General features: G+C 40.5%; 2 protein-coding genes and 1 long non-coding RNA gene across 6 annotated transcripts in view; all 3 read right to left on the bottom strand.

The window, feature by feature from the left end:
- Nucleotides 1-26,440: 26,440 nt before the first annotated feature.
- Nucleotides 26,441-29,569, bottom strand: LOC122831754. 3 transcript variants are annotated; one of them, XR_006370759.1, is made up of 4 exons: nt 29,527-29,569; nt 29,409-29,439; nt 27,688-28,873; nt 26,441-26,874 (listed from the first exon to the last, which is right to left on the bottom strand). It is a non-coding gene; the product is annotated as an uncharacterized LOC122831754 (long non-coding RNA). The 3 variants fall into 3 exon arrangements; XR_006370757.1 differs by having other exon boundaries at nt 28,781-28,873; XR_006370758.1 differs by having other exon boundaries at nt 26,441-28,873.
- Nucleotides 29,570-51,972: 22,403 nt separating this feature from the next.
- Nucleotides 51,973-57,358, bottom strand: tent5aa (terminal nucleotidyltransferase 5Aa). 2 transcript variants are annotated; one of them, XM_044118174.1, is made up of 3 exons: nt 56,723-57,358; nt 56,024-56,481; nt 51,973-55,259 (listed from the first exon to the last, which is right to left on the bottom strand). In XM_044118174.1, exons 2-3 carry the CDS (start codon nt 56,462-56,464, stop codon nt 54,480-54,482), a joined length of 1,221 nt encoding a protein of 406 aa, XP_043974109.1. In that variant the 5' UTR covers nt 56,465-56,481; nt 56,723-57,358; the 3' UTR covers nt 51,973-54,479. The 2 variants fall into 2 exon arrangements, with proteins under 2 accessions (XP_043974109.1, XP_043974110.1); XM_044118175.1 differs by having other exon boundaries at nt 56,861-57,358.
- Nucleotides 57,359-70,849: 13,491 nt separating this feature from the next.
- The window catches only part of ibtk (inhibitor of Bruton agammaglobulinemia tyrosine kinase), a 23,217-nt gene continuing 21,977 nt past the window's right edge, over nt 70,850-72,089 (bottom strand). Inside the window, exon 29 of the mRNA XM_044118172.1 lies at nt 70,850-72,089. This exon is cut by the window's right edge and continues 68 nt beyond it. Coding sequence (XP_043974107.1) covers nt 72,032-72,089 — 58 coding nt within the window. The 3' untranslated portion in view covers nt 70,850-72,031.

Raw genomic sequence — 72,089 nt, 5'->3', positions numbered from 1 at the left:
TGACGGCACTCAGATCCTCATTGATGTCATCAGTGTGTCAAAGGTTCCTGTAACATGCAGAGAGAAGGAAGCTGGACTTAAGGGATGAACCTGTGTTGTTGGAAAAAGCTTTTAGCAGCCAATTAACTGGCAGTCGCTGAATAATTTCATGTGAAAATTTGGGAAATCTCACCTGTTAGCTTTCGTCAATAGATTCTGAAGAGAAAACATTTTTCTTTGCATTTTTCTTTGCATTTTTCTTTGCACTCGTCTCTGCGTCCATGTGTCCATGTGTCCATGGACGCAGAGACGAGTGATGAGTGCTGCCAGCATTTCTAAAAACATGTTGTTCTCTTGTTTTTTTGTTTTTTTGGGGGGGGCTGGTTTCCTGCCTGAGAAGAAAATGCAAGAAAGCTGAATTATTATCAGCTGTTGGAATTAGTTTGATGACAGAAGGTGGCTTCTCTTTCACACTAAACTTTTTTAATCCACAGCATTCAGTTGTCTCTAGCTTGTCAAACAGGAGAGTGTCCCACTAAACACTGCTTCTGGATTTTTATGTGTTGCTCTGAATTCTGTACGGACTTGTAGTTTATGTTTAATTTGGTTAATTTAGTTCCTTCAGTCATGGCAGGTCAGTGAACTTCCTGTTTTCCTATTTCTGCGTTACATTTGGTTTGGGATCTCAAATAATTCTCATCTTTAATTACGCAACAAATTTAATCACATCCTGAAAATATAAGCTTCTTATTCTAAGTCACTTCTTCTCAGATCCTGTTGCTTCCTGAAAAGTTTCCCACCGTTTCATGTCTCCTTTATGCTTCCTCCCATTTTCTGTAAGCCTGTTATGCTTTCTCAATAAATCATTTTCATCAAGTTCCATTTTTATTACTTTCCTTTATTTTCAGTGGCGAAACTTGTTTACATGCAGTTTTTTGAGAGCAAATTGCCTGTTTGAACAAATGAACTTCATGTAAAAAAAAGTTCACAACTTCGTCTTTATCTTTAAAGTTCATCCTAACTTTAATGAAATTATTACTGCCGTGGAAGCTCCTGGATGATTACTGTAAACGATGTCTGCTCGAGCCCTGTAGGTTTCACGCCGCCTTCTTTAAGTGCACTGTGAGGAAGAAGTCGGCACCTGCTTGACGTGCTCTAATCTGTCAAACCTATCCGGCGTAACGCATCACTTACAGAGCAGATCACACCTGAAGGTTGCGATTAGAGGAAAACGCCTGCGCTCTTTTGGTATTTTGTTTGTTTCTGTGTAATAGAGGCACTTAAACACACCGCCTGGGCGCCGCCGCAGCAGGGATGAACAGCCACGCTGGGACTGGGACACGTGTGACAAAAGCAGCATCCAAATAAAATAGTGATGAGATGGCCTGGACAGAGGTGATGGAAAACAGCCGGACCGGCGTGTGTGTGTGTGTGTGTGTGTGTGTGTGTGTGTGTGTGTGTGCGGGTGTGTTGTCCCCTCGGTGGAATCGGAGCTATGAAGACTGCCAGCGATACTGCAATAACATTACTCACCAATCTGTTTGGCCATTTGACTCCATTAATCAGATTTAAAAGATCAACAATGAAAGCAGCAGTCAGAATGGGCAGAATATGAGACCTTGGACTGGTAAAGAAGACAGTTGTGATTTTCTTTTTTCTGTTGTCAAAAAAGTTAGTTGATTTCACAGATGAGTCTACAGCAGCAGCAGATCTGGCTCCACTGCTGCACAGCTCACCGCTTTGGGCGCCTTGATGGCGTCACACATCTTTTGAATGGAAACAGACCACACTCCTTACCATGTGGACCACATGCTATTTGGCTCCACATCCTTAATGCCAACAAGTCAAATCCGAGATGTAGATTTTTATTTTTGTCATACCCAGCGCACTCAAAATATAAAAACCATATGATTTCTCTCAGATCTCACATAATTATTGTCAAGTCTCTCTAAAGCGGCGGTTTTCAAAGTGTGAGGCGCGCCTCCCCGGGGGGGCGCCAGAGCACTTTAGGGGAGGCGCGGTGCGAGGGAAAAAATAAACCGGAAAAGCTATCTGCTTGCTGTCTACTGATGTGAGAGAAACGTCTTTTACGCTCACGATCAACTCTGTGGATTTAGGAAAAAGTTGGTACTGTGGGGTGCGCGTGTGGAGCGGAGATCAGTGGAAATGTTTCCCACCTTAGAGGATGTTTTGGCCAGTGATGTCAGTAACGTTACTGACGTCGGACCACTTTTTTCAGTAACGAGTAATCTAACGCGTTGCTATTTCAAATCCAGTAGTCAGACTACAGTTACTTATCAAAATCATTTTTGCGTTACTGCGTTACTATCTTCTTTTGTTATTTAATCGTATTTCCTCTACTCGTCTTGTCGAGTGACCGACGTCTCTATGCGACAGAAATGTAAACAATGGAGAGAGATGCGCATTTTGTTGGTGGAAAAACTGGAACTATTTTGAGTTTCTGTCGACAACTCCGATTATTATAAACGGCTTTGGGCTTCATTTTTTTAAAGTCGCTTGCAGATTTAATGAGTGGCAGGTTGCGCCTTTTTGGGCTCGTTTTTGAACGTGAAGTTGCTCATTTGGGCTTGGAAATAAGCAGAGACTCACAATAAATCCCAGAATTTGTCCGTCATTAAGGTAGTTTTACTCCGTCTCTCCCTGTTCATCATTTCCCGGATGATCCGTCCCGCTGTGTCTTTGTTAATGTCAACTTAATTTATTACCTCTCAATGACATCGAAGCCATGCGTTGCGCCCAGAAAACTGCAAACATCGAGACCAATATAAACAGCGCAATAACGTGAAAACAGCCAATAATAAACGTGTCCGTAGTTGGCAATAGTTATAATGGCAAGTTAGCACCGTTATAATTATTAATATTACGGTAAGTGTCGCAGCCATCGGAGCTGTGGAGCTGCAGGAGGAGCTCCAGCGCCATGCGACATCAAACTCAGGGGCGAACGCAGAATCTGGCGGCTGGGGGGCGGGGGGCTTTAAAATCCTTCTTAGAGTTTTCCAGACAACAGTGGACCACACAAATTACTCATGTTTTTTATTTTTTGTACAATCTCCTCTTCAGTTCAACCTTATCAGTGGAGACACATTGTTGATGTTACCATTATAAAATAACTTACAATTACATATTGGCAAAGCTCAATGTGATTTTCACAGGAGGCGGAGCGTTGTTGTTAGCAGCTGCTGAAAGTAACTAAAAAGTTACTTAATCCTGCAGTTAGTTACTTTCCTGCAGTTAGTTACTACTTGACTTGGAAAGTAACTTAGTTACTTTCCAAGTCAAGTAGTCAGTAATATAACTAAGTTACTTTTTCAAGGAGTAATCAGTAGTCCGATTAAAGTTACTTTTTCAAAGTAACTATGACATCACTGGTTTTGGCCAGAGCAGGGCTGAAGGTGGAGTTTTTAGAACTCCACCCCCCTCTGCCCCCCTCCACGGGGGGGGGGGTGGAGCAGGCATTAAGCTCCTTGAAGGGGGGCTCACCCTTTCATACTTTGAAAACCCCTGCTCTAAAGAGTCCCAGACTTTGTTGTTGACACATAGGTCAATTGAAGATTATTACATTTACTTTTAATTTTATTTCCAGGCAGACAGAACAGATACGAACCTGACATATTTTTCTGTCTGGTGTCGCCGGCTTAATATACATCCCTCTGCTGTTTTCCAGCCAGGAAAGCACTCCAAAATAATAATGATAAAAAATAATAAAATAAAAAAAACTGTAGCGGGATAAATCAGATGCAATAAACCTATGAAAAAGAGAAGAAGAAGAAAAAATAGCTCAGATGAATTAAAGTTATATCTACAACACCATCTTATTTATAATAAACCAAATAGCAAAGCAAAACTCAACTAAATAAACTAAGATGAAATGAAAGCATAAATCGCAAAAAAAATCTTAACTCAAAAAAATTAAAGTAAAATCAAAACTTATTCCAACCCTTAGAACTATAATCTAAATCTGAAGAGGAAACTCTAAACCTGTATATAAACTACAAACTAAAACTAAACAATAAAAAAGTATTTCAACTCTAAGCTGAATTCCACTAAACAACAAAAATTAAACAAAATAAATGAAACTAGGCTAAATTGTGAACTAAGAGTCTAATTCACAGTTTATACTCTTAGTTTTAAACTTAGTTTAGAACTGGGAGAAATAAAAAATAAGGACTCTAACTTAGCTAGCTTGTAGCCTAAATGTATTACTGCTTCAGTTGTTTTTTTTTTTTTTTTTTTGTGAGGCAGGTGTGAAACAAAAATAACATTCATGCATTGATAGCCTGGTTGTTTTGTTTGGATTGTGAACCGAAAATGTGAAATTTGTTACATTTTCGGCTGATGTGGTTCATATTCACGTTGCACTGTCACACCAACCAAACGCTTTGAAAAACCTGCTCCCCCCTTTCACCTGTGGTGGCGCTGCACAAGGAACCACTGAGGAAAAACGACATGAAAACATTCAAAGAAGACTTTGAGGCTCAATTTCCTTCTCCACGAAATGTAAGCGAAAACAGAGAGGCATCAGATTTTAGCAATTGCAGGACTTAATTTTTGTCGTTGCTAAAAGAGCACGAGCCATTTCTCTTTTAGTTTGGTTGGATTTAACCGGAATGCCTTGCTCTATAGTCCACTTCCTGCTTTTGGAGCGGTCCACAGTCTGCTTGGCGTTCACATATCTGTTTGAACCACCACAGTTCACTGAGACCTGGACCAGAGTTCGGTCACACCTCCCCAAACAAACCAAGCGTTTTAGGCAAATGAACTCAAGTTGGATTGATACTAAACAGGTTTGAATGCTCCCTTAGTTTCAGTCATTGGATTTTTCTTTTGAGTACCTTTTCAAACTCAAGCATCGGCTGTTGCTAAACATCTGCACTCAGGCTGCCGTGACGTGGAAGAAAGAAACAAATAAATATCAGGCACAAATGCTCCTCCGAGAGGTTCAGCATCAGTCTCTTTTTGCTTTTTGGCCCCCGAGGCAAAAATTTAATCAAATGTCAGCTGAGAGATTTTAGAGGCGGGTCTGGGCTCTTGAACTGACAGGGTTTGGAAGTACAACGCTGGAGATTTACTGTAAAGATGAGACTGGAAGAATTCATCCTCAACATGAAGTTCTTCTGAAGGAGCTGACATGATGTGTTCTCTGAAAGAGTCACGGCCTCTTTGGGACCAAGTTGAAACAAAAGAAGAAAACACAGCAGATTAGCAACAGCTTACTCCAAAACTAGATGAGAAACATTTCACCCTAGAGCAGGGGTGGACACTCCTGGTCCTGGAGGTCCGGTGTCCTGCAACTCTTAGAGTCTCCCTGGTCCAACACACTTGAATCCAACAGCTGAATCTCCTCCACAGTGCAGTCAGGTTCTCCAGAGTCCTGCTAATTACCTCATTATTTGACTCAGGTGTGTTGAAGTAGAGATACGTCTAAAAGTTGCAGGAGACCGGCCCTCCAGGACCAGGAGTGCCCACCCCTGTCCTAAAGTGATAATAACTGCCTTGATAAGTGTTTTCAACCCTCCGTATTTTGACATTTTTGTTGAGGAAACAGCAGGGAAGGAAAAAAGCAACAACATTTCTCTGCTTGTTCAACGTCTCCTTCCATCGCTACGTCTGTCGCGTTTCTGCACATCTGAAGTTCTGCTTGGGTGTGGTTGTCTTCTTTGCCTTGGCCAAGGATCATTGCATTACATCCAGCTCAACAACGCTTGGCACAGGCTGAAAGAAAAGTTATCTAATCTGGAATTTTACACAAGGATTCTGAGTGGCATAAAAGGGCTGCAGATGAAGTAGAGGCATGTTTGTTCAACCTCTTAACTCATCTAAGAAAACAAGACGCAGATCCCTGTCTAATATGTTCCATCGGCCTTTTAATAGGAGACATTTCGACCAGTCAATGTGATAAAAGCACAGATGTCACTGATAAAATGTAATTACGACACAATCCGCTTTTTGAGTTTCGCAGATTGTGTTTGACTGCGCAGAACAGACTGAGGTCAGTCGATGTATCGGCCTTCTTTCTATTATTCTGTGCAACCTTTTTTAACTTGTGTGTGGCCTGCAAACTGTTATCCATCCGACATCATGCAGGATGTTCCTGCCCCATTTACCGTGTTCAAGAAACAAAGAAAATCAGAGGTGAATGAGTTGGAGAGGGAGAAAAAAAATAATAATCATTTTTAGACTGAATAACAACAGAGTTCAGCTAGACTGGATTTTGAAAAGGTGCGAGTTTTGAACAAAGGAAGGATTGTTAATCGTATTTATGGCCGGCGCAAACGCCAGAATAAAGAGAAGAGCACCGAAAGTGGATTTAACCCTTCGTTCACATTGCCTGTCTGTCTGAAGAGGATATTAACACTTTTTGTGTTAATAGTCATAAACTATGCAATGTGCCTGTTCCCCTCCTCCAAAAGGGCAATGTTTTTGGATGACTTATTTAAAATAAGCCAGTAATTAAAGTAATCAAATAATGTTGATAACTAAATAACACTCTCTAAGGTAAGGTAATTTTATTTATATAGCACATTTGCGGCAACAAGGCAATTCAAAGTGCTTTCCATGACTTACAACAGCAAACTAAAAAAAAAGACAAAATGGTAAAATTATAAAATTACATATTGGTTCCCCATGTTTAATACGAATAACAATAAGTAATCAATAGTTTATAAACCAGTAGGGGTTTCTCTGGATTCTGGTTCTGATAAAACTAAATGTTGGTTCTCCATGTGTGATTCTATTAGTAAGTATAAGACTAAATGTTGGTTCCACTTATTCTAGGCCGACTTATAGACTTGTACAATATAAAGCTAAATATTGGTTCTCCATGTTTGATTCTTGTTCTGGTTTGTTATGGTACTTGCTAAGTTTGTTCTAGATTTGTAAACTAACAGGAGGTTCTCCAGGTTTTGCTCTGATATTAAAAGTATAAAGCTAAATGCTGGTCCAAAGTAATAAGTAGGTTTATAAGTCTGTGGTCATTATACGACAAAATGCTGAAATAAAAAGTCAAGGGGTATGAGTATTCCTGCAAGGCACACATCAATGAATTCTGCTTCCTGAATTGTTATTTAATTATTTTCCTTTTTAAATCAAATGATTTATTCATAGTCTTTTGTGTCAGTAAAATGAACAGGTTTTACACATTGCTGTTATATTGAACACATTGCTACACAGTGCCATAGGTTCTGTGTAACTATTTTCAACTGTGTTGAAAGTAGTTCCATAGTCCAAGTTCAAACCCCATTCAGAAGAGCTCGGTTGATGGGATTCTTAGGTTTGTTTTGGCTTTTGTTGCATCGCTGTAACACCGTGACATGACCTAGCTTAGGTACGTGTTGTCAAAAACAATTGGGGTGATCCTTTACAGTCAAGCTGGGTTAAATAAACCAAATGTTGCTGACTGATACAGTTCATACTTCTTCCTGATCTCATTTTGTTGCGCCTGTTTTCTGTTGTACACATCTTGCTGCTGCTGCTGCGTTTTGTTAGTTTTGCCCTAACTGGGCTTGTAGAGGGTTTGTTTTTATTTATTTCAACTCAGGATGTAGTTACATAGCAGTACAAACATTTTTTTTTTCATCTAAACGATCAATGAACAAATCCAGAACAATACAAAACTACATAGAGAGCCAGTTCCTCATTAATCAGTAGTTATTCAGTAATTTATTTAGAGGTTGGAGGAGCATGTATTGCAGTTGTTCCAAAGAGCTTTTAATAACTTTTCTTTTATATATGATTTTAGCAATTTATGCATGTACTATCCTTTTGATGTTATGTATGAGTCCTGTGTGTGTGTGTGTGTGTGTGTGTGTGTGTGTGCGTGTGTGTGCAGTGTTACCTCTCTGTCCAAGGCAAATGTTTCCCAAGGGAGAAACATTTGCTTAACAATCAGACTTTGACTGATTGTTAAGTGAACAAAATATGACAATAGTTTTAAATTAGGTTAGTTTAATTTTAGTTGATAGTTCTCAGTTTAATTTTGCTTAATTTAGCTTGTAGCTAAGCTGTTACCTAGCTATAGCTAATAGCTATGGTACTATGTATGTATGGTATCTTAGAAGTTACAAGCTAGCTAGAACGTAACTAGCTACAAGCTACAAGGGTTGAAATAACAATGACATCTGAAATGATTGACAAATAGTTACATATCTATGATGAATTTAAAGTGGTAAAGCAGCAACAAATAATTACAACTCTTAATATTTGCAGACTCAATGAGAGATCCTTGACTAATGCAACAACTCTTACTTTGACAATATTCTACTCCCTAAAATGTGTTGGAAAAATGACTGAAAGTGAAATGTTTTCATCTTCTTGGCAGACGCAAGATTTATGCTGCTACAACAACAAAACCATAGGACTGAGTCATGGATTTGGGTTGTAGACATGCCTGTTCAGCACCCAGATTGTTGGAACGCGAGGCTACGATGCTGTAGAGAATCAAACGTTTTCTTTGTTTGTTTGTAAGATTTGTCATACTGGAAGTTTGAACATACTTTTTACCAAAATGCATGTGTACACTTCAGGCATCACAGAGTTAGGATTAGTTGTCTAATTTCAGATGTAACCTCTAAAACGTAGAAAGTGTTATGCAAGTGATTTATACAGGAAGCAGCTGACAGGTTTAGAGCCGGTCCCAGAGCGCTTGCATGGCAGCATCATAACCGGAGCGACCACTACAGACAGCTGCTGGAGCGTCTGAGCACTAAGAGGCTCCATAAATGTGTCTGACAGGGTTGACATTTTTGCTAAAAATATTTGTTGTTGTGTTTTGGCCTTACAGGGTCTTCCAGAGAATTTACCATTACCGATTAACTTTTCTTAGTCACAAAATGTAATTTATTTATTTTTTCCTGGAATGTTTTCTGATAGACCAACGCATTGATTGTTATCATAGACAGAACTATGGTCCAATGGACAAAACAACAGGAAGAGTAAGCTCACAGAGTCTCCAGGTTTGTTGCAGCATTAATAATCTATCAATCCATTATCTTCCACTTGATCCAGTGTTAGGTTGCAAGGGCAGCAGCCTAAGCAAAGAGATTCAGACTTCCTTTTCCGCAGCCACTTCTCCAAGGTGTTACCTGGCCAACCAAGAAATAATGTCCCTCCATCATGTCCCTCTGGGTATCTTCCTGGTGGGCCTTGTCCCAAACAACTCACCGGGGTCTGGGTCCAAGAGACCAGATGCCCAAGCCCTGTCAACTGGCTACTTTGATTCCCTTCATGTGGATGACCAAGCTTCTCACCCTGCTTCTAATGGAGTCCAAACACTTAGCACAGAAAACTAATTTAAGCCACTTGCATTCACAGTCTGGTCACTAGGCAGAGCTCTTGCTCCTAGATGAGGGTAGGAACGGGTGAATCGAGAGCTTCTTGCTTTCAATTCAGCTCTTTCTTCACCACGACAGATCGGTACAAGGCTCACATTACTGCAGACACAGAACCAACCCATCACTTGATCTCCCACTCAGTTTTTTCTGTCATTCGTGATGAAACCCTCAAGATACTTTGCCCTTTCACCACCACTTGCGGCAGGATCTCACTTGCAACCCAGAGAAGAGCCTCTACCCTTTTCTACCTCCAGAACATGGTCTCAGATTTGTTGATTGACTGTGAACTGCTCCAGTGAACCCCACATATCACAGTCTGATTAAGTCAACAGGCACACATCATCCACAAAAAGCAGAGACCCGATCCCGAGTAAGGTTCAAGCAAAGATAAAAAAGGCAACAAACACAATCCAACAACACCCAGAACCTTAAGGAAGCTGAGTCTCATCTACCTCAGAGCCTGACCCAAAGTCCACAGACTCCGCTTTGTAGTCAATGTTTCAGTGTATCGTTTCTGGTCATTTTGGTTACTATGTGAGACGACATGACAAAGAAGAAGTTTGGCTGTGAGAATTAATTTGTGACAGGTGGTTACGAGCATCTTCACGCTGCAGCAAGTGAAATCAAAATACTGTTCATGTGGATGCTACTGACAAAACAAAATCACATCCTGCAGTATGATTGTTCTGAAAAAGTTATCTTAACTTCACTCTCTCCAGTAACACAGACTCTAAATGGACTGTCTTATGTTTATGACTTTTGTGGCTCAAGTGTTTTACTTAAACTCTGTGTTTTTTCATCGCCATTCAAATCAGTTTATCAGTTATCAATCCCTCGTTGCGATTAAGAATGCGGTGCTGACTTATGCCAGCACCCTGACGTTTCGTCAGCAACCTCAACAACTTCCTCTTTTAGCTGCCTGATTACATTTCATGGCGATCTACAAGTCCTCAACTTGAAGGGAAACTCCTCCTAAGCTTTTATAGACTGTAATTATGTTGACAATCCTTTCAGCTTGTTTCACACAATCCTTCAAAAACAATCCATAGCTAAAGTACATTTTGTACTCCCAAACCCTGCAACAATATTAAACCCACATGCACACACATAGTTACACTTTCACATAAAGTTTGCAGTAAACCTAAGTCGTGGGCCAACCCTCCTAAACTTGCATCCTGTCATCCTCATGTCACCGCAGGCAGCCTGAAACAGATGGGCTGGAGTGCGATCGATGTTCAGGGAGCATTCCCCAACATTCCCATCTACCTCGATGGGAATGTTTGATGTGTAAGTCACGGGGAGCGATCTGTCAACTTCACACCTAAACGCAGAGACCTAACTTTTCCTAGTGGTCCGTGTCTGTGTGTACGCAAGAGTGTACGTCGTAAGAGGAATTTTCCACATATCCACTAAAATAGGACGATATTCGGCCTTTGCTCGTTTGGGCCGCCTGAAGGTAAACATACTGTGGAGGTTTCCGGCGCAGTAAATGGGGAACCTGTGGAAGTACCTCGTGGCTCAAGGCGAGAACCCCTACAGATGTCGTTAAAGACACTTGGTTCATAGCTGAGCTTCAAAGGCAAACCGGGCCTGGTAAAAAATAAGTAGAAAATGCTGTGGCTTCTGCCAGATTTTCACCTTTGAACTGAAAGCGAATGTTTTCACAAAAAATGTTTTTCCACTTTACCGTATTTTTTGGACTGTAAGCCGTTACTTTTCCCCACGCTTTGAACCATACGGCTTATAGTCCGGTGTGGCTTTTATATGTACGTTTCCAGTTTTTTTCCAAACATTTGTAGGTGCAGCTTATATTGAGGTGCGCTCTATAGTCCGAAAAGTACTGTACTCTTTTTGGTATTTGACAACTTCTCGCTATAGAGCAAACGTTCAGGTAATCCTTCCACATTGGCAATGAATGGAAATGATTCGGCCCATGAATTGTAGAATCTCTCCTCGGCTATTTCTATCTTAGCTTTCTATTGCCCGCCACCACACACCCGTCAGGTTGTTTACAACAGCCACCTGCCTCGCGCCCCGCACAGCTGAAAGAAAAGTAAACATTTCTGTCAATGCAAATCTTCGTTGGCAGAAATGTTGAACTTGAATATTTATTCTACACATTTTTATAGCATTGGAAAACGTTAAGAATGACTGTGTCGTGTTTGTCCTCCTACAAAAACCGTATTAAAACAAAAAATATGTTTCCCACCCCCATCTTTTTCCATTTTCAAACATTTTTGAAAAAGCTCCAGAGAGCCACTAGGGCAGCGCTAAACGGTTGCCTAAATCAACGAAAGCATGCTTCTATTTTTCGGGGTTTGATTCTACAAAAATGTGCCCTGACGCAACTTTAGGACGCCACAGAGTGCTTTTGTTCATAGATGCTAGATTTAGTGAGAAGTCTGGCCTGGGGATGTGAGGTTGATCTCTTCAGACTGGTACAGAGAGCATTACAGTAAAAATACGAGAAAGAGACTGAATAACGCTAGCAAGAATAATAATAGGCTCAGAGTTGAGATTTGTGGAGTTCAGATTCTGAGGAGAACTTGTGTGTCTTGATGCAGAATGTCCTGTCAGAGTTCAATGCTTAGGCAGGAATACCAGCCAGAACCTCAGCACATCTAACAAAATTATATGGTCTGCGGTATCAAAAGCGGGGCTCAGATCTAACAGGAACAAGACAGAACATTTTCTTTCATCAGCAGCCATTGTGAGTTTTCACTAAAGCTGTCTCAGTGAAGTGCTGTTTTAAAAAGCCAGACTGAAATGGATCTGGTTTCTGGAACGGACACAAACAGGATCTGAGCTTGGTTTCTACAGCTTTTTCAAGTAATTTACTGAGAAAAAGCAGCTTGGACATGAAAGGAAGTTGGTAATAGAGTCAGCTTTAAGTTAGGTTTCTTTAAAACAGAGGCTGCTTCATGTGGCCTGAATCTGACTATCCATCTCGAATTGTCCCCAGTGCCATGAACGAAAAACCAAGATACTGGAACTCCTCTGCATGACAGCAACACTCACCCCCAAAAGAAAGAACCGTCCACATTTTTCCACACCCTGAAGAACTATTTCTCATCCCAGTTGCTTCTGACACTTATGAACCGATGCAAGGTGAAGGTTCTGGTTTGAAGATTCTAGAAGAGCCACATTGACACTAAAAAGCCGAGATGAGGCGGATATCTTCAAGGCAGACATCCTGCAAAAACCTCAGGGTTGCAGGCCTTTTTCAAATCCACAAAGCACATGTGGATGGAGCAACTGTTCTCCCATGAGTCCCTAAGCAACTGTGCAAGTGTAAATATCACTGTTACCTGGTTGGGATAAAAGCCAGACTGCTACTCCTGAATCTGAAGTTCAACAAACTTGTGATTAACTTTTCAAGCGAGGCTAAGATGTTTGATGTCTTCATACTCAACAGAAAATCTTTTTCCATTGCCTTTAAACTTCTGCCACATCCTAAAGGCCAACTTCAAAACTTCAGCTTTCATTATCATTGGTAACCACCAACAGGCACCATTGTCCTTCAGGCCACAGCTCTGGGATCCTGCATCCACAATGACGGGTTTATTTAAATTCCATGAATTGAACCCAACATGAAGGGATACTCGCCTAAGGTTGAGACCTGAAGATATCTGGGGTGCCCTGAGATGTTTGGGTTAAGGAAAACTAAAGGTTCACTGGATCATTTGGTCACTGGATCAAAGTCACTACCAGGTCGCTTTATAACTCCCACCTAACCTCAACTATCTGAGACATAACGTTGGAGGCCAGATGATCCAATTGATAAATTATTGACCTTTGGTAGCATGTACAACATTGGACCACCTTGTACTGAAACATGATGCCCCTTATGGACATCCTATGTCTTGAACAGAAATCAAACAATAAAGAAAACCAGAACAAATTCAGACATCTTTCAGAGGCTTCAAGAAGCCAGGATCATCTGAACTGCTGTTCATTGTACTGGTACACATACAGACTGGAACAGTATGAATCTTCCCTCACTGGGGAGATCTGCCTCCTGGGCAACACCAGCTTTGTGAGTCAACCCCCTTTCCAGGAACTGGGTTGGAGGTACGTCCAACTATAGCTGGTTCAACTCCAGCAATTCAAGGTTATATTCCATGTCTCCAGATGCCAGAAACGTGGAATAATGCACTTACCTGCTCCCAACTCACAGGGAGGGTGATTCCAGGTGCCAAGGGTCAAAGACTCAACCTCTTCCCAAAACATTAAGATTATCCAGAATATACATTTTTTAAAGAATGAAAACAACTAATGGTTTGAAAATCAACTATGCATGACAGTTTCTGTTGCCCTTATTCACTTGGCACAATAGAAAATGAAACTTTGGTCGGCTGATCATTTCTCATACGGGCTTCATCAACAACATCTGATTCTGCCTCTAGCACATGGGACGCTGTTGTGTGTTGCTTTGGTTTTCTTGGCAGCGCTCGGAGTCAAAGCGGCTTTTCAGCAGCTGTCCTCACATCCTTGCGTCTAAATTTTAATTTCTCCCGCAGGATTTAGCTTCTTTCCTGCACAGCCCTGCGTACAGCAGAGAGACGTTGTTGAAACTTTGCAGACCTCTTGTGACCTGCAAAAGCCCTCTGGGATAAAAAATAAATAAATCAAATGCCCGTCATTCTGAACATCACATGATGTCCAGTACATTGAGCCATTTTCTTCACCTTAAAGAGAGGCTGAGGGACACTTGAAGGGGTTCATGACAGGAAACCAGTGGGACTCCCTGTTTTCCCGCAACATCCAAGATGTCACGTTACAGGTCAGGAAGAAATATGGAGTTGCGCTCACTTTTCTCTCGCTGCCTTGGTGAATTTAAAGAAGCAGCTGAGGACTCAGGCTTTATCACTTCCAAAACTATACAAACACAGAACCCTAAAAAAAAAAAAAAAGGAGAATATGCTGCCAGATGAAAACTACATGTCCTGTATAGTTACGTAGCTCATTGTCAGGTTGCTGGTAGTCTGAGCAGTATGCCGCTGACAACATGGAACCAGCACCTTAATAAGCATGTCGTTATTTTGTTTGCACAGCTGACATCTGTGTCGGAGTCCAGCGAGGATGACAGAAAACCTTTATCATCCTTGGCCTAAACATGAGCACCAAAATAGTCACATGATGCAGCCAATCCTTTACACTTCATGAAAAACATCTGGGGACGTTTTTTTCTTTCCCTCGCTGCATCCTCTGGCATCTTATTTTACTTTTGACTAGAGGTATGCGAGGAACACAGTGGCGCAGTTGGTAGCACTGTTGCCTTGCAGCAAGAAGGTCCTGGGTTTGATTCCCGGCCCGCGGTCTTTGTTCTCCCTGTGCATCCGTGGGTTCTCTCTGGGTTCTCCGGCTTCCTCCCACAGTCCAAACAAATAACTGTCAGGTTAATTGGTCTTTCTAAATTCTCTCTAGGTGTGTGTGTGTGTGTGTGTGTATGGTTGTGGGTCCTGTGTGTCTCTGTGTTGACTGCCGACAGACTGGCGACCTTTCCAGGGTGAACCCACTTCTTGCCCGGAACGTTTGCTGGAGATAGGCACCAGCAACCCTCCTGATCCCACTAGGGATAAGGGTGTAAGAAAATGGATGGATGGATGAGGAACGTTAACATGTTCTTTACAGCATTTCATTTGGCATAGGCCAATTGCAACAAAATGTTTCTGGCTTGTCGGACGCTATCTGTTCCTGTTTTATTCCCTTTGCATTTTTTTTTTCTTTTACAAAAGTAACACCGACAGGCCTTTGGGATTGTGGTTTTATCGACCAGAGTTTTGTTGATGAGAAGAGCGGTGGGTTGTGCACACTTCCTTTCATGGTATCTGATATACAGACTAACCAGAGGAAGAGATTCCCGGTTCACGAAAAGAGCGAGATATGCTGCCCGTCACCGCGCACGGAAACAAATGGGAGCCATACAGACCGCTCATCTGGTTGCCATGCTTCTCGGAGAACAGGGGTTTGTTTCTCAGCGAGTGAGATTTGACTGATGGTGTGTGCAATTATAATGGCTAGCTTTGTGTATCGCTGTTTTGCTTTCAAAACCTATCAGCTCTATTGTATAAACAACAAAAAACAGGAGAAGGAGGATTGCCTGAAAGTAACTTAAGTATTTCTGGTGGGGGGAAAGAAAAGAAGAAAAACATAATCCAACATCTAACATCTCAAAATGATTAGAGTTCCACGTGAGCCTGGAAGCTGTTATGTTTCCCAACCCTGGTCCTCAAGGCTCACTGCCCTGCATGTTTTAGGTATTTCCTTGCTTCAGTCCAGCTAATTTCAAGTGATGACTGATTAACAGGCGTTTGTTGAACTGCATTCAGTTGAATCAGGCACATTAAAGCAGGGAAAACCTCTAAAACATGTCGGACAGTGTGCCTTGAGCACCGGGGTTGGGAAACACTGATTCACATGACATAAGACACTAAACGGCTTCGAAGCATTTTGCAATTGAACTCAACCAGACAAAAGTTATGCAGGTGTACTTAACGGCTTGTGGTGTGATGCTGAAAAGGGGGAAACCGGTTATTAGAGTTACGGAGTTTCTTGAGATGGAGCTTCGTAAACACTGCTCTAAACTAGACTCGTGTAAAACAAAAAGAAAATCAGCCGGCTATGCCCCGCTACAGTAAAAAATATTCTCAAACCATAACACTCCCATCTGCATGCTGGACAGCTGAGGGCCTTCATCTGGAATGTTGCATTGGGTTTGTACCAAGATGTTGTCTGTTCTAATAGAAATGGTAACATTTTTATTACTGGCCTGTGCAAAGTAAATGATCAGAGTCTCTTTTGCACTGATATTTTGAGAATATTACGTATGCTGAAATCACAGCGTTCTGCTGCTTCGTCACCAGGCATGGTACTTTTGTGATATGTCGCAATCTTGTCTCATCGCTCACCATGTGATACTTTGACCTGTCCTGTTGACCTCTTTGGAAACATCAGTAGTCCCTTCAGTTCAGTCAGTCATCAACTGTTTTCAAAATATGAGGCGAAAAATGTGTGCTGATTAAAAATAACCTATTTCTCCAGCTTATAAATGTCCCTAATGGTTACAGGTGACCGTTTTCCCAGGGATGATTCCTGGGGCCACTTGCTTTTATAATTTATTTCCTTCACCTCCAGTGTCTTTTCAGAAAAAAATTTATCAGTCTTCTTTTATGCTGGAGACATGAGACATAACAGTGCCTGTCTGTCAAAGCTGATTAAGTAATTCCTTCCTCTCTTTTTGGCTGAAGAAGAAATTAAGACCAGAAAATCTCATATTTTTGCAGCACAACACTAAAAATACATACTTGTTGGCGCCTGTTCTGTTCTTTAGTTTTTTGTCCCTAGCTTCTGAATAGTTTACACCAAAAAAAAAAATCCATTGACAAACTTTTACCCCATGTAGAAATATTAATTGTTCATTTTCTAGAGACCCTCCACACCTTTCAGATATACCCACAGTGGTGTTCAGTCCCAAACTCTGAACCCTGTCTCAGAAAATGTTATTCCTGGTTTTAATTGTCCAAATTGTGGCTGTACTTTTTTATTTGTTCCAAATATGAAAGAAAATTTATTATTATTATTATTAATATTACTATTACTAACAGTAGATTTATTAGTGGTAGTAGTGTAAATCTTGGATTTGTTAGTCTTTTTAATAATTTTATTGCTGTTTTGTTACTTATCAAAGCCGGTATACCAGCTCAAGTTGTTACAGAAACATTGATCAACGTATTTGATGCATACTTGCTGGATGATTGTGATGATATTTGACAAAATGTAATGTTTTTTTCTCATTTCAGAATTGATGACTGTATGTTTTTTTGTTTGAAGACTTTTACCGCCTTGCTGCTGAAATGTGCTCTATGAATAAACTTGTCTTTAAGCAAAACTCCAGTTTGGAAGCTTTAACTAATACTGAACGCCATCATGTTTACCTCAAGTCAATTAATGAACTCTTTAATGAGTATGGCTTTAAATTCTACTTCAGCTCCTAAACTGTTGCAGCAGTCCGCTGATTTCTATAGCAACACGCTCCATCACATTATCAAATCACAAAGAGAAGAGCGATGTTCTCATGCAAAAGAAAAGGCTGGAGAGTGTTGTAAATATGCATACCCGCTTTAGCGTCAGTGTTTGCGCAAGTGCGAGCGGATTCACGTGACCATGTCTCCAAGCAGCAGAGGGACGAAGCAGAGACTGACGTCAAGCGGCCAGCCTTGGGCCTCGTCGTGTTTGCGGCTGTGTGCGGCGTCTGTTCAGGCCAGCCGACAAGTCTGGAGAGCGACGACGCCCGCTGCGAGGCCGCACGACATCCCGAGCGAGCTCCACGCGCTGCCGCCGGCCTTGCATGGCCGAACTGACGCCTAATTAGCAAGAGGATAGAATTAGGAACAGTATGGCAAGCCGTTTGAACATAAATTCAGTTTCGTCTTACTATCCGTAATTACGTTCTAGATATCTAAAAGTGCATTTTGACTAGACAAAATTACAGTTTGACTATCCCGAATGGTAATTTAAGATATCTGTATTTTCGTTCTGACTAGTAGTAATAATTCGAGATATCTTCAATAAAATTTTTTACGAGTCAAAATTCCTTTCAAGATATCTTAAATGACGTCACTGGATCCGTCATTTGACGGGACACATCCGTAATTACAATCTAAGATATCTTGAACTTAATTAAAACTTGTCAGGTTTTGTCAAAGAGATAAGAAGCATCAGTTTTACAAGCTTATGAACTGGTTTCCAAGGGTTACAAACAAAAGTTTAGCGTTTCCTGGAAACTCTCCGAGGTTTGTTTGTTTAGGAACTATCTAATTTGTTCAACCGTTGCCAAGCTTGCCTGAAAAGCAGAGAGAGAGAGACAGAAACAAGAGACCTGGGGCACAGTGGAGGAGCTACCTTTATGGCTGTCACGCCCGCCTGTCAGGTGCAACTGGATCTGACCAAATCACCACAATACAAGTCATCACACACCTCACATCAAAGACGTAAAAGTCGGACGAAATGCGACGTGACCTTTCAGACTGCAGATGCTTTGAAAACAGCCAGATGCGTACTGGATTTATGGGAGTGGCATCAATCAGATATTTTTTTTTTTGTGCAGAGAAAAGATTGGCATTGGGCCACTCAGACTGCAGTGAAAAAGTCAAACATGGGTCACATATGGGCAAAAAAAGAAAAACAAATCAGATTTCGATCTCATTTTCTCAGTGTGTGTGAATGTAGCCACAGAGTACGTTAATGCGTCCGACTCTCACGGGTTCGCGAATATTTCGCCACGGCTGATGCCGACCAGTGCAAGTGAGTCTATCCATGTCACACGTCGTAATTCAAATCCACTTTCACAGTTTTCCAGAAGAACATTCCCCTCTCCCTACGTTCCCTTCAGAGCGCTTGTGTGCTGCCTGTGCAGGACAGCATGTGTTCATTCAAACATGAGTTGTCTTTTTCTGCTCCTTCAATTACAGGCACCAATGAATCAGAATGTCAAAAGTGGTTCAACTGTTCCAAATTACATGTAGGTCATTAAAGTTCAGCACTGACTCATCACTGATCCCTTTTCCACACTTGGTGCGTTAACCAGACCGGACACACATAAACAATGAATATTCTTGTGAGTTTGGGGATTTCTGGAAAAAAAAGAAGAAGAAGAAAAAAAAACTCGTCTTCCTGTTGACTTGTTCCATTTCTTGAAGGGTTTTCATATTTTCTGGGAAGCTCGATGGAAGAAATGTGCGCAAAACGATTGTAAAAGTCAGGCGCGGCATGAGACAGTGTGGAATTGAACGCTTCCTATTTCTGCTAAAAGATGAGACGGCTCTCAGGTTGGTCGAGCTCTCATTGTGTCATTTTTTAAAAAGTTTATTCATTAGCTGAAGCTTAAAATGTAATGTTTCCCTCTGTTATATTGTGACATTCTGTGTGGTAAAACAAAACAAAAACAAAAACAAAAAAGAAAAAACCACAAAGCACATTGCTCCTTACCAATTTATTCTGTTTCAGAACTCTACTGAAAAATACTATTAAAACATTTTAATATCAGACAAACACAAACAGCAGACCAATCAGCTATTGTTTCTGTGCCAGGTCATGTCATTCAATTCAATTTTACTCTGCAAAAACACACATTTTGTTTTACCAAGTAATTTTGGTCAAAGTTCTAGAGAAAATATCTTATGCTTGAAATGAGACAAAACTAACTTAAAAGTAACATTTAGGAGCTTATTGATGAAAAACTACTCCACCAGCAGATTATTTCCCTGATAACAACTGAAATAATCTCCCACGTTATAAGTGGAAACATCTGACAATGGAGCAAGCTTTTTTTCTTTAGTATTATTTATTTCAAATAAGCTCTTATATCTTGCTTAAAACTTACTTATGAGTTAGTTTTGTCTCATTTCTAGAGTACTAAGATATTTACACTATGAACTAGACCAAAAAATTTTGATTTTTTTGTTTTGTTTGTTTTTTGCAGTCCATTTCTTCAGTACAGGGGCCAATAACAGACCAGGACCAGTCCTACAGGGGCACTAGCCCCAGTTGACCCCTGTCTAGAGCCACCCATGATGTTAGAGGTAATTTTACTTCCAGAATTGTAAACCTTTTACTTGTCAGTCTCAAGTGTTGTTACAAATAAGTGTTAGAGGTCAATAAAACATTAGTCTTAATATGTGAGACAAGTCTTTGTGTTATTTTTAGTCATGTTGGCCTTGAAACTCTCACAGATTCCACGTCGGTCCAGATTCTTTCTTATTCTTGTGTTATGATCATATTTAAGCCTACTTCATGGTTTCAGACAGATTTAATTAAAGTTGTCTTGATTCTGCACTCCTTAAAATATTGACAGCTACATCTGGTTAGTGCAAGTGAACAAAACGTTGTAGTTGATTGCGGGAGTTTTATGCTTTAACCGAATCAATTTTTCATGCATGACTGGGTTGGTTTTGGGTTGGGGGATTTTTCCCCTTGACAATAATTTTGTATCTCCCCTGGTTATCTATGACTTTTATTTAAAATAGTTTGATGATGTGAAACATCTGCAGTGGACTGCCGACCTGTCCAGGGTGAACCCCGCCTCTCGCCTGAAACGTTTGCTGGAGATAGACACCGGCGTCCCCACCAGGGACAAGGGTGTAAGAACATGGAGGGATGGATGGATGTGAAACATTTCAGTTTCAAATAAAGCAAAATATATATATATATATATATATATATATACTACAAATAAATCTGCTAGGGGTCAAATACTGTTTCACTGCACTGTTTATCATTACTGACATTTATAAGAATTCCTTTTTTATTAGCAAGATTACTCAAGCCAGGTTATGTCAACCTCTTCGGAAAGAGGATTTCTCAAATAGGGAACAAAACGTGCCTTGCTCACTGGCTCTTCTGCCTGTCATGACAATGAAAAACAGTGTTGGCCTTGACAGAGAATGAACTCTCTTTGTGCTCTCGTTTGAAAAGTATTCATCTGGCAGTGTTTTGCATGCTTGGTACACCAGAGTCAGATTTGTCCATCAGGCCCAGTTCACAGCCAGACTCTTAACATCCTCTCCTTAGAGCCCAGGCAGACCGTCTGCTAAGCTGTTTATAGATTCACACTTCACCCATCAAATCCTCAGTCAGCTTATGGAAAAGATCGGGTATCCACTGATACTGACCCGTCTCAACAAACAAGAAAACCCACTGCTGCGTTTACTCTGCTGCCTTTTCTTCCTGGGTTCAAGCCGTGCTGTGTAGGTTCAGTTGTAGGATTAGGTTTTAGGGGTGAAGAACCCTTTGATGGGGTTTTCTTAGAGATTTGACGTAGGACACAGCGACCAAAAGATTGGCCGTGCTAACGGCTTGTGTTGGGGCTAACGCAGGAAGGCCGTGGAGAAGGATTTGTTCAAGAAAGCTCTGGCAAACCATTTGACAGCTGTAGACGGGGAACACAGGGCCTTTCCTATGCTGTGTTGGGTTTGGACAGAGGAATGCAGACCTGCAACCGAGGATGTTAATGAGAGGTGAAAGGGGTTCTCTGGGATCTTCCATAATATGGATAATATGTCCATCATTGGAGGAGACAAAATCTGACGACTCAGGGGAATCTACTACCTTGGGAAAAATTGTGGAAGTAGTAAAAACTTGTCTTTTGGTGTGGAAGAGATTCCTTTGAAATGCTGAAGGCTGTTGAGGTTATCAGACTCATGGGAGGCTGATAATCTCAGGTGCTTTTCCTCACCACAGGTGAGGCGAAGCAACACTGTCATCCTCGTCTTTAAGATTATGAAAAATCTTACTGCAGTCCTTCATGATTGCTGAATCTTTGATACAAGTCGGGCCATGTGGCTTTTGTCCAAGGAATAAAACGGTAAGTGAGGCCTAATCCTTACAAGGTTGTAGATGTTGTTTTTTTTACATGTTGAGTGGAAATCAGACTCCAGTGAAAGTAGAGAATCCCAACAAGGGATTACATCTCCATTCCAATTTAAGGATAACCTGGAATCCCTTCATAGAAACTGTTCAAGTTTCCCTTCTTGACCAGAACTCCTGACATCAGATGAACAATTAAAATTATACATGTGAGACTAGTACCTGCCCAGTCTTCAAGGTCAGGTGCCCTGCAACTTTTGAGTCTTTGCTTCAACACACCTGAGAAAAACAAAGAGGAAGTTCAACTGTTTGATAGAGGTGTGTAGAGTTGTAGGACACTGGACCTGGAGGACTGGAGTTACCCATCAGTTATCCATATAAAGATGTAACAACCATTAAAAATGTGCAGTTTCTTCATGCAATAACATGGATTAATGGGATAAAGCAGCACATTTAACTACTCCTTGTTTTTTGTCACTAATTGAATGCCGAGTCCCTGTTTTTTGTCCTAAGTTTGGACCAACAGAAAAAGACTGATCAGACAATTAGTTAGAGAGACAACGAGAAAATGATCAGTAAATAAATCAATAAATAAGAATGTTAAAAAGGCTTCGACATACTGCAGATATTCAAGAGATTTACATCTGTAGGCAGGTTTTTCCCCATTTTTTGCAACACAATACAATACAATACAATACTATACTACACATTACAAAACCATACATCATTTGCTGTGTACATTGTCATTCTGAGAGCCAAATGAGTCCATCTGCATATCTAACCAGGTCGTGAATGATGGGAATGTAAACCTTTCAACAAGACGGGACAAGCACCAACGCCCCTCTGCTTCATCTTCACTAATGTATGTATTAAACCTCGTCTATCTTAACAAGTCACTTTTAAAGTAGCTAATAGTGAGAAATCGTCTCTCTATTAGCTTGATCAGCGTTGCCTGGATGTTTTTAAGACTAATAAAAGTTCCAGGTTTATGTGATGATAAAGTTTTGGTTTCCGGAGTTTGTCATTGTGATGAAACATCTCCATTTAAGTTTTTTAAATTTTTAAATTTATTTTTTTATTTTTTTTTGTACCAATGTGTGGTGATTAAGAAGCCATTTAAAAGGAAACTACCTTCTGGCTCCGAAAGGGTGAGAGAAAGCAAGACTTTCTGAAGAAACAAGTAATGATGAACAGCTTTTGTATATATAAAAAAAGAAAATAAGGTGGGGTTGCCTTAAGGTTTCACTCTTAATTTACATACAGAGAGTTATTTTTGTTATCCAAACAATGATAACAGCTCTCACTAAGTGCCAGTAGACGCCAAAGACATGAAAAAGTTTATGGATGGATTTTTAAGGTTTAATCATTTTATTTTCTAAGTGTTGTGTAGACAGATGGTCCAGATTGCCAGTCAATGCCCTTGACATCCATTCTCTCCTTTGTTCCCACAGTTCTCTGTTTACTGGCCTGCTTTCACAAACAGTTGTGTTCCAGTTTTTTGTCCAATAGCAAGTATTGGATCAAATCTTCTTGTGAGAACCATCGATAGTGCTTTTCCCTTGTTAATATGAATACTCAATGCTTTCCTAATGACTTTTTTGCAGCATTTTAAATTCAGAGGTCAGTATATCCTCTCAACTCATAAACAAACCTATGATAGCCTCTGAAATATTATATTCTACCCCATTTTTTAAAATTATTATTATTATATCTTGCACAACTCAAACAACTCTGGCTTGTTTTATTATCTGAAAAAAGAAACGGAACATCTGGGAACAATCAGGTCAATCTGGAATGAATTTGCATTGTAAAACATAAAGCAAAACACCATGTAGTTTTATCATGCAAACGAAGGGAAATATTACATGATGCCATGTAATCGTTAATGCATTGATCTTTAATGACAACAGTGCAAATGGCACACTGGGGACAGGCAGCTTAACAAGTACAGAACGAAAGATTAGGCCAACAGGGGAAAAGAGAATGACTCAAATCACAGACATTTGTTTGACTCTGTTTTTATTCTTTTTAGTTTAATTAATTTCATGTTTTGTCACGTTACTGTTGATCTGCTGTCTCACTGTTTCCCATTTTGTTATTATGTTACATGGTTAGTCTTGTCATGTTTTTAAAGAATAGTTGTCATTTTTTCTGTATTTAGTGCGTATGGAAATGAAAACATGTGACCTGTAGGCTACTGGAGGTTTGTTTGTTTTTTTGTAATTTAAGGATCATCTGGGGGTTAGAATTCAATGCACTATGAGTGTTCATAAGTGGTCAAGAAATGAGTTGCTATCATTAGAAGGTAGATCATCTTGCCTCAGTGGAAGTTGGCAAATCTTCCTCAGAGCAGACAGAGAGTCTGCATGGTGTAGCATAAATTAAACGATGCAGCTAGCCGGACATTGCTGAAAGTTTTAAGTAGCAATACTGCTACTTTAACGGTAGCAGTAGTGCATACATGCGATGCTCATTTTTAAATCTTTAAGTGGCATCCTCGATCTATGAGCCACAGATCACTAATCAATCTATCTATTAGTGATCCAGCAAGTCTTCTTGTTGTTTCCATAAATGTATAAGAATGGACTTTTGCAGTGACTTCTCTGAAACCGTGCACCTTTCATTTCGTACATTTGATATTTTTGAAAACTCATTTAAAAAACTATTTTCACTCCCTGGCTTTTGAAACCATCCAAATTGATTTTGTTTGTGATGTGGTTCTTTTGCTTTAATTGATATCCTACGAGTCATACGGCACTCCTCCTGTCAGATCTTGTTTTCAAATGGGCTTCATAGCTAAATTGACTTGACTTGACCCAAGTGTGTAAGACATGTCAACATTGTGACTCTGTTATTGTGGAACACTTTCAGAAAATAAAATAATGGATTCCTTGCTGATCAAACTGTGTATGCCACAATGCCAAATGTGAAGGAATGAAAAGGTGAAACATGTTTTTTGTTTTTTTTCTGGAACCTGTTTGTCTTAAGTCAGTTTAATCTAAGGCCTCCATACCACTGTCTGAGATATTTATTAGCCTGTTTTTCATTTTTTTTTAGATTTAATCATCTCCATTTGTTGTAAACTATAGCCATTTTGGCTCAAATGTGACTTTTTAACCATCTATTTGCATCTTGGTATTACAGTTGACACCACTGTCCTCATCGCTTGGCAAGGAGAGCCTGCAAAAAGGGAGGCCACACCTCCCCTTTTCCACTCAAGGTCACAACTTACAAATCAACCCCTCACAAGCCTTGGATGATTTATTCAAACTCTTTTAAAAAAATAAAAATAAAAAAGATCAAAGTCTGATGCGTTGGAATCAAAGTATCTATAAGAGGGGGAAGTTTTTAAAGACACATGGTTTCAAGATGTACCAAGATTGTAACAAAAGCATATCAGAAGATTTCCGTCAGATGTCCAGTCATTTCCATCTGCTGAAGCGCCACCGGCGCAGAGCGACCAACCTCGTCCGTCTCGCTTCTGACTGCTCCCGTCGCTTGACTGTGAGCAGGAGGGGCTTTAGGACGTGAGCGTTTACATGCCACGTGTTCCACGTGTTCACAGGCGGCTGACTTAATGTGTGGAAATGTTCTCCACTTTCTGTCACGCCGATGAAGTAGCGCAAAGATTAAATGCGATTACGTTTTGGAAGAAATGAGTGTTTATTTTAATCGTGCGCAAATTTACCGAGATTAGCCAGAGGTGCAGGGGGAACGAGAGGTAACGGCTGAATGAATTATAGTATGAGTATGGAGCACGGGAGAATTGTAGCCCCCAATCTGTGTATAGTAGCAAATCCAGCATCCAAACAAGCTGGTGTGATTCAGCGAATCAGTGCGTAAAAGGTTTACATTCAAAGTGAGTCAGAGGGAGTTTATTACCAACTCAAACTTTTGAAACGACACATTTTGGGGGATTCTGACCTTTGACCTTCCTTCTGCCTTGTTTGTCATTCGTCACTGAAACAAAAGCCTGAAATAAGCAAGAATCAGTGCGAGTCCATCTTTGCGTTCAAGTTCGCTCAAGCATATGTGGGCATGTTCACACCAGCAGCATCACACTCATCTGCACTGACACCGAGTCCTGGACGGACCCACTGACATCCACCCTCATTAGGATGTAATCTAGATTAGAATAATTATTTGCTAGCAATAAATGTTTGGGGCGTTTTTTACCCCGTGTGTTTGTTTGCTCATAGTTCACATTAGCAGCAAAGGTTCTGGTTATAAAAATCCCACCTGACGCCCAGAAGCTTTCTGGAACGGCAGCTTTCAGACAAGCCCCTGTGGTCTCGTCTCTGCTGGTTAGACATGTTACACTGTGCTTTGATTTCATTTTCAAGAAACTGAAGAAAAACATGGAATTTTTTTTTTTCGTTCTTTTTTTTTTTTTTTTTTTTACTTTTTGTGAATGCAGCACATTGTTTAAAAAAAAAGAAAAGAAAAAGCATTTACGGTAAAATACAGGCAGCTGTGATCGCCAGAAATGTATTACATTCGTCCGACCACAGAACTTTATTGTATGAATATGGATTTTACCGTATTTATAACCGTATTTATGCAATAGAAGAAAAGCTGCTGGTACCAAATTCAATGTTTTTTTTTATGTTTTTGTTTACAGTACAGATTTATAAAATATTATATTATCAGGAGAAGCCGCTGTACACTTTCTTGGAAGTCAGAATTAGCTAATGACACCAGCCAATCACCGAGCGAGGTTTGCAAATTGTGCAGCACACACATTATAAATGATGATTACGGGTTTTATTTAGCAAAATTGTCAGGAACCGCTCAGCTGACTCTGCTTGGGGTCTGTTCTGTTTTCTTGAATTTAGTTTTTTTTTTTTTTTTTTTTTTTCCCTTATCATTCTCGACATCTCATCCACAAAACATGCTAAGTGTAGCAGGTATAAGCAATCAGGTCACAGCTGCTGCACAATCCGGCTCCGGACGGTAGACGGACGGTAGACGGACTGCATCGACGCGGCGTAAAAGTCGAAGCGCTTTCACCCGACGGGTCGCACTCGCCACTTCTCACAGCAGTTTGCGCATGACGAGGCAATGTGGGATTCGCTTCGCTGCCGATAGACGCATGATGACTATAGAGGGGAAGCCGCATCCCAAATGTCAAAGGGGGGGAAGGAACTCTTCCATGTTGAGTCACGCCTGACCTTCAGCCCTGATAACAGACAGAACAGGAAAAACAGAAACTGTAAAGTAAAAATACTGACGGAGAAAGCCATCTTGGAAATCTCCCTTTTTTTTAATTCAAATTAATAAGACGTTACTATATTTATGTTTGAAAATGTACATGTCACATGTTGACATAAACAAAAGTTTTGAATTAAAAATAGTAGTTTGAAGAAAAACAAAATCTTTCATTGATTTTGACTCTCAAAAGTCAAAGGCTGCAGCATAAGCAATTAAACATCAGTCATTCATACAAACATACTTATATATATTTTTACATACGAAAATAATAATCTACTGAATCAATATGCTTCATTACATCTTGGTACAATATTATGTTATCTTCTTAAAAGTAAAAGTAGAAGAAATGTGACAATGTTGCATTTATTTATTTCTAACTAGGTTGGTTTTTTTAAAATCTGTGGTCCTCTCAAATTACAAATGTTTCTTTTAATAAACCCTTTTTTTGTAAATGTGCTGGTAATGTACTGTTATGTAAACATAACTTGCAGAATATAATAGTCCGCCAAGTCGTGAGATTTCATCAACCTTAAGTTGAAGAACGACGGATTTGTTGGATCTCCGTCGATTATTAATCTCCCTTTAGCGCTGTGATTAATAGCTGCGCTCAACTGTGTAAGCTTGAAATGTAAATATGCGCGTTGTTTAAGTAACGGTTTCATTGGCTCATAAACAAGATGTCTTAAGATCCTTGGCTTTCCAGGCATTAATATTCAGGAAGGTAATTTGTTTCAAACGTCAATTTAAAAACGTCAACTTTGAACTGTTCGTGCTTCAGTACCTCATCGTTGAAATATGTAGCCTACATGTTGCGTTGGTTTTATCCAAAGTCCATTGTGTTGTTTTTTAAAGTGAAATTTGCTGCTCAGCACACCAGACTGACTCTCCTTTTGCTCCGATCGTCTCTCGCCGCGGAGATCTTCGAGAGGAGCCGGGATGTTTTGGACCGACATCAAAGCCGTATAGAATCACGTCAGTATGGTCGGTTTCTAATGCACAGCATGGCGTCCGTATTTAAAAGGCGACCCGCTGCGTCGGTACAGAGAGACGCTGTTGGCTTGGCCGCGCCACTTTGTAAATTATTGGAAAGACGTGTGACCCTTCGGTCCAGTTCTGGCGAAACCGTATAACAGTTGAGTGAACCAGGACGAAACACTGCCGACAATGAACCTACAGTGAAATCTCAATTGTTCCAATTTTCCTACGCTTTTTTTTGTTTTTTACTGCTTTCTTAATTTTTCGTGTCCTGCTTCCACTTTTCAGATGCTGTTCGACTCGCACGTCAATCGAGATGTTACATTTTCCACTGCGTTCGTCGACTCCTGCCGCGTTCCGCCTCTCCGGGTCGAGAGTCGAAGCGGCTGCCATGTTCCGCTGAACTTGATCGGCGTGGACGGCTTTTAATCGTCAGGGCCAAAGTCTCTGTGTTGGTTGGCACAATAGTGGCGGATGGTGTTTCCTGTTGTAGGAAGGGATGTGCTGGATCATTCACAGTTCAGGGTTATTGTGGTTTAGCCTAATAAGAAGCAGAATTCAATTTCTGCAAGTCTGGCACACAAGCGAGTTATAAAAAGAAGACGGATTTGGAGAAGGCCAGAATAAAAGAGAATAGTATAATAAACCAGCATGGAGAGGAAAGAAAAGGAAAGGCTTGATCCCATTATTGTTTCAGCTGAGGAGGAGCTGCAGCTAGCGGGCTTGCAGACAAAAGCTCTGTGGTGCAGCAAAATGTCTACAATTATAGCTCTATATCATGAGGAGGTGAGCAGCACGTGTGGCCACGTGTGTCAGGGGGAGATGGATATATTATCTCAGCTACTCCTCTGTCAGTTTTATGTGTCCCCTGGTTGTGGCAAGCGTTATCTTTGCACAACCTCGCAGTCAGCTGAGGCCTGTTCGCTCTCCGGTGTGGTTGGAGTGGAACCTGAGGCCAGAGCAGCAGCTTTGAAAGGATGTCAGGTTATACACTGTAAAAAAACAAAAACAAAAAAAAAAAACAACTTAGTAAAATCTACATCGCTGTAGATGTACAGCAGCTGGGGTTGCCGAGATTGGCTGGCTGCCATTATTTTATCTTATTTTAGAAAATACGGTAAAGTTCTGTCGACCAAAACTGCCAGTATTTTACTGTAAATACTTGCAGCTGTGGTTTTTTTCCTTAGTAAAATCAGCCATACTGATTGAGGCATGACGGTATAATATTTTGGTGACCGTGCCTTTAGCAATTCAGAACTGTAAACATTTTATGCAACTTAAAACATACACCATACTATATTAGTGGATAACACTGCAGGACTGTGTGATATATTGACATTTTATTGTGAAAAATAAAAAATGAACTTTATGGTAAATTACTAGTAGTTGTTTTTACCAAAATCTTACCATAAAATTGACAGTACAGCACACAAGGAAATGTAGTTTATCATCATTTCAACATAGAAAGTTATAAAGAAAATAACATGGACATGGTCTTCCCAGTCACAGGTTGAGATCGAGACTCACGTGTTGTCAATCAGGTGTTTCCTCTGTGCAGCTGGAAAACAAAAACAAAGCAAAAGTTAGAATGATGCACTGCATGAACGTAATGTAAACTCAGCATTCACTTGAATGTTCGTTTCACCTAGTTCAGTGGTTCTCAATTCCAGTCCTCAGGGCCCCCCTGCCTGCATGTTTTAGATGTGCCCCTATACCAGAACAGCTGATTCAAATGATTGCCTGTTAATCACCCAAAGATTCAATCCAGGTGTGTGGCAGAAGGGAAACACCTAAAACATGCAGTGAAGGGGGCCCTGAGGACTGGAATTGGGAACCACTGACCTAGTTGACTTGCACACATGGAGACTGGAAATTTAACCAGGCAGCGTGGTCGTTTCTGACTGAAAATGCAAAAGTTCTTAAACCTTTGATGAAACAGGTGTGATCCCCTCTGCAACCAGACAAAAAAACCTCAGATGGAAAGACCTGTTGTTTCAGGGAATTTTTTATCTTCATCCTTCCATTCTCCCTTTTAGAAAAAAAAAGAGAAAAAACATGTTTCCCTTTACAAATTTGTACTTTTTGACCTCTCATTCAGGATGGATGACACAAGACAAACTCAGTGCACAAAGATTCTGGTCTAATACCACATCTCACTTGAAATATATGTTTATTGAGTTATTATAATTCCATGTATTTTCTACGGTAATAAAATGTTTTGGATATTACGGTCAGAAACTGTTGGTATTTCACCTTTTTTTTTTTATTGTGAACTTTACAGAGTTTTTTTTTTTTTTTTTTTTTTTTAGCAGTGTAGTTTCTGGAGTTTGGAACAGGGAGGCTGAAGAACGGCTGGGTTTTACTGTACAGGTAAGGTGCAGCTAAAGCCCTCGACAGGTTAACTAGCAAACCTTGCGAAAGTATTTACGTCCCTCGAGTCTTTTTCACCATTTGTCAAGTTGCGACTACGAACTTCAGTGTATTTTATTGGGATTTAATGTGACAGAGCAAAACAACAGCGTGTGTATTTGCGAGGTTAAAGGGAAAGTGTTATTAATTTATTTAAGTGTTATATTAATTTTATTGCACAATCAAGCAGCTGTTACCTTCAGTTGTCATAAAAATGCTAAATATGTCAGAATTCACTCCAAAGAAATTAGACTTTGTACTTCAATGCCTTGAAACTGGGCCTCTGTTGCTTTAAAAACTCCTGCTCTTTCTGAAACTCCGCCTCCAGGAAGTCATCACAACATGGCTCCTCTATTAACCCTTCAACAACGCTTTTACCAGCGTTGCACTGAGACGTGGCTCATTTAATGAGCTTCTTCATTATACGTAGTGGATGGTCAATTACACTAAGTGTGTTGCTAATTGCTGCTGGCTAGTCTGAAGGAGCTTGGAAACTGCATCTCTGAGGATGAGCTGTGTTGTCGAAGGCGGCTCTCCGTGTTTTGCACAGCGGGATGGTTGCCATGGGAGATTAAATTATTTCTCAAACACACATAAAAGAATCAAACTCACACTCCAGCTAAGTTTCTGATGAGGGAATAGCATTACAACATGATGTAAAGCTCAAAACAGCCGACTCTGCACAATACAGCCTCTTTAAAAGCAAAGAGATGGATTGGTTTTCAAAGTTTTCCTCAACAATTGATCTGAAAAGTGTGTCGTGCCAATGCATGCAGCCCAAACGAGTGGATGCTTGTTTATCACTACCACCTTTTTTCCACAGCTGCAAGTCATTTGTGGAACGTCTCCGGCAGATACTTAAATTTCCTCCCCCAATTTTCTCTGCAAACGCTCCAGACTCAGTCAAAATCGACTGCAAAAACCAGCCGTAACATCTTGCCACCGAGTCCCAGCTGGATTTAGGTTTCAAGTCAGACCGATTTATTGTAGCGCTAGCAAGCATTTAGCGTCTTCCGACCCGCTTCGCTGTTTTGTGCCGCAGAAAACCAACCCTGCAGCTTCGCTCAGCCAACACCACAACAACATGGGTGATGTGTTCAGGATAATATGCTTTGTTACATTTCAACCACATGGTTCTCCTTACCGCTGGTCCATAAAGACCAGATATGTGTTGCGCCCAACGAATGGTTTTCCTCTTAGCTCTTTCCCAGTTACCATGGGGAGATTTGAAAGTTTCCAGTTGTTTCAGACCAGAGAGTGGATTGGCGATCTGTTTAAAGCTTGGGTTATTTATTTATTTATTTTTAAATAACCTTGCTTTAAACTTCTTCATGGCTTTGATGGCGCCCTGTCTGCTGTGTTGTTCTTGATGCTGTAATATTCTCTAATAAACAATTTAAGGAATTCACAAAACAGTTGGATTTACAGGAACAGGTAATATTGTGGAAAAACTTCTGTTTTTGTCACCTTTTTTTCAGACTAAGTGAAACATATCTATACTTTCTTAGATTTATTGTGCAGTGAAATGTTTCAATCAATTATTTCTCTTAGGTTTCACAAGTTTGGCTCAGATATGCCACAAAAACTTAGCGTCTCGGAAAATCTTAATACTACATAAGGGCAATGAAAAGGGATATTTTGAGTGAAATTACAGACTTCTGAAAGGTTCATCTCTATTTGCTCAGTACTTGGTTGGGGCTCCTTTTGCTTGAGTTACTGCCCCTCCATGAAGCCCGAGTGCAGAATGACGCATGAAGTGCTCTAGAAGCTCCTCAGAAAAAAAGCCGCCATTGACTGCGGACTTCAGAAAATACAGCAGAACCGGATGACGTGAAACTACATCATGGCCGACTGGAAACCTCATTCTGGACTTGGAGCAAAGTGACCTCTGTTCTGCTCCACTCTTCCATTTGGATCTTGATTTCCAAATGAAATGCAAACTTTACTTTCATCAGAAATGGAGTTTTGACTTCTGAGGTCTTCTTCTCTTCCAGCCCGGGGAAGACGCCTCTGATTGACGTCGGTGCGCAGCAGCTCTCGACTCCAGTCTCACTCCCAGAATTCTTGAATTTGCTTGAAAATCCTCTCAAAACTGCAGTTTTCCCAACTTTTTCTGCTGCACTTTTTCCTCCCACACAACTTTCCGTGATAAAGTACGGTGTGAAGAACCCTCTGCTTTAGCAATGACCACTTGAGATTGTTTAGAGGCTCAGGAAACCTTTGAAGGCGTTTTGAGATGATTAGCTGATTTTGGGTGAGACACCATTTTGAATATTTTCCCTTTTTTTTTGTTTTTTTTGTTTTTTACATTATTCCAACTCTCTGAGATTCTAAATTTTGACTTAATTTCCAAGAAATAAAGGTTTTTAATATATTTTTTGATTTATGTAAAGTGAATCAATGTTACATATGAGTTTTACTTTCTGAAACAAAAATAGTCAACATTTATTTTATATCTTCTAATTTTTGGAGATTTAAATGCATAGTGAGAATAAAAATACTTAAACAGATTGAACTGAGTTTTTATGTATTCAAACATAGAATGCACACATTTCAGATTTTTATTTGCAAAATTTTAAAACTAATATAAGATTTCACTTTGCTACTTTGTACCACCATAAGTTGTTCAATAAAAGTCAAAATTTTCCACATAAGCAGTTTCAAGGGATATTTTTACTTTTGGGAGTCACTGCCGCTGTTGCGTTCAGCTCATGGTGCGTTTGCAGTTTGGAAGTGATTTGCAGCTGTTAATGTTTTTCATTTATTTATTTATGTTTTTGATCATTGCTGGGGTCACCTTAAAGTCATGGCTAACACCCTGGGCCTGTCAGCCAGCAGATCATCCAGGCATCATTGCTGCGTTTACTGGCACAGCCGTCCACTGACTCACATGGCAGAAACGTACAACACCAGAATAAATGTGAACCCCGCCCCCAAAAAATAAATAACAAATGTATAACGCTTGCTTAAAATCTGGATCGACGACCAAGATGTGGACAACAACTTGATCTTTCTCTCTTTCTATGTTTCTCTTCTCCCGTTTCTCTCGTCTGTGTTCGGTCATCTCCGTCTTTCCCTTCCTCGCTTCCCATTCCCCCGTGTCTTTTGGTTTTTTGTTTTTTTTTGGGTTTCCAGATCTTTCCACCGGACTTGTCAGCACTCGAAGGAACCGGCACCGCTGGATCCCCGAAACAACAGGCCGCGGTCACATGTGGGTCTCAGCGTGAACCGGACCGGGACTTGACCCCGGAGCGGCACTGAAACTCCAGTGACCTCATGAGGCACAAGAGGAGAGAGGACTCATCCCTCTGGCAAAACAAGCTGCTCAGAGCTCAGAGTTTCAAAAAAATAAATAAATATAATTACTGGGAGAAGTGTCGTCTCCAGACAGCTTGAAATGCTGCAACGCCGGAAGGTGAAGCGTACGAGACAACAAAAACACAACTAACATGCTGGAACGCAGACATCCTGTTAGTAGTGATTTAAGGCATGAGGGGACTCTGGGAAATATACCTCATACTAAAAATGTTATATCCTTTATGTGTTATGTAGTTGGAGCCAGGAAGCTGTTTAGCGTAAGGGATTGGGGCGGGAGGGAAAACAGGTAGACGGAGTCTGGTGGAATCTCAAGAATGCGTCCGAAGCTCCCTGTGGAAAGATAAAGCAGAACCGGGACTTTTAGCTCTGTGATGATGCAACGCCACGAGCCTGAGGTGAAAGACTCAGGGTTTCCACTGCAGGAGAACAGATCAGAAAAATCATAAAGGAGGGACCAGGCTGTCTCCTTCATTATTATTATCTTTTTTTTAATTTGATGATTTTTCAAACCCTACTGCTTTTTCACGACAGAACAAAAAGTTACGTGTCAGGTTATATTAAGCTCACCAAGATATGATAAAGTACGAATGTACAAAAGAAGTAAGAGAGAAATGTTATTTTCGGTGGAATATCAACGCTAAATACTGACAAACACCCTGAGATCCGGACCTCACGTGGGTCAATCTGTTGACAGGAGGGCTGTCAGTGTAAACCTTTTACCGAAAGAAAACTGTTGTTGAAAGCCACAACCATGTAAGTGATCAATCCTGTGGAAGTTCCACAACTATAGACATTTTGGGAAAAGAAAAAAGAGTGATGGAAAAAAAAAAAACGAACATGGAGCATTAGCCTGAGCATGCTATTCCCACTGTGAGACACGGTGGTGGCAGCACCATGCTGTGGGGGTGATGGGAGAGAGATTCATCCTTCAACTGGACCACAGACTTCAGACATACAGTGTATTCCTAGACACCCTCCATCCAAGTTTGAGCAAATTTTGAAAAAAGAAAATGAGCAAAAATGTGAATCGAAGTCACATGAAATCGCAAGAAATGCGCTAAAGTTTGCGGCTGTGATGTGACAACATGTTGAAGCCATTCGATGGGGTGTGAATACTTTTCTCAAAACTTTGTTTACTTTCTTTGCCAATAATGTAACATATTTTTGTTCTTATCAAATAAAAACCCAATAAACAGCATGTCAATGGACACGTTTTATGTGAACTGTCCCAAACATATTTTATGTTTTGATTTTAGACTATTTAAATAATCGGAAATGAACAGAATTTAACTGAAATAACGTGTTAAATAGTCTAATATATATCAAGTTACAGGTCAAAGATCTTGGTTTACAAGGAAAATTCTTTCACGTAGGATCCAAAATTAGAGCTAACTTCTTCCATGCCTTGTTGGTGTAAACCAGTTTGTGGCTCCTCACTGCGGTTCAGTTATGATTCTTGATATTTCCACGCTCCTCAGTGGAGCGAAGCATCCTCAGCAGGGTTACATTTACGTGCGCTGGGGGAGCCGTGGGCGGCGCGGCAGAGATTCTGCTTGTGCAGGTAGGAGAACGGAGAACCTGATGATCACCGTTATCTTCATCCCAGGTAAGTACAGCTTTAGCTCAGCAGTTCTGGATCCGAGCATCGTTCTAGAGCTGCAGGGAAGTTTGTCTGGGGGAAACAGAACGCCGGCCGTCAGGCTGCTGATCTGTTCCGATAGAGCAGGTTAGAAGCCTGTAACTGGTGTAATTTTAGCTTTAATGAACACTTGAGGATAGAGGTATGTTGAAAATTGGCCCTCTGTGCCAATAAAACATTAAAATGAAACTCCTGGCAGCCCTTAACTTTTAAAGTCTTCGTCACTACTCCACTTGGTGGCTTAGGAGGCACATTTTGGAGGAAAGATGTTAAGAGGACTCCAGTACCCCTGCATCAAACAGTTAATGCCACAGCTGTTTGATGCTGGAGAAATATTATAGCTTTCTAGTGTCTCTAGTTTTACTAATATTGTCCTGGCACCACTTTTCATAAGCATTTGACATTTGTAGGTAATTTGGTCAGAAGCTAAAGTTGCTATGAATTTAAAGGGGCAGCCACGTAGTGCCATTTGATAGCACAATTAAGTAACTGCGTTACAATTCAGTTGTTATAGAAATGCTTTAGATGCACATATATAAAAATATAACTCAAAAGAAATTTCACTTTGTAATTGAACGCCTTGAAATTGGGTCTCTGTTTCTTTAAATGTGCCTGCTCTTTCCTTCAGGAAGCTTTCACAACATGGCTCCTCTGTTAACCCTTGAACATCATTTTTACCAATGGTGTCGAACAATGATATGCAGCTCCACCAGATATTTGCTAATTCCTGCTGGCTAGTCTGAAGGAGCTGAGCAGGGGAGTTGCGGGGGAGGGCTGCTCTGTGAAGAAGCTCATTATAACATGATGTAAAGCTCAAAATTTTACATAATGCTGCCCCTTATAAGAACTTCAACAGAATCAGCTCACACACCATGTAATACTGCACCATTACATCACTGTGCCACTTCTCAAATACTGCTGCAATGACCCAATAATAACATCACTCTATCTGTGCAAACACAGTATCTGTCCGGATGAAGATTCCCTCACCTCTGGATACCGGATGCTTGAAAATGAGAATGAAACTAATGGCTTGACCTACTTCCTTATTAATACAGACAATAATTATGTGACCACTTGAAATTTAACTTCCAGGTAATGAGTTTGTCCTTAAATAAGTTTTCAGTAACACTTTATTTGACGGGGTGTGCATAAGACTGACATGACACTGTCTTAAACATGACATAACACACGTTATGAAGATGAAGGAGTCTTTATGAATCTCGATGACTGTTGTCGGTAAATGACACTTTTAATGCAAAGTTGCTCTAAAGGTTGCCTTGACAAGTGTCATTATTTACAAAATAGTGCAAAGTTAGCCTTTTAATACAACTTTTAAAGCAACTTTGCATTAAAAGTGTCATTATTTACTGAATGACTCTTCATGACAACAGTCATAGAGATTCAGAAAAACTCCTTCATCTTCGTAACGTGTGTTATGTCATGTTTATGACAGTGTCATGTCAGTCTTATGCACACCCCGTCAAATAAAGTGTTACCAAATTTTCTAAGCAGTCTTTAGTGGGTCTTGTATTTTTCAACACACCAATATAAATGAAAAAGTACGAGAACATAAACAGCAGTTTGACAATTCAGCAAAGCTTCAAATGTAGATGCATTTGCTCCGCAGACAAAGAGTCGTATAATCACTCAGCTGCAGAAGAACCGTAAAATTCAGCTATTTATTATAAAGCCGACAGGCTTTATAATGTCACGGTATGCTGTTTACAAACGCTCCGTTGCACCATCTGGGGAAAATCAGCCCGCAGGCTTCCCTCCCAGTGACCCTCCAGGTGGTCCGCTAAAACATCCTGTCTGCAAAATAAGGTCGGGGTCGGTGTCCAAAACTCTGCTGGAAGTGTGTTACAAGTCGTCCTCTGGAGAGCTTCGGGTCATCCAGGCAGGAAATGAAAAGGGAAAACGGCTGTAAAAACGGGTTCTGTTCAGGAATGGTTAACAGCCTGGCACTCGGGCAGAAGCTGCTAGGAGACCTTGGCAGTTTTCAGCTATGTGTGCTGAGTTTACTCAAGACACAATTTTTATTATTATTATTGTTTTGTTTTTTTCTTTTTTGAGATGGCAAATAAGTGAGATGTGACGGCCTAACAATGTTCACTGTGTGAGCTCGATTTGTGCGGGAACAGGTGCAAATTACTCGTCTAACAGAAGAGAAGCAGAATTAGAGCCGCGATGTGCAGTTTTATGACATTAACAAGGCTGGAGTTATCGTTCTCCTGAGACACCTGTGAACACGAGGGGCTCTGCTCAACACGTTCCTGCTAAGTGTTGGTTCAGAGTGTGCAGACTGAGTTCACCTCTCCAGTCCCAGTGGAATGTGAGAGTTTGGATGATCTGTCTAGGATAATAGAGGTCAAAAGTTCAAACTCGTATCTGTCAAGTCAGTCACATGGCCAGCAAGTGAATGCATTAATATATCTAAATGTGATTGATACACTTTACTAAAATTCAAGCATCCGAATTGTAAAGAAGTGGGATTTCAGCGTCTCTTGTTTTATAGAAGATTGTCTAAAAAAGAGACAGTATCCAGACAGCATCAACGTCCACACAAAGTCTTTATTTATGTTAGAAGTCAAGAGAAAATGGATTTACCTGTTTAAGAAGATAAAGTGGAAACTCAAACAGCTTGTTGCAAAGAGAGTATGCAGAAAACGAGCTCTGAATGGAATACATGTTAACTTTGAACCAGGTGAGCTGCAGCAGCAGGTAAACTTACATGTGCAAAAATCCATGATTGGATTGAAATTTATGTATAGATTAAATAATCTGAATGTATGGTCCATATGCTCACAAAATGAGTTAATCCAGTCGTGACGTGTGTTTACGTGCACCAGACTTTAGTCAGAATAGAAGTTGTAAAATTTCTCATAAAAAAAACAACAACACACACACACACAGAAGAAACGTCCTTCTCTCTGTGCTGAGCATAAAATCCAGAAAATCCAGCTCACTGTTCATTCTGTGTCTTCTGAGCTTCAGGATGGAACCACGGCTACGAGTCTCAACTCTGACAACGGTTGAGACTTTTCTGCGCTCACTGATTAAGCTAACGGCGAAGCGACGCATGCTGTTGGACTTCCTGTCAGTATTCGATCAGAGTGGGGGAGGAAATAAACAAACTTCAAAGTTTTGATCATAACAAACCAGTTTCAGGCCAGATTTGCTTCCCTCACATGATGCACACAGTGAGGTCAGATGGAGTAACGTGCTCAGAGCAAGTGTTATCATGCACCCATGTGATACTTTGTCACATATCACTTAACATTTATACACGTCTCATAAGCACACTGCATATGCATATGGACACGCTACATTACATAAGTGCAGTACAGACACATCTTATGTTGACACATACGAACAAACATATTTTTGGGGACTTATGGATCCCCATACGAACCAAACCGTGTCTTTCGAACTGCAAAGTCGTCTGGATCTGATCAGAATGTTCAGATTCTGAAAGTCCGGTCGAGATGTTCTGGCATCTCATTTGGATTTAGAAAAGTGATAGTTGTAGTTCTTATGAGTTTGTTCCAAATTATTCTGTGAACTCCTTGATGATTCACCGGTGTGACCTTTGGATAAATTTGGCCAGGGTTGCCACAGTTACATGTTTTCTCCATTTGACTTTGAGATCCAAAACATTTGAAATAGAAGCTAAGCAGTTTCCAGATAGATAGTTGAGTAATTAATTTGTTTATTTCAGATATATTCATTGGATTATTAGAACTTTACAAGACAACTCCACAAATTTATTAATGGGGCAATTTAATGTTAGTCTTGTTCTATTCTATGAAGCTACCCAACAAAGATATTAAAGATTTTGCCACAAATCTGGCACATTCATTCAACATGCATTGTTTACATGTTTCTTGATGTGCGTTGTCCATTTTCAATGAAAGATAAATCGATTTAAAGTAAATCAAGGATTTTGTTTCTCATCTATTTTGGAAAGTGTGTATTTTTCTCCAATAAAGTGCAAAAAGAAATTCTGATTTGAGACCACGCAAATATTGATCTGATGCCAATACTGACTTGGCATCGATATTGTGGATGTTGTGGATCAATGCGCCCACCTCTAATGCCCATCTGTTGATGTTGATTTAATCATTTTATTAAAGATCTTAGAATCAAAACAAAAGTTTGGCCCATCAAGTTCGTCCATTGAATATGCAAAGTGCTTTTGGATAACATGAGCAAACATAATTTATAATTTGTGAAGTGAAAGAAAGGAGCAGGTGTTTATGAAGATCTCCATAAACCAAGCAAACCCGTCAAGGTGTAATTGAATTAAGAGTCCAAGTCAATTATGAGTCCACTGGAGTTTGACTTTATGTGTTTTGGACATGAGACGGGTGGATCCGGACTGGAGGAGATACATGTTTATTCAGCTACAGTGATGGTTTATTGGCGAATGTGTCGGCGCTTAGCCTCAGTAGGACTTTACTTTTTTGTCTCTCTGTCTCTCTCTTTTTCTCTCTCTCCAGGAAAATCTCCAGCTGGCCCTGTGTGTGGAATTACACCCCGGGATCCAAGCGGGACAAGCTCACAGAAAAGAAAACAGCTGTCAAACAATGAATTACTGTGTTTTCAGAGGATTGGACGAAGAAGCTGGGAGAATATATATATGCAAAATAAAAGTCACACAAATAGACACATTTTCCCCATGTGCCGGTAATTATTGTGATGTATACATTATGGTTCAGATAATGGACCTTGGAGTTATGAGAAAAAGTTTAATAACTCACATGTTTGACCTTTTCTTCTTGAAATGGAACCGTAAAACTAGCAATACCGTGTGTATTAAACTACCGCACAAGCACCATGCATTGATGTGTCAGATTCCCTTGACTGGGATTTAATAAAAACAAGCAAATAAACAAAACAAAATTACACTTTCCAAATAGGTTCTTTTGGTTTTGGTGTTCCAAAAGATCTACGGTGGCCCTGAAGTGCAAACCACGTCAGCAATTCATTAAACAAACCTACAACTTGACATGAACTAAACACAAGTACAAATTAAGGAAACACAACAACATTAACCAAACAAAAGAGTCAGGGAAACCTAAGACATCTATGATTGGACGAATCCACCTTAGGCTTTAAAACCAAAAGTTAATCTGACTTTAGCGCGTTTGTTGAAAACATGAATGTTACCGATGATGCAAACACAACTAACATCTTCGTGACCCAAATTTCAGAAACAGAATTCAATGGATGTGAGTTAATGCTGCTACACACACGTGCAGCAAGTGGCGGTATGTATCTTGAAGTTGTTTACGATCCGCCATAATAGGAAAGAAGAAGAACATAACCACCGCTATTCAAGGATATTTTCAGTCGGTACGTTCTGCGAAGCTAAGCGTTGTTCTCTTTCATAATTTGGGGCAGAACACGGCACCATGCCTGTCCGCCTGTCTAAACAAAGAGAAAGCGAATGCCAGAGTAATAAAGTGGTGTCATCCAATCAGAGATGTCTCAGGTTTTCCCACTCCTCCATTTTCTGTGTTTTTGTGTTATTTGTAATTGTGCTTAGTTAATATAGTTCTGTTTTTGAACATGTTGTTGTGTTTTTGAATTTGTAGTTGAAATGTTGAAGTGGTTTGTACTTCAGGGCCGCCGTAGAGATCTGCTTTACTAGCAGCACATCCTGTGACTGACCCTGGTGAACCTGGAAAGGAGCTCTTCAGAGTAACACAAGAACCCTCTCTGCCCCCCGGCCCCGCCCATATCAACATCATCTCAGTCTCACACACCAATGTGACTGGCTGAACAAGAAGGAAGAAAAAAACCCAGCTGGAACTGGAGCTCAGGTAAAACGGCTCAGCTTCTTGGTTTCTTCGAGCAGAATTGGATATTTAAGGCAAACGCTTCAAAAACATCTAGATTGCTTGGAAAAGGCAATATTTTCCACAAGGACATGTGGGTGCTCTGCTCTGTTTTGAAATAATAGCTGCACAGTCAAAAAGAAGACTTAGAATTGGAGTTAACGCTGCAGTTTCGTGGCACTGAATTAATCTCAGTAAAACAGTGTCAATATTTCATAACTTTTCAGTGCATGATTTCAGATCCGACTAGAACTTTGTCTTGTTGAAGCAAATGTTAACAATTCTGATCTTCCGATAAGATACGCACAAGCAGGTACCAATGCAGGTGGAGATGCACACAGCATGTGGCCAAAAGTGTTCACTCACCCATCCAAACCATTCATTTAGGTGGCCCAATCCCTTCTACGGCCCCAGTCAGCCGTCAGTGGAAATCCGACAATGTTGAAGGGATTGAAGGCAATGACGTCAACGGGGCCATGAAGTGGTAGGCCACAAGAAAGCACGGAGCAGCGGCTGAAGTGCACAGAGCACAGAAGTCATCGACTTTCTTCAGACCCCCAAACTTCAACCTCCAATTTAGTCCAAGAACAGAGTGTGGTGCACTGGACTGGGCTTCATGGAACGGGTTTCCAAGGACAATCAGCTGCAGACATCACAAAGTGTCGGATGCAGCTGTGCAAAAAAAAAAAAAAAAAACAAGTTGCCACTGGACTTCGGAGTAGTGAAGGCATTTTTTTTTTTTTCCTGACATGTTGAGTTGTTTTTCAGGGGTTGGTCCCTTTTGTTGCAGGAAGAACGTCACAGAACACCAAGACATCGTCGTGGACCACAGAGTGATCGATGAGTGAATTTGAAGGGGAGAATTTTAATGAGGTCCTAGCATCTTTGGAATGAATGAGAGTGGAAACCGCAGGCCACCCCATCGCTTCCAGCATCAGCATCTCAATTGTGACAGAAGGGTGAAAAAGTCACGTAATCCCACAATACTAAACCTCATCTTAGGCCTCTTCAGAAAGTTGTTACACCTATGATGGGGTATACAGATCATTCTACTACACCTTGAATACCAAAGATTTGGCAACAGAGCAGTGGTGTGCAAAAGTAGGGCCTCAACGGCCAGTGTCCTGCATGTTTTAGATGTCAACACACCTGAATCGAAGACTGGGTCATTGCCAGGCTTCTGGAGAACTTTAAGATATGTTGAAGAGGTAATTAAGCCATTTAAATCAACTGAGTTGGATCAAGGACACATTTGAAACATGCAGGATAAGTGTCCCGGAGTTGGACAACAGAACGTATATGGGTGCATGCAAAAAAAGAAGAGTTATGCTGGAGTTTTGCTGGTAGAACAGTTGGACGGTTAAAATGAAACATTGGGGTGAAAACTGTGTGCAGATAAACACACTGATGAGTTTTACTTGGTGGGAAAGATTCCAGACAACGGAGATGAGTTTCGGTCCAGAATGGCTCTTTTCTTTTTTCCAGGATTCAACGTGTCAATGGTTGCACCTTCAATTTGCCTTTTTAACCTTTGCATTGCTATCATTCAAATGATGTAAGAAGCGTATAACTCTTTTTAAGATACCATTTAATCTGATCAAATTACAAATGTTTTCCTCCTAATTAAGCAAACCAACACAGACACCTGGGAGCCTATAAACCTATAAACCACCCAGTACTCTCATCATCGAAGGCCTCTTATCGAGATGAAAGCATGTTCAATTTTTCTGTCTCTGCCTTTCCTTTGTACCAGAACATAATCACCTTTGTGGCAGTCTGAACATGAACATCTCCTTCACAACAGAAACAATCAAACTTGCCCTCAGTCTCAGCCGGCCTGATTGACTCATCCCTTTAAGGCGAACAGGATCTCCTGCTCAGGAGTCCTCCCCTGCATTTCTCCCCCGCCCAATAAGACTTTTGCACCACCGACTAAATGTAATTGGACGGCAATAAATTTTGCGTTGACGGAGGTTTACAAGGATCATGCAGTTTGGGAGACACAGGTTGGCACCACGGTACTTCAATTGAAACGAGAAGTGTATAATTCTCTAAATTACCTGGCTTTTATGCCAGACGTACCATCTGGGTCCTGTTACATGGAGGAGTCTGAAAGGGGTTTCATTTGGAAAAGGATATTTACTTTATATGGTTCCCCTGGGAGACTGGTTTAGAGACATTTAAAATTGATGGAATACCATTCAGTTGTGATGCTGTACCAGTAAATCTACTAACATAGCTGCATTGATAAGGCCAATTATGATAAAGTCATTGCTTTTACGCATAAACACACACACACACACGCGTCTGTAAAGAAATATAGTTCAAACATGGTTCGTTGAGTGTATGGCATGTTTTACCTTACTATTTGGGAGTTTGTAGTCGGGTGTGTAAGTATATAGTTTTAAAGCTATTATTAGTGGTGAGAAGAATGTGCTTTTATATAAAGCAGCTGGTGCATTTAAAGCAACAGCGGGCTGCTCCGGAGCCAACGATGTCATTTGTTTTTAGAGGAAAGCAGTTTTGAAACTGAGGTCAAAGAGCCACAGCAACGTACAGGATGTTACATGACAGCAAGTTGGAGTGATTCTCCTCGCTGACGGGCTGTCAGTAAGGAAAATGCCACAGGAATTGTTTCCACCAAAAAAAAATCAGCGATCACAAGATCAATGTGATATCGTCGCGTGACAAAGACTGACTCTTTAGATTTAAGTCAAAGCTTTGCGTGAAATCATTTCATACACTATGGCCGTGTCTATGTCTTTCTTCTGTTTTGCGTAACAGAATGGCAGCATTTATTGAATCAAAACGAATCACATCAATCCTGCTTACAAAGAGCATTTAACATGAGAGAAAGGACTAAAGCACTGACCAGAAATACCACAGTTTCCAAATGGGAGACAATAAAAGACACAAAAATCCCAGCATTAGCATTTATAAAATGGAGGGGGGGCAAGAGTTCAAAAATACATACAGCTACCAAACCGTGCAAAGAACCTGGCTGATGCTAAAGGATGCACTAGTCTAATCTTAAGGTGATTAAAGCAGTGATAACTGACTTTATGTCATAATTAGTGGGAACACATTTGAGTTATGAAAGTTTTTAAAGGGTTAGAAATGACTTAGAGCAGTTCCATTTTTGAAACTTTGAGAAAAGATGTTAAAATTCCTGTTTCAGACGCCACAAAGTGTCAAATGCAGAGTCTTCCGGTTCCGAAGAACAAAGGATTACAGAAAGTTATAAGCCGTTCAGCATATTACCTACTTAATGTATATTATGTCTTAATGGCTTTCATCTTACAACATATCTCCTCCTGAGAATGTGATCTGTAGTTCAATGATAATTTGCAAGCATTAGCTAGGCAGTAGCTAATGATGTATATTGGTCGGTAGGGATCAATATACAGTTTTCAGAGTAGACTGCTGTTAAAAAAAGTCACCTAAATAAAACCACAGCAATGATGTGTTATATTATTTTGGCAGTTTAAACTTGTTTTAACATAGGCTAGCTTTTATCTATCTATCTAATTGGTACCCCCATTAAATATAGTCAAATGTTGGCTTAGCTAGCTGGCAAGCTAATATCAGTTTATCAGTTTATGTTAAATGACTGAAAAAAGGCAGAAAACAAATATAAAACACTTAACTGATGCTGTTTGTTTACATCTCAACACTATAAGATCCTGTTGTTTTGTTTTGTTTTTTTTTAGCAAAACAACCTCCTGCCTTTCTTTAGCTGACAGCCACACTGTTCTCAATTTTAAATCAAGATTCCAACGCTCACAATATAAATACCTGTTTCAGATTTTAAACTGACTATTTTAGCAGCGGCAGTAATCGTAGTAGCTCTGTTTTTTTCTTAAATAAAATGTGCTAAGATCACTTTGGAGGTTGAATGTTCTCTGTGTGCATGTATGGGGTTTTTTCAGGGTACTCCAGCTTCACAGTCCATAAAAGTTAATGATAGGTAATTTGGATGCTGAATTGCCTCCTAATGAGATGGTGTGTAGGCACTCTGTTTTTGCCCCTTGTCAGTCCATGGTGCACAGCAAACATACTCTAACTGAGTTTTGCAGCCTGACATTTCATTGTTGTATACGGTAGGATGTTGGCCACTTATCATTGTGTACATAAGCTTCTTTCAGGCAACTGCGCAACAATTGCAGCTCTGGTTGCTGATGAAACCAAAAGCCAGTAAGAGGTTGCCAGGCGACGCTGGAGCCTCTTACATCACAAATCTCCGTCAAGGACCTGTCAGCATCAGTTTGATTTTTTGTTAAGACAAGATAGGAATAGCACTTGTAAAGTGAGGATGTAAAAAAAGAAAAATCACATTTGGCTGAATTGTCGTCTAATACATGAAAATAATTCCAGTTAATGGACGCAATAGTTTGATCCAGTTACTTATTGTAGCCTTTCTAGCAGGTGTGTGCACGTTTGCCTGACGTTGATGCACCACTGTCCTTGCAGAACAACAGTGTATTCTCCTGATACGGGTGTTAGGGTTAGCGAGTGTTTTATGCTGCTGCCGTGTTGCCCTGAACATCAACAGAGGAACAACAGGTCAGTCTTAACAGTCTGCAGCTTTACTGAGAACACAACACCAAAATGTCCTACGAGTTAGGAAGTTAATACTCCATGTCTTCTCAGGGAAATTTCATATGCTTAAAGTACACCCACAGATTTTCCTGTAGCAGGTTCCGCAACTTCCCCAAAAACATTTTCCAAACATTCTTCAATGGGGTCTTGCAGATGTTGTCATACTCTCTGAAATTTTAGCACCTTAACCACAAATTTTGATGTTGTGTAGTAGAACTTTGCATAATGTTTGAACAAAGAGCCGCACCTCTAGAAATAATGAGTATGATAACGCAGTGGATGGAAATTACACAATTTTGAAAAGGTTTCCAAATAACACTTTGAGGTTTTCAAATAAAATTTTAAAGTGTTTGACGGATTTGTAGCCAAATCCATCAAACTATTTACTCAGATATCCATAGAAAATACTAAAGGTACCCATCTACCATCTAGGTAACCATTAGAATTATAATTTAATGTCAGTATAAATGCAGCCGTTCTATGAAGACCTCAGATATTGTTTTTTCTACGGTGGTATTACTATGCCGAATCCTTTTATAGTACTAAATGCCCACAAGGGCCAAAGACTGCTTTATCATTTTATTTCTAGCTTTTTATTTACTCACATTTGCCAATTTAATAGTCTTGTTTTAAGTGGTACTTAAAAAATTTTTTTAATGAATATCCCTTATTTTTTGGGCATATTTGGTGAAAAACACTAAATATGGTTATTCCTTTGTTTCCCTTTAAAACATGTTGCATTACCATATTAATTAGGCTACATCAATGCATTTACTGCGTCTTCCCTTAGAAAACAGCAATAATTAGTATCATTAAGACAAAATAACTTCTTAGGCAGGTCGGGTCTACATTTATGGAAACGACTAACACAAGGTTAGCATGAGGGTCAAGCTTGGTGTGATCATGGTTGGACATTTTCAGTAGGGTTAAGCTACTGAAAATAAATGAAAGTCAATTCCTTGTGAAGAAAGAAAGGCATCTTACACGTGTGTGTGTGTATGTGTGTGTGTGTGTAGGTGTGTGTGTGTGTGCGCAAGAGAGAGAAAAAGAGAGAGAGAGAGTGTGTGTGTGTTTCCAGAGGGTGAAAAGGTGAGCCTCTCTGAGATTAGTGTCAACTAGGTTAGCAGGTTTATCTTATTTAAGTCCCAGGACAGAAGAGCATCCTGTCTCAGTTGACAACCAAACCTCCTATCTCATTAAACCATATCAGGGAGAAGCGTTTTTGCACACCTGTCACAGCCATGAGAACCTGGACATCCAGATATGAGAACCTGCGAGGCTATTTTTTTCTATGTCCTCTCTAGTAACTTGAAATTATGAATAGTTAATGGAATACAGTGCAAAATTATGCAGACTTTATAAAAAGGGAATCATTTGCCTACTTCTTGTTGAAAAATAGCTTAAGGTAAGCAAAACTGAATGGACGGCAGCTGGAAAGTCTTGGCATAATTGTATTCTCAAACAAATTTATCTCTGGACTTTGACTTGGCCATTCTAATGCATGAATATGTTTTGAAATGGCGTTTAGGGTCATTTCTGCCTTCTTTTATCGCCTCTAACAGGTTTCCCTTCGCCACAGCCCTACATCTAACCGAGCTCCATCTAAATCTCTTTTAACACTGACCAGCTTTTTGTGCAGAAGAAAATTATTACCACACAATGACACTGCCACCACAATGTTTTACAATTGGGATGGTGGATTTATGATGATGTATTAGTCAGGCCAAAAATTTGAATATTAGTCTCATACTGCAAAAACACAATCTTACCAAGTAATTTTATTCTAGTTTCTTGTCAAAATGTCTCAGTACACTTGAAATGAGACAAAACTAACTTACAAGTAACTTTTCAGCAAGACGTATGAGCTTGCATTAAGTAAATAACTTTTTAATATTGATGAAAAAGTACCAGTTCCAACTGCTAATAATCCACTGGCAGATCATTTCACTTGTAACATTTTGCCATGTTATAAGTGGAAAGATCTGCCAATGGAACAAGTCTCTAACCTAAACTTAGCTCCCAAGCGTGATCTATGCCAAAACCCGAAAATGCATTTAAACAATATTAGGACAAAATTTTGGTGCCCACTGGCACCAATGGTCTACAGCGATTGGTGACTGTAGCAAGGAATGTCCTCAGTTAGTTGACAAATACCAGGTGCACATTTATTTCTGAAATCTTTGGGGGGTTTTTTAATCATTATCTAATCCTTGTTTCTCATTCCCATAAAACATTTTTCTCTTTCACCTAATTTCTACTGGATCTTCCCTGCTCTACTTCTAATGTTCTAAAGGATTGGTGATGGATTCAATTCCAGCCAGCTGTTTCAGATTCACAACTCTCCACACTGATACTGTCAGCTGAGGTATAACTTTACAAGAGTCAATAAATCCTCAGACAAATCACTCCTGGACTGTGTTCTTGACTGACTTTCCCATTTTTCATTTTATTTTAGTATTCTTTCCCCAAAATTAGTATGGCAAAATCTATTGCTGTTTTTTTGTTTGTTTGTTTTTTTTTTTTACACTTATTTTAATCATATTTAAATTTTACACCTTTTATACTGGAAATAGGTATCAAAGTTTCAAGTTTCTTATTTAGTTGTTGTCGTTTTTTTAATATAGTATGTTCAGTGCTGGACTGTTTTTAATGTCTACCATAAGACGTCACACATTCAGTTAGGCTAATCACAGACCAGAGTTTTGAAAGTTCAGTTTTGGAGTAAAAAAATGCCATATGCCAATTTGCCATATGTTTTTATTTTCATGATTTATCGTGGGGTAAAGGGACACAGGAAGGTTTGTTGACAGTATTCTGGTGCAGTCTGTTCAGTGGTAACCCAAATATTTAACAGACGTTTTAAAAAATAATAATGTAAAAATGTTTCTATTACTAGGTTTTCAAAGACCAAGCCACACAGAAAACCAAAGCAGTGAGTTGGCCTGACTATGTTCATCACTCCTCGCCACCAGGCTGTGCTGAAGTCTGACTGGGACATACTTTGGTGAAGGCGCCCTCTTAACAGCTCCCCTTTATTCCATAAAATCTTTCATCTGGAAAAAATTCTTCACAGAAAAAAGAAAGAAAAAAAAAGAGCCTGGAAAACAGGAGAGAAATCCTGTGAAGCCAGGCACTCTCCGATCTCTGGCGTGGAAAAACCATTAGAGAACAGAGGAGCTTCCAGACAACAAGGGAGAACGGGGAACTGCAGGGTGAATGGCAGAGATGCGGTTCTGCTTTCATGTGAAGGTAAGCAGGTAATTACGAAGACGTTCCCTGACAGACTCTGGTGTGATTTACAGTAGCTCTCTCCCTGTGCCAGCTAGCAGCTGCGGTGAGACTCTTTCACAACTTTAAATCAAAAGCTCCTCTGAAATTAAGAGGCCCTCTCCATGTTATGCTGCATCTTGAAATTAAGGAGCAGAGATTTAGGCTTATTGGCGCCTTTACATCAATGTGTTTTTTTAAGGGACACCACAAATAGGACAAGATATTTAGAGAGGACTAACTGGTGTTATGGTGGGAATTAAAACCAAGACTCGCAGAATCAATCAGATTCAAACTCAGGCTGGGAAATGTATCATTAAACAGCTAACTATGACCGCTGTGACTAGATGAAGGTTTTCATTTGGCTAATGTAATTCCAAGTTTGGATTATACCAAGCCTTTGGTGATAAAGCAAGTATGAGGAGCCTTCACAAGCCCCCGTTGTCCCATCTGAGCCCACCAGTCCAGCGTAAAGGCAACAGGGTGTAAACACAGCAGAGTAATACTCTGGTCGCTACGTTTTTCAACCATCAGCTGTTTCGGCAATAATTTGGAGGAATCTAAGCATGCATTTTTTATGTGAAGTGTTTATTTTTCTCTATGTGTCTTCATTTAGTCTAAATTCACCTTAGTTGGACTTCAAGGCTGAAGCAAGTTGCTCATATTAGCTAACTAATAGCTAATATGTCATCTGACATGTTAGCTATTAGTTAATCTCTCTTTCTAGCCATTAGCTAGACCAAAATGAACGTTTGCAACATCTTCTGCCTCAAAATTTCCACAATGTCATGTGTCAAAAGGATAGGTGGATTGATGCAGTTTTATGCATCGGTGACCATTAGCATTTTAATTAGGAATTGTTAGCTTTAGAAAACAATAATAACCTAGTATTAAACTCTTGTGAAACCGTAAGTGTTAGCATCTGCTAACAGCATTGTATCTCATAAATGTTTCCATTTTCAGTTTAAGTTTTTAAACATGACGTTTTTCTGCTGAAGGTGAGGGAAATATTTCTGATAGTAATGTTACAGTATCTTACTTTAATGAATCCAAACTAACCTTGTGAACAGGTATATGTTTGTGCTGTCGGATGCTGGTTTGTATCCGACAAAGAATCAGATATTATTAGTTTAAACAGGAAATGAATGTTGGAGGTGCCACACTGCCATTATCTTCCTGACTGAAGCATCTACTGAGAGTGAAGCATCACTTTCAGTAGATGCTTAGAGCATCTACTGAGATACATCTATCTACTGAGAGTGATAGATGTAAAGCATTTCCTGTCAGAGTTAACATCTGACATGAAAGTAAAGCTGTGCAAATGGCTGTGCTACAATGATGACACTCTAAGTAAACACCGTTTTACTTAGAGTGTAAAAAGAGCTTTAGACTCTTAAGTAAAGCAGAGCGTCGAAAATAAAGTTTTTGACACTTTATTTTTATTTGACAGATACTTTGACCAGAAACACGAAGCGTTCTGTTCTCTGTAGATTTCTCACAGGAATATTTTGGTGACTGACCTCTTCCAACCTCTATTTCCCATGTAATAAAAGGTCTACTGGGTAAAATACCACTCAGTGTAAATATGCCCAACGGCTCAACAGCTTTCAGATGAATTATTAGCTTTTAAGATTGGAGTTCTTTTCAGATGGACTAGACTTTACGTTTGGCCTTTGACACCAACTAATTTACATGTATGCTAAATACAGTGTATTCCAAGAGTTGAACTTTGCTTCAGAAAATGCTGAACTATTCCTTTGAGAACGTGTTTGAAACATTCAATACAGTTGAGAAGAAAGTGAAGTCTATGAACTTTCTCTGGTGTTTTTCTCACAAGTGACTCCTAAATGTTATGGTTAATCACTGTAATGAAGGCAATAGCCATTTTATTCCAACTTTTCACAGAATATCCCTTTGTTTCATCTTTTTTTTCCCCTTTACAGTACAATAAAAAAATTCAGAAATAATAATAGTTATTGTTTTAAAGACGGGTCATGGTGAGCAAACGTTCAGCAACAATGTATTTTCTTCTTTAAAGGGCTAAATGTGTCTGCTTCCAAACGGTCAGTCTTCTCCTTTTCAAGCCTGTGTGGTTTTGGAAAAGGATGGCTTCCCAGCTTTCTTCTGTAAAACAATGCATCCAAACCAGCGTGAACTGGCAGCAGTTGTTGATCGCTAAACCCATCCCACCTGGCTCCACTGGTCGTCAAGAGACTCACTCCAAGAGAAACTCCGAAACCATGTGAAGATAAAAGATGAAAGCCGCAGTCTTTCTTCAGTACCAAAGTGTGTCCAGACTTGATCATAATGTGTTGGGACTTCAGAGGAGTCACGTTCAAACACCCCGTTTTCATTTGGAGAGGCCTGTTACAGGCAAACTTGAAACACATGAACGTGGTCTTTTGGCATTTATTTGTTGGGGAAGGAAAGGGCCAATGGGAAAAGGTCATACACGACAACTGCCTCGCATGGATCAGCCAGTCGCTCCTCTCATGGCTCAGGTAATAAGCTGTACATGCAGCTTATGTGGAGTAATATCATTATCACATCTTCTATATTTAGAACGGTGTCACACGGTGAGTCTCGTTCTCGTTGTGCGTTTTCTCCGTAGCCGTTTGGATCAAGGACAGGTTGTCATGTGACTTGAGTGACAGACAGTTTTATGTCAGCCAGCCAGGGATCCAGGAGGCAGTTGGACCGGGCCTCGGTGCTGATCGCTAAGTCAGACTGCTGATTTGCTGTTGGTGGATGCTGCCTGAGTGGCTGCTAAAAGAGAATTTGATGAGCGCTACTCTTTTTTTTGGGTCCATGCAAATCCCTCCACATTGAACAACAGCTTTTTCTGGCTTTCAGCGTGGCCAGTTCTGGACTGTATTCTGGCTGGGCCTTTTGGACCCAGAGGGCCACTGTGTGGATCTGAGAGAACCCACCTGAACATCATTGCGCGTTGGCGAACGTCTGAACCCAACGGATTTAGATTCAAACAGATGAGTCATGGAAGCCGTTATGAATCTGGTTTTCATATTATTTCTTTTTTTATTGAATAAAACATCTTTAGTTTTTTGTTTTTTTTTAACCAACCGAACACGACATAACATTGCAAAAACAAAAAAAAAAGAAACATCTATCGAGAACATATCCTTTTGAAGCCCAATCACAGATTCAAAAGCACCGCAACATCTGCAGTGTCTGATACATCTATAAGAAGTACAATCATAAAAAATATACATACAAGACAAGATTTTTTTTTCCGAACGTGTGGTTTTTGTAAAAGTCTGCAAAAAAATCCGAAACAGAGACTCGAGACCCATGATCTCTAACACAAGAGGTGACAGGCAGACTGGAGCTAGCTAGCTAATTAGCTGTCAGGACTTCATTAAGTGCAGATCGACGAACATCACCTTTACAATCTATCAACAAGGGCACTGAAGACTAAAGTGTGTTTCCAGAGTCAACGTAAAAGTGATGCGTTGGTGGGGAAACCTGCGGCTCTGTGGCTAACCCTAACAGTTTTCACATTCTACCTGCCATTTCAAAAAGCTGCAGTGCAGTTTATGTTTTAAGGTGAAGTGAATAATTGCCTCTCTCCCCACTCTCTACTTATAGACATATATCTAAAAATAGATATATACATAGAGATGTATCCAGGTTTTGTCAAAATGGACAAAAAATGAACACTGAAAAGAACACTGATGAACACCAAATAAGGCAACCTTAGAAACACAGGTTGCAACTTGAAGTCTCCTGTGGCTGGTATGTGGATTTCTGTCTCCACACTCATTTCTTTCTCTCTCTCTCTCTCTCTCTTTTTTCTTAATTAACATTCATTGAAACAGAGCAAGTGCTGAAAACAGACCATTTTTGTTTTTGCCATAAAGGTTGCAAGCTGCTACAAGTTGAAATATAAGCGTGATAGTAACACGTTCGCCAAGGCAAAGCGCTCTAGCCCTAAAGAGATAAAACCGCATCACCAGCTGCACCCATCTCTCCAGGCTGATCACTCTTCTCCGTCTTGGCTTCCTGTCTCCCCTCCGGTTCTACCCCTCCGTCTCCAATCGGCTCAGCGCTCCCATCAGCACATTGTTAAACTTTAGGGGTGTGGCTAAAGGTGTTTGGCACTGAACCCTGAACCCGGCGGACCCCCTAAGCCCTAACCCTGGCTGAGTTTTCGAGCTCTTCGGCAGCAGCTGAGGAATTCCCTGCGAGGGTGTTACAGCAAACAGAATCTCTTGATCTGAGGTGTCTCTGTAAATATCCTGCTATTATGGGATGAAGCCCGGCGACCACACACAGCAGGATCTCCCTCGGACCGTCTCCTCTCTTGTTTTTGATCTGCTTTTTCTCGAAGAGAGGGGAAAAGAGAAAGCACCGCTGTACAACATATACAGAAGATAAGATACCAGTTGGGAGTTGTTTGGTTGTTGTTGCTGATGATCTGACCTTTCTCCTAACCGCCGCGACAGTATTCGGATAGGTTATCGTTCACTGAGGATAACGTTTTTGAATATGAAGAATGTAAGCATTGCAAAAATACACTTGGCTGCTACTTTAATGAAAATTCCAGCACCAAAGCGTGGTGCCCCCTTTTTTTTTTTCATTTCAACACTGACTGTGCATGACATCACAAATACATTCAGAAGCATGTGGGGGTGTTACCAGAGTGGGGTCACATTGCCTGCTCACTGCTTTCCTTCTCCGCTCAGAGGCAAGAGGCACTTAGAAACTAATACATGTTCACATATACAAACCGGTATGACAACAGCTTCATATTTGTGTTCAGTTTTCCCAGGTCAAAATTGGGTTGCAATGTCAGAAGTGGTCCAAAAAAATTCTTTGGTTGCAAAGGTGCAAGGTGGACATAGTTGACCAGTCAAGAGGCAACTGGCTTTGGTTCAGGGATGCCAAGTACTTGGTCAGGAGCCTTGCACACACACACACACACACACACACACACACACGCCTCTGATTTCATCCTGAATGCGTGTGCGTGTGTGAGTGTTAACTTGCACTGAGCAGACCACCCATAAAAGCTTCGCTGGAGTTAGCTGTCAGCTCGAGGACGGCGATGCAGCCATTCGGTTGGCAGCCTAATTGGTTTGTGACAGATTCGATCAGTCTCTGTGACAGTTCTGCTGCTCGCTTCGAGGCTAGGCACAAATTAGCATCCAGCCGTCGCTTTCAGTATACCCAAAATTAGCTGCTTACAAACACCTCCTCTCTCCCAACCCGCGCTGCCCCCCTCCCCACACACCTCCCCACACCCCCGTTTGGCCTCAGTGGGACGAGGTGAGGTCGGCGTTTGAAAACAAATGTGTAATATTCACGCTGAAAGCGCAGCAGCTGTTCTGGATGTATCATTCATACTTTATGTATGAACTAAAACAGAAGCTTTGATGCAAAACATTTAAACTCTCTTGTTGTCAGCCGTCGAACACGCCGGACAGAGCTGAGGCCATAAAGGTTGTGCTCACTCCTGTTTAATAAAATCAGACTCTTGCCCTCCTCCTTTCCCTTCGGGTAGACTCAGTTACAGGGCAGCCATGTGGAGTACGCAGGCTGCTGGCAGGCAAACACCGGCTGCACCTGCGCTATGTAGTAGTTACTGAAGTTACCGTCTGCCACATAAGGAGCAGGCTGGTAGTAACACGTCACATTAGCCACGTTCGGGATGACGTTCTGCTCTGCGAGGACTCGCACCGCCAGCATGGCTATGAGTCCGAGGGTCTGCCTCCTCTCATGTCCCATCAGGCACACGGTGCTCTCGTTGACCACTCCGTGGAGGGTCACCAGGTAGTCGTACTTGCGGTCCTCCAGCCCTACAAAGTGGTTCTGAAGGTAGGACTCCAGCTTGCGCTGCTGCTCTCCAATGTCGGGGAAGTCGATGAAGAAGCGAGAGCACATGTAGCGCTGCAGAGACTTCATCTCGGACTCCGACGCTGGCCGGAAACCCCTCACCAGCAGGTGACAGTACTTGAGGAGGCCCCCGCCTCGGATCTCTTCTGGGTTCCTGGTGCAGATGATCTTGTGGCGCAGGTGATCCAGGGCCTCGCCGAAGTCGCCGTAGACGCTCTCGCCCACGATGGTGGGGTGGAAGGTCTCGGACATGGGGTTTTCAGAGCACTCGTAGAACAGAAGCAAGGAGTCCAGCTTGATCTGGAAGGAGTCCACGCTGAACTCAAACTGCCGCCGGAGGGAATCCACGAACTTCAGCTCCACGTTCTTCCCCCGGTTGTTGGAGAGAGAGATGAGGCTCCAGCGGTCCGAGTCGTTGTTCACCTTCACCATCTTTTGCACGTAGGCTTCCTGTGGTTGAGAGAGGTGACATTAACACATAACGAGCAATGAAAAGTCTACAAGACAAGCACGTTTGAGTTTCAATTATATAACAGTAAGTAGTATTTTAATGTTAAACATGTAACTATGGCATGTTTGTTTATTGAATTAAAAACCTTTCAAATACATTACAGTCTATAAAGGCTAAGAGGGAGATCCCTTCTAAATCGGTTTATCTCTATCCTCTTAACCCCCTTTGTTTTACTATCACTTAAAACCACTAACTGCACTTTAAAGTCTATAGCCTCTGTGAAATCAATCCTAATATCTTACAGACCAACAGGAAAGCACCTTTTCCAAACTATTTTTTGCTGTTTGATGCAAACCAATACCTAGATAAGACAAACTCTACCTCCTAAAAACCAACTTGCACAGATTGTTTTTGTGATATAGGCCAACAGGTGTGAGGTTGTTTTCTCTCTCTCTCTCTCTCTGTCTCTTTCTTTTGTCTTAAACAAGATTCCTCTTTCCAATCTGTATGAGCAAACACATTTTTAAAGGCAAACATCTGTGAAGCGGCCAATCAACTCCTTTCGTAAGCCTTTAATGGTGGCACTGACTCGAATAAAAACAATGCAGAATAGCTTTCTTTGCCTCAGCACTTTTTTTTTAAATGGCGTTGTGTAAGATTCTTGCCCGTTGAGAAATCGATATTTTTCTAACCTATACAGTGCTCTTATTGTCAGTGTGCAGCATCTTCTAAAAGCAGGCAGCAGATAAAGTAGCGAGTATACCTTCAGAGTCAACGGGGTTATTTTCTCTTTGTTCACACAGTCGGGTAAAAAATCCAGGAGGCAATCCAAAACGATGTCCTTTACAGTCTGGAACTCGCTCTCGCCCTTCATGTCAGCGCAGAATATGAGGTCCAGGTCCTTGTAGCCCAGCCCGCTGTCCTCGTGCAGGACGTGGCTGGCCGCGGAGCCGTTCAGCCGGACGTCCCGCACGTGGATCTGCTTCTCCTCCATCCGGCTCCGCACCACCTTGACGATCTGCCGCGGCTGCATCTCCAGCGTGGGGAAGTTCCCCCGGCCGTGGATCGGGATGATCTCCGTGAGGATGGCGTCCAGCCGCTGCACTTGCTCCCAGCTGAGGACGCTGACGCCGTTGGCGTCCGCGTCGCACACCCCGCCGCCGGGGCTGGAGCAGCAGCAGCTGCTGCTGTCGTCCTCGGACATGGTGGTGGGTGTGGAGGCTGGAGGAAAAACAAAATCCTCAACGATTTGGTGGAGAGAGAAAGAGGGGGAAAAAAATGAAAAAGTTTTCTCAAGAATTGGAAAAAAAAAAAAAAAAAAAGGGTCTTTAGGCGATAAAACGTACAAATAAAGATGCTGGTAATATAAACTGCATCGGGACTACTCAGAATGTTCCGTGAGTGAGTGTAAACATCTATGACTATGTGGGGAAAAATATATATATGTATACTAAGAACCAACTGTTGATAGTGATGACTGCTGGTAGAGATCCAGTTGAGAGAGAAGAACCGCTGCACGGACTCCTGGGAGAACAGCAGCCAGTCGAGTCAACGGAAAACAAGACGAAAGAAAGCGACCTCTTGCTTTTAGAACATTTACCCCGGTGTGGCCGTCAATGCGTCCGCGCGCCGCGCTTCACAGTCTTTGAAGGTCGGGGATGATCCAACTGGGGGGGCTTTGCCTTTCCGGCTGTGACTCCATCGCCCGAAGGCACGCCTATGATTTCACGAATTTGCATGAATAAAGCTTCTCTCCGCGTCGTGCTTTTTTTCTTTTTCTTTTTTTCTTTTTTTTTTTTTTTTTTGGCCCAGTTCCTCTTCCGTCCGACGGTCAGCCCCTAGGAGGAATCTCTTGGATTTTTACGCAGAGCTCATGCATCATTTTTAATGTCTCTCCCCGCACACACCCCCGCTGGCAGGAAATGATCCCTTTAATACAGCTCGTGTGCGCTCCGGCTGCTGCAGTCTGCTTTCCTGTTGACTTTGTTCAGTCGAACTTTTTTTTTATTATTATTATTATTCGCCCCCACTTTTGTGAGGGGGAAGAGAGTTCGCCGTTACCAGTCCCACTTGACGCGCAGCAGCGCTCTGAAAGAGCTGGGTCTGAAAGTCTGAAGATATCAGCAGCGTCTCAGCCCGCCCCTCTGTGAGCCCGCGGCTCCACATTATAACAACCTAACGAGCAGCTGCAGCCCTTTAATGCACTTTATTAGTAAGTCGAACCGAGCATTCATAAGGAGGGCGCGTTACAGTGGTTCTAATGCAAAAATAGTTCAATAAAATTCCCTTTCAAAGTCGGATATCGCCTATGATTTCCAGGGTCATTATTGTTTTGTTTTGATTCTTTTTTTATTTATTATTCTTTCGAACTGGTAAAATATTGAAAAAAATAATCACGACTCTAAATATTAGAGCCTTTTCTAATCTCCCAATCGTCTGTTGCCTCTTCTCACTTCATGTCGTGTCCTTATGTCGCCCCCTGTGGGCTTGTTTTGGTCTTGAATTAATGAAATGCAACCCAAGAGATTCTGTAAGAACCATAATGACAGATATAGTTACATACACCGGATAGAAAAAGTAAATACATAATTTTCAAGCCAGGGTCACGCCATATTAAAGTTGATGTGGTTTACCAGGTCCTAAAATGATATGTACCCCAAGAGCAAACAAAAAAACAGACCATAGATTCTGCTATGTCAGTATTTATTAAGCCAAAATGGAAAGCCATATGGGAAGTAGCAGCTTCTGTTCAAGGATATTTGATTAAAAAATCCTCAATAGGCTTAAATGCAGTCAACTTTGCTACAGACGTCAGCAGCTGTGACCTATGGAAAGCCATTGTTCCATTCAATTCAGTTTGTTTCACTTTGGAAATACATTCAATTCATATGCAGTTACATAAAATCAAACAGGGTCCAAATTTAGCTCACGTAGCCAACCGTTAAGCTAGTTCAACACATCGCAACCAAGCGGATGTCCGTCCTCCAGAGCAAGCTGCGGCGATGGTGGGAAGGAACATCTCTTAGGTGCTTCCAGGTAGGTATAAGGCCATTTTCAAACACTCTATTAATCTGCTTGGAGAAAGAGTACTCACAACCAAATCGTTTAAATCAGATGGCAGCACTAACAGCTCAATTCACTGTCTAACATGGTGATCACCATGAACTCTTCTACGTAACAAAACGACTCATACTGACGGACAAACATCGTAAAAACGCCCTCAAATCTACAATGGAATAGCTGAAAAAGAAAAATGAAAACAGAGGAGGACTCAGTTGATTCAAAGTTCTCCAGCACAAATTAGGATGTATTTATTTTTTTGGTTAAACCTGTTTTTGTACTCTTTTTATTTTCCATTCAACCTTTAGATGGGATAGCAAACTCATTGATCTGTAAGATTGTGCAAATTGAATGAAAACAAATTAGTTTAATGGAAACAGTCCAATTATGAAAAAAACATGTTTTTGATGAAAAGTGTTTGTGCTAGAATAAGTACATTTCCATTGACCATATAATAGCAAAATTTGATATTTTGAAAAGAAAACAGCTAAATGGAAACATGGTAATTGTGAAAACAACAAATTAAGACTCCTTTTCTGATTAAAAATTTTTTTGCATTGAGATGAGGTGTTTACGTTTTGATTTGTTTGTTGTTGGTCGTATTTATTTATTTCACAAAACTGCAATGGAGACACTTTTCCACTCCGCACGAGTCACAGGATCAACAACTGGGCGTTGCCACTGGCGCAAACCACAAAGAAGAAGTCGACAGGAAGTAGTTGGAGGATGATGTCACGGCATGTTTTTTAATGACTTAATGTGTGTACAAACATATTTACGTGTGATTTTAATTGCGGTTCGTATGCAATAAGAACAATGTAATTGTGAAATTGTGTTGTTTTTGTCGTAAACCAACAGGAGAAAGTCCCAGCTGCATTTGAAGGACACAGAGCATCAGTTCCAGTGACAGCTACAATCTATTTCATTTCAAACACAAATTTCAAACACTGAGTTAACACCTTAACAAACAGCCAGACGTGAGGAACGAGTGACTTAAATTGCCACCATTTTCTTTTTGAGAACCCCTCCACATAACAGAGAGGGAAAAGTGAGGCCATCTTCCTGTCAGATCTCACCCGGAGGAAAATAATCTCAGAAAGAGCAGCAAATCTGTGACCAAACTATTGAAAAGGACGATGCTTTTGAAGGCCTTTTGAAGTTAAGACTTTAACCCTATATAAACAGTGTGATGAGACTTTCAGACAGCTCTGCAGAAATAAAAGCATGCAGCTAGTCAGTTGTTCAGTCCTTAAGTGCCATCGAGTGTTTTCTGATTAGCAAAAGCTATCCAAACCAAGCTTACTCCTACGTGAAAAACCAAAACGTAATAACAGACTGTTCCACCAACAGCAGAGTGAAAATGTCATTAAACTCAATGATTCTTTACCACAACTCTGGAGGAATTTGTTCCCGTTCTTCTTTGAGGAATCATTTTTAATTTTAGCCACATTGAAAGGTTTTGAAATGCATGGACTATTTCGGGCACATGTGTCAAACTCAAGGTCAGGGGGCCAAATCCATGGGTGTTTTATATGGACCTCTAAACTCCTGATTCCAAATTACATACATCAGACCCTTTAGCTTTTCGTAATTCCGCAATAATCAATAGTACTCCAAACTTTTTTTGCACTAACTGAGTTCATTGCAAATTTTTCGCAAAAGTGATAAAAGAAATAAAAAAAACTGGATTGAGGTGACTGTTAACTCCCCCCTGCAGGTGGCAGTACTCATTCTTACAGGCATCCTTCATAACAGCCATCGCACTTTCACTGTTTTACATTCTAGAGAACACAATTCATGGTTTTACCTCATTGTTGTAACTCATCCAGAGCAGAGCCAAACCAACAGATTATTACCTCCATGTTTGACTGTTCATATATTATTTCCCTAAAATGCTTCGACAGTTTTACTCCAAACATAACAGAACAGACACTTTCCAAAAAGTTCTGCTTTCAATTAATCAACCTGTAGAAAATCTCAGAAATCATCAGGGGGTTTCTTTTTTTGTTGGTAAATGTGAGACAGACTTTTGTGTTATTATTTTGTTTATCTTTTGAATTTACAACCCAAAAAAAACTTATTTTGTCACTTTTCTTTCTAATTGTCAAAAGAAAAGTTTCAGCAATGATTCAATAATTCACGCTTCTTTTTTGTGACCTCCACAGTCGTCAATACTCTCTCAGAAACGGTTTTGCAACCCAAGTGAAAATGCCATTAACTTTCTCATTTCTTCTTGATTTTTTTTTTTTTAGATGAATTGTTGCATTTTGAAATCTTTGAGCTTAAATCTTGTTACCAGACAGGTTTTACTCAGGCGACAGTTTTGGTTTCTCAGGTCCGTCACCAAGCAGATTGACACAATGAAAGAGTCTTCCTCTCACAAAGACCTGTAACGTTTCGTTTTATTTTTCTATGCTTTAACTTGGCTTGCATTGGACGAAAACAGCTCTCTGAAACTAAATCCCACATCTGGAAATATACGTGGAACTAGTTACAATGGACCAGAAGCAGACTCATCGATGCGTTTCCCAGGTGCGGAGGCTCGGCCGCTTACGGATTGGACCGGCTCCCACAGCCACACCATCAGTTCAGAGCCAAACAAAAGTCACCGTTAGAGACGAACAGCAGGTACAGACACACACACACACGTTTTCATGACTATCTTTGTGGGGACTTTCCATTGACTTCCAATCATTTCTAGAGCCTAAACCTTACCCTTATCCTAACCCTAACCAAAACTCAATTCACACTTTAGTCTTTAATCTAACTAAAAACAGGGTTTCCCCTGGTGGGGACCAGGATTCAGTCCCCACAAAAAGCAGTGGGTCCCCACAACGTCGTATGTGTCAGATAAATGGTCCCCACAAGGTATTACAAACAAACACACACACACACACATCCAGACACAGCACCACTGATGAGATGTTTAATGTAAATAAGACTTGGCACCTCATTACTCATCGTGAAATGGAGGTCTTCATGTATTGCAGATTACTGATAGACGGGAAAGAGTCGACGACGACGATGATGTCTGGAAATCAAATAGAATTCCTACCTCCACTCTTTCTCTCTCTCCCTTTCTGCTCATGTCTTTCCCAAGCAAATGAGTTTGTGTTTTTCGACAAGAAAAGGAAAGAATAAAAAAAGACAACTTTCCAAAGCCAAACCCCGCTTTCCTTGCCCTTTGCAGAGGGACGTATTCAACTCCTCGAAAAGCAATCTTTTACAGTCGCACAAAGTTTCTCCCTGGAGTCCATGAAACATTGTCTGGACAGTTGAGCCCGGTAAGGAGAAAAGGAGAAAAGAGTCTCTTGGCCTCCCAACATCGTTTATCTTCCTGTGTGAGTTACAGTTATTGACCATAAAGTTTCTGTTTGCTGTTTCCTTTGAAGTCCCCCCGAGATCGGATCTGTGTGCCAATGTTGATGAAACAAAAAATCTTTTTGATCACTTAAAAAAAAAAAAAGGGGGATTCCAAGTAGGATTCTGTAAATTAACCCAAGTATTAATTAAAATTTACACTCAAGGTTGCTTTCTGACATGAGCTGGAGTGTTTAAAAATTGAACTCAGACAGGCCATGTTTCCCTCAGATTAAATACAGTGTCTGATTCTATTTACACGGAGAACTGGAAATTATTCAAATTAAATAAATCGGTCCCTTCAAGTTTTTGTTCCGAGGTATCTAAAATTCACACAAAAATCAATAGTCCTCTGACCTTTTTTTTTTTTTTTTTGCACTAATGCATGACTGAGTTCATTGCATATTTTTCTTTTAGCAGATATTTATCTGCTAAAATTTATCTGCTGAAGACAAACATGATCGTGCCACCACCGTGTTTCACCACTGCAGTGGGGGTGCACGGCTTTGCAGGTATAAAATAAAATAAATAAAAAATAATAATCAGTTTTGTTCTCATCTGATTGCAAAATTGTTTCCAAATATTTCTAAATCAGCAATACAAAATCTGCGATTTTGATTGCAAAAAAAAAAAAAATCGAGAAGTCCTAACGGGACCAATAAATGTGAAAAGATGCTCAATATCATGTAACTTATGGTAAATAGCGTCACCTTCCAAAAATAGTAGCGCAAGTCTTTTTTTGTTTGTTTGTTTGTTTTTGCCGAGAGTGATATAAAAAAAAAAACCTTTATATTGACATAGATAGAAAAAAATCACTTTTGTCAAAAAATGGCGTAGGCTATTATTTTAGGAAGGCGGCCATATTTAATGTGTTTTACTGGGGGTGAGAGGAAAACCAACACAAAGTAGAGCACAATTATGAAGTTGATAGAAAATATGTTTTTCAACATTTTATACAAATAAAAGTCTGACTGAAAAGAAAAATACAGTTTTATGTAAACAACCATTTTCAAGCTTTGTTCAAAATGTTCAATTCAATCAGGGACTGGACTTTGACTGGGCCATTCATACACATGTTAGCTTGTAGCTCTGGCTGTACTTATAGGCCCACTGGTGGAAGGTGAACCTTTATCAGTTTCTGAACGTTACAGTTTTTTTTTAGCTGCACCTATCTGTCCGTGCTGAAGACAAACATGATCGTGCCACCACCGTGTTTCACCACTGCAGTGGGGGTGCACGGCTTTGCAGGTATAAAATAAAAAAATAATAATCAGTTTTGTTCTCATCTGATTAAAACACGCTCTTCCACATGTTTTCGCTTGTAACAAATTGCAAACGGGACATCCGATAGCTTTGTTCTCGCAACCCTTCCATTAAGGGCAGATTTGTGGAGTGCAAATCCACTTGTTGGCTGCTTCTGTTAGTTCCTATCAGTTTCGGTGGACGCCATGTCTTTGCAGTCAAACTCCTTCCAGTTTTGGATGAGAGATTAAACAGTCAGAGAGATGAGATGTCCAAAGTCTGAGATTTATACTTAACTCCGCTTTAATCTTCACCACAGCTTTATCCCTCGACCTCTCCGCTGCATATTTCCTGCTCTATACGATACTCTTTGTTCACTAACATCCTCCAGCAAACCTGTGTCTCAAAATCAGGTGGTTTCTGAAGGCAGTGGGTTGCGCTGGATTTCATTTAGCATATCAGAGTAAAACAAATGCACATTGTTTATAGATCTTTCTTTCTGAAAAGTTGTAAATTATGTTTTATTTACCTTCCGCCCTACAATTAAGGGGGCAGTATTATGTATTTTCTAGGCACATAGTGTCATTTTATAGAACAATCAAGTAAGTATTGACACCTTTAGTTATATAAATGCTGCACATGTCAGATATGATTGAAAAGAACTTTGATTTTCTGATTCAACGACTTGAAATTGGGCCTGTGTCTCTTTTAAAACTCCAGCTCTTTCTGAAACTCATCCTTCAGGAAGTCATCACAACATGGCTCATCTATTAACCCTTTAGCGTCAATGTTTATACCAGGGTTGGACTTTGAAGTAGCTCGTATAATGAGCTCCACCAGATGTTTGCTAACGGCTACTGGCTAGTCTGAAGGAGGGTCAGGGGAGGGGTGTTTTGTATGGCTGTATGGTTGACATGGGGATTTCTCAGACATGCCTGAAAGAATGAGGGAATAACATTCTGACCTCATGTTAAGCTAAAAAAAAGAATCCCCTTTAAGCACTTTAGCTCAGTCACATAAAACTCCAATTTAAATACATTAAAATGTAGGGTTTTTGAAATAGTTTACACATTTAGGTCCACCCATCCCAAAACAGAAAATTAAAGTTTTCAAAACTCCTTGTCCCACAGTTGTTTTTACATACCAACATGTAGAAATCTGCTCCTTATCATTTGTATAATCGTCTTGTATTGGCTTTAAAATGTCCCCATTAGGTTCAGGCAGGTCACCACCACCCTTATATTGGAATCAAAATGTGATTTCTTCATGTCGGAAAGGGAAAAAAGACAAACCAGAGCTCATCAGGAATCCCTTGTGTTTGCTTCACAAGCACCGCTGTCAGCAGCTCCGCTTATCTGCGCGACCTCGTCTAGACGTATGTACAAATGGGAACAATGCTCGACGTTTTCAAAAATCTTTAGAAAAGATGAGATAAAGAACCCAAAGACAAGCCTAGACCTGAACGTTTGAGAATGTTCATCTCGGTGGCTTTCTAGATAATCGTCTGCAGAACATTCCATCACTTATTGTCAATAGTAAGAAGATATTTATAAAATGGGAGTTGGGGGCTAATGTTTTGGTTTGTTGAAACACAAGATATATTTTAAGCAGGGATAGCTTCGCTCATGTAGAACAGGGGATTCATCGTCGAGCTCTAGAGCTACGTAGCTCTTTTACTGCTTCTGGTATAAAGACTCAAAGTTTGGCTGCCTGGGGTTCTGATGATAGGAGAATGTTCTGTACAGATTATGTGAGGGATAATGTGGAAAAAAAGCTCCAGCCAGCTTGGCCTTGGCTAGCTGTGATCTCTCCTTACTTGAATCAAGCAATCAAAAGGGCTGGAACCGTTTTTCCAAAAAGGAATTCAGAAGAGATTCCCAAAGACATAAACAGAAATGTTGCAATTACTAATCAGCAACCGTCAATTTGGGTTTTTAGAATTTGCTTTTGTGTTGGAAACGTAATAGAAACTCAGCAGAAGAAAAGTTGCCAATAGTGACAAAGAAGCTTCGAGATTGAATAAAAAAAAAAATAGGTTTCTTTTTTTGTATAGCTGTTTATTTCTCGCTCTCTACGTTCATCCCTTTTCCATCTAACTAGTGTTCCAGGAAGCTCCCAGTAGTCCGACCATACTATTTGGGGAGAAACCCAATCATTTTGGGTTCCGAATCGTAAAGGCACAGCGAACAACAATGAAATTTCCGTCCAGTTTCGGTCGAGCTCCTTTTTGACGCGACTATTCGACCTGGGGCGGCGTTCCAGGTGAGTCAGCAGAGCTCATCTGCACTGCGGAGGAGCCGTCTACTTCTCCGAGGAGGGATGGCGTGTGAGCGCAGGGTGTGGTTTCAAACCATGTTGGCAGGTCGAAGCTGCGAGTTACAGAAGAGGCCCAAGTTTCACAAGAAGATAGCGAGGCCCGTCTCACCTAATCTTCCTCATTATAGAGTCTCTGCGATCCCACAGGATTCAGAACCAGGATTCAGAACCAGTGGACAGTAAAGGGCTCAAATGGTGCTGCTAAAGCACTTGAGCGACTAATAGATGCTACAGACGTTGAAGGTTTTTCCGCCGCACCGCTCGCCTCTTGAATCACCGTGACAGCGTTTCTGTCCCTATCCCTAACCCTATCCCTGACCCGTTTCTGCGGGCCCGAAGGCTCAAAGCAAGCTGAAGCTGAGCTGGAAGGCGTCCCGCACCAAACAGCCACACCTGAACCACTGCTGGGGTTTTTTTTTATGATGTTTTTCTAATCTTTGTGACAGCATGGCTGTAGACGTGTTACTTTAGCGAATTTATGTTCCAAGGCCAATAAACTGGTAGATGACAGGTTTACTAAGACATAATGAAAAGCAAGGAATCGCGTCAGTTTGCTAGTTTGTCAAGTTTATTTGTGTTGCAACTTTCGGCAACAAGGCTGAACAAAATGCTTTCAATCATAAAACATAATCCAATGACCAATTATCAAACAAGAAATAAATATTACATTTTGTCAGTTTCTAAACATGTCAATCAGTGTTCCACTCACTGCTTATCAAAGGCAACTCTGAACAAGTGGGTTTTTGCCCTCCATTTAAAGGAACTCAGTGTTTCGACTGTTCTGCAGTTTTCTGAAAATTTGTCCCAGATGAGTGGCAAATAGAAGTTGAATGCTGCTTCTATGCACTATATTTTAACGTTTTCTCTAAGGAAGCTCAGAGGGAGTTCACAACTTCTTTGCTACGAATTATCATTTCATCCCTTCCTTCTTCCTCTTCCACGTTTTGTGCTCAAGCCAAACCGTATTAGTTTATCTTTAGAAGTATTTTCATAAGCTTTGGAGGTAAATTGCCAAAGGAATGCTCACCTGCCAAGTGGAGTATTTTGATTGCCATCGTCTGTCAACGTCATCCAACACTATGTACTTCTTTTGGTTCTGGTCTCCATGTGGAGAAGTTGACGTTGAGACAATCTGGAAGATTATGACCTCGGATTTATTTGCAGAAGTTCACATTTCTTTCCAGGCGGTTGTCGAGTTGGGGCGGGTGCAGTGGCTTGTGTGGCAGAGCCGGTTAGCTTCAGGCCCTGTAAGTTCTCAATCTCGCAGAAAGCTAAGATACTGAAACAGAGGTCCTTTAAATCAAAACCCGCCTGTTCAGAGCTGCCTTTGATTCCTGGTAACTGGAAGATTGATCAATATATTTGATGTATGTCTGCTTGGTGATTTTGATGGTGGCTTTTGTCAAAATGTATTGCTTGTTGCTTGTTTCATAATTGGTGGCTATATTATGTTTTGCCTTGTACTATCCTAACAGACTTGTCTTGACTTGTAGAAGAGCACAACAAATACAAAAGTTCCTCTGCTCATGCAGGACCAAAAATTTTTTTTTAAATTACGTGCAAAGTAACATAATATCAAGGAGAAAACAAACATTTCACATGGAATAAGGTGGTGGAGGAATCCTGTTGCTAAGTGGTTTACTTCAGCAGGGACAGGGAAGCTGGTCAGAGATGACAGGAAGATGGATGGAGATCTAAAAAACATAGTGCAGTCGTGCATGATGTAAACCTGCTAGAGGTTCGCCTTCAAGCAGGACAGCAAGCCTGAAAATGCAGCCAGAGACTCGTATGATTTAACGTGATGTAACCGTAACTAAGGGCGGATAAACACCGCTTTGCCTCAACAGCGGCACTTAGAATCACTACATTGGAACATGCGTATCCAGCGCTATCATTGTTTATGTCCCCTAAAGAGAACAGAGCGGCAGCTGTGCTCATTTCTTTAGTGAATCTTGACTCGACTTGTGAAGAGAAGTTTGAGTGAAGACAACTAAACCACTTTCAGTAATTGATCACATCACAGTATTTGAGCGCTTTGTACATTAGTACAACAATATGCAGCTTTTCACCCGGCGCCTCTCCCTTTAACTCCATGACATCAGGCGTTCAATATTTCTTATATAAACCACCATGCCTCTCTGCCAAAGGTCGTTCTTCTCTCACTCTAAGGTAGCAAAAACATATAAAGCTTTCAAGTGCGCTCAAGAAAGTCATATATTACAAGTAGGGTGCGTGATATTGGATATTTGGTCGATATCCGATATGGCGATATACTACAACTCTACGGATAACCGATACCAATATTGATATTTTTTTCTGTACCTACTTAAACTGTATGGCTTTCTCTAATGTGGGATGAAATCACTGCGTTATTCTCGTCCATTTAGCCTGCTACCAAATGCAAATGCCACAAAGAAGGTTGAAAATTATGCAACACTTTCAACTTGAGTTAGGTTTGTCAAATTTGTTCAAGACATTTGCTCTCTCTAAGACAATGACAACACTCAAACAGTGCAAATTTGTGCTGTGCTGCAGGCATCGTCACTGGTTTGTCAGATAAAAACGGCGGAGTTATTTTGGCAGAATGGCCGATGTCCAATGTAAAATTTTACGGCTAATATCGATACTGATGCCATGCTGATAATATCGTACATCCCTAATTACAAGTGTGTGTTTTTTGTGAATATTATGCAAACAAAAAATGAAATGGTAAAACACCCTGAAGTATCCAGCCAGTCATGAAACAATGTCACATTGATTTCTTTATTAAATGTTACTTCTAAGTGTTGCAATGAAGGATTTGTGAAAATAGTATGGAAAAGGGAAATTATATTGATTTCCTATCAAATATGTACAATTTGATTGATTCGATATATTGCTGTTTAGTCGAGTTTGTTTCATTTCTTATCCGTTAAGGTTTCCAATACAACCTGAATTCAGCTTCTATATCTATAATATTAGAAAGGATTCTGTCCCCATAAATCCAGCTGGAACAAACTGAACATCTCCTCAACACATTTTAGAGAAATCCATCCACCTCCTACTAATTTCAATACTAATCTCTAAATTAGGCCAAAGCTTTAGTTCTGTTAGCAAAATCAGGATGAATATCCAGCTATTAGGCCATTTCTGTTTCATCGTAAGTGATTCATTTGATTTTCCCCCAGGACAGGATGCAACTTCTCAAAGCTCGACTTCAGGTCTATTCAACTGACTGCCTGGTCCTGACAGGCTACCTGATAAGTGATGGCTGAATAAATAACGACTGAACCATGATGAATTGGCGCTCTCCAGTCAGAGCAGATTGGAAATGTGGCAGCTGCTCCGCGGCGCGTCTGGAGCGTCACTTTTTCTCCATAAACAAATTAATCCTGGAGTTATCCTCACCATCTGGAGGACAGCCCTATGACTTTCCCATGTGCCTGGAAGGGAAGCTGAATAACCAGGGCTTATCCTCGTCCCGCTCTTAAAAGGGAGGGGCTCAACTTTCTCAAATGCTGCATATTGCCGGATTGATCTCGGAGGGTTTCTCCCTAATGAAATCTACAGCAGCGATTCCCACCGGGGTTCTCAAATACTCAGACGGCTCAATTGGAAAAGAATGGAATCAAGGATTGGACAGATATTCTGAAGAGATGGAACGGAGGAGCAAAACTGGATAACGTACATCTATATGAAGTCAGATCTGACATCTAAAAGCAGTGCAAAGATATGAAGGATACGCTAAAAACTGTGCAGCTTTGAAGCAAAAAATATAATAAATCTCTCAAGTCTCTTCAGCTAAAGATAATGGATAAATTGCTTGCATATTTCTAAATGTTGCCAATGGCTAAGGCATTTTCAGTATGATGGACTTCAAAAAGAGGCAACAAAAGTTGATTAACTGTGTTTTAAAGAGCCAATGGCTTTAGTATTTGAAGCAGCTGAAATGCAAAGTTAACTTAGGAAACTGAATAAAACAAAAACATTTTTATAACTCAATCTGAATAAGCGATCCAAAGTAAAGAATAAAGGTTCATCCCGTGGCTAAAGTGGCAATACCATATATCGACATCTTGCTACACTATGCAGACGCTCTGTGTACGCCAAGAAAGGTCCACTCTCCTCAACCAAGTCTAGTCTGATTAGTTTAGATAATTTAACACAACAATGTCATCCCATCTGCAAACATGTAGTCACGTTCCAAAAATAATAGTCCATATCATTTTTTGCAAAATAACAAGCTTGCAAGTAACTTTTCAGCAAGATATGGGAGCTTACTTTAAGTCAACGATTCCTTAACAGTGTTGGAAAAAATACTAGATATAAATGAAATAATCTGCCAGTATAAATACCAGATTATTAATGATTATTAATATCTCAGTGTACTGAGATATTTGCACTAGAAAATAGACCAAAATTACTTTGTATTGTTTGGTGGGGCTGTCTCATGTACTTAATATTATTAAACTGAAGACATTTTCAACCAGTCGCCTACAGTCAAGTTTGTGTCTGATAGGCTAAAACCTCCAGTTCATCAACTGACTATGAAGCAGATTTGCGGCAGGTCATTACTCCTAATTACCAAAGATGGCCGTGTTGAAGACATTGAAAAATAATGTGGAGAGTGCAGCGGTGATTAAAAGTATCCAATGTGGAGAAATATTTCTAACAGCTTTGCTAAGCTATTCAAACAGCTCTTTGCTTCATTGCAAAAAGCTGCCCATCTGTGCATTTTGCTAATAATTTGTAGCGAGGATTTTAGAATTCAACTAGAACTGAACATAAATTTTGCTCTCTGAATTGATGAGAATTAAAGAAAATGTCCTCGTTTAAAATCCTAAACTCTTGTGTTTATTAAGCCTTGAACAACCCTGCCATTTCAAAATGTGTGTATATATAAAGAAAAGAATTGCCCTTGAAAATTTAAAATATATGTTGTATGCTTTTTTTATGGTTTATTGTACCATTTTAGCCAAATTTGAAATCAGTATATATTACCAACGTACAATATTTTAAACATTAATCCAACGGGTCGCGACAAAAACCAAGACGAGTGTATTAAATTTAAAAAATAAAAAATAAAAAATCTGTGGATTGACAGTAACTCTGACCATTGAAGGAGAGCTCCTTATTGCCCAATAAACCAATTTCCGGACTTTTTGTACACCGACATTTTTATTCCGAGCACAAACACAATGAGCAGTCCACTTGAAAGAGCATAAATCGCCCGGCACATCGCATTAGCACGAGGTCAAAAGGAAGACGTTTTCCCCTCTAACTAATGTGTCATCTCTGCCCCGGCTAATACATCCTAATCCGTCATTAACATTTTTCCCCATGAGTCGTCTCTCTCCGACTTCGGACGCGACGTTCCGTGTTCAATTACGGCCAATAAAATCCCTCAATCACCATCCTCTCTGCCGAGATCAGGGTCATCACAGTTAATCACAGACCGAGACTTCATAATGGTCCCGCTCTCATTCAGGGCCGATGTAGCGTGATGAGATGTGTTTGGGATAAATGTTACTTTTTATTTCTGACAAAAAAAGGAACACCAATTGGATGTTTTGATGGGAAATTGAGACAATTTAAATCACTTAAATCCAATATAAAAAATACAACGTGACGCTCATTGAACAGATGAGTTTTTATTTTATTGCATGCCAGTTTTGCTTCCACATCCTCACGTCTTAAACACAAAAACAAAAACTTTTGGTAGGTAAAGAGATTATGTTCTATGAAGCTCAAGTACCAAATTCACAATTGCTTCCAGAAAAAAAAAAAAAAAAAATTAATTTACTGAACTAAAGATTTAAATCCGCAAGCTGCTGTCTCTAAATCACAGTTTTAAACCAGCTTCACAACAATATGCCTTCTCATTTTGTTAAGCATTCACGTGTAACTATATCAAATCACGTATTTACACTACTTGTCATTTATGGACGCTGATCTTATAATCAATAGTTTACTGGTGACAGTACAGCTGAGCAAATCTGTCAACAAAAAAAAAGGACACATCCATCAATTTGACAAGATCAGAAGGTCAACCTCTCCTCAGACAGCTGGTGAAATATGCATAAAAAGAAAAAAAAAAGAAAATTCAGAATTTCTCTGATTCATTAAATGCCTGAAATGCTGATGCAGTTTCAGAGTTTGTGAAAACTCAGGTAAAAGCGAAGGACTTGTGCTTTGATGCGGAAAAAGATTAAACTTGCAATTCCTTCATTTTTCGTTGGATTTTCTCAACTACTACATTACATCTACCAACAAACCTACAGCACATTTCTGGATGGCCTATATTGTTCAGCTGACGGATACTATTCTAAATCAGCGAATCAAACCTCAAAAGAGAAAGAAGAAAGAAAGAAAGAAATCGGTATTGGCCGGAGAACGCCGATCGGTGCACCTCTACGACATATCCCACTAATTAAAGCTGAAGCTCTGCCAGCTGCTGTTTGGCACTCTTAAATTTTCATAATTAAACCGAGGACGTCCACTTATCAGACACACGCAAGCCCTCCGTTTAGTTTGGACCCACTTTGCAGCTTAAACGCCCGATTCTTTGGCAACTTCACGCGACAGAAGACTTATGAGGGAAATTGGTTTGCGCCGTCCTACTGAGAACTACGAGCTCTAAATGTCGTTTGCTTTGGGAGCGCCTCTGTGACACGCGAAGCTGTCGCTCTCTCAAGTTGAAATAAACAAGACGCGGAGCAGCAGCAGAGCAGAAACACACAGTGGGGAGGATCTGGATTCAAACTCTTCTCTCTGACGGTATGCTGATGCTGTGCCGTCCCGGGCTCGCCCGTCGTTAGTGTTTGTGCCAGGTTGGAGCTGCCATGGGGCCTCTGGACGTCGTCTCCACCGCT

The sequence above is a fragment of the Gambusia affinis genome, linkage group LG05 (assembly GCF_019740435.1).
Source record: "Gambusia affinis linkage group LG05, SWU_Gaff_1.0, whole genome shotgun sequence".
Taxonomy (NCBI): Eukaryota; Metazoa; Chordata; class Actinopteri; order Cyprinodontiformes; family Poeciliidae; genus Gambusia; species Gambusia affinis.
Note: the sequence above shows the minus strand (reverse complement) of the source record. Positions and strands in the feature narration are given on the sequence as shown.

What these genes read in the sequence shown, in the direction of transcription:
- tent5aa (XM_044118174.1), bottom strand. Translation starts at nt 56,464, where the DNA reads ATGTCCGAGGACGACAGCAGCAGCTGCTGCTGCTCCAGCCCCGGCGGC. An exon ending in TAACCCCGTTGACTCTGAAG is followed by an intron (nt 55,260 to 56,023) that starts GTATACTCGCTA and finishes TCTCAACCACAG; the next exon opens with GAAGCCTACGTGCAAAAGAT.